Genomic DNA, 53,956 nt, shown 5'->3' with positions numbered 1-53,956 from the left:
TTCTCTGCCTTGGTTGGTCCTACATCATGGCTACGAGAAGATCTATTTATTCTAAACAATCAAGACCATTAAGAGAAAGAAATGACATTGATCTTGACTGCTGATTCTTCATTGAGTTGCTGTGAAGAAATTCTAGGAGAGTCACAATTCGTGGGAGACCTCAAAGGATTTCCTTCATAGGTTACACTTACAGCTTGGAGACTCAGCAAGACAAGGAGAGCTGGCAAACTCCAAGAACACAGAACTGCCAAGAATCTCCCACAATGGGAAATTACAGCTCCATTAGCTGGAGAGGCAGGTGGCATAATGGATGGTGCTCTTGTCTTGGATCGGGAATGCTTGTGTTCAAATTCCACCTTATGGGCTCAGTGGCTCTGTAACCCTCGCCAAGTTAGGGTTTAACCTCTCTGAGCCTCAACTCCCTTATCTACAGAATGAAGATAATAACAAGACCTATCTTACAGGGCAGTTTTAAAGAACAAATTGTAGGAAGTAGTGTGGTACTAGGGAAAGAGCAACAGATCATGAATCAGAGTTCAAATCCTAGCAAATTCCTGCATTGGTCAGGGGTTCAAATCATGTTCCTATGATGACTAAGATCTCTTCTGAATCTAAAATCCTACAAAAGGATCTCAGGTCAGCTCTGAATCTAAGATTCTATTATAGAGGAGATAATGAATGTTAAATCACTTGGCAAACTTCAAAATGCTTTGTAAATGTGAGCTATGATTATTAAGAGCAAATACAATTTGTGGGGCCTGTTGCTTGGTACTTACAGTCATACAAAGACAACAAGCATTCATTAAACACCTGCTATATGCCTGGCACTGTGTTAAATTCTGATGTCACAAAAACAAAACAATCCCTTACAGGTTGGCTTCCTGCAAAGGTAAGACTACAGGCTAATCGGCCCACCAGAAAACTTGGTCTGACCTGCTAGAGATGCCATATATGTCACAACTGGATTCTGGCCATTGTCAGGATAAAATTATACTTCTTTTAAAACTTTTTCTTAAGAGGAGAAATGAAGAAATGTCATGATACCTGTAGAGGAGGCCCCTTTGATCTTAGCACAGTTTCTTCTCTAACTTTCTTTCTGCCGGCTGCAATGTTAGCCCTGTAGGCCACTGTGTGACTTCTATAACCCAAGGCTCACTTGGTCTTCAAGAACTATTGTGGATGTGCCCAAGCTATAAATAACACATACAGTTTAATTATAATTCTAGGAATAGGTCATCAGCAATCATTCTTCAAGTGTCTCACCTTAACCTTTTGTTGGCTCCACCAATTCAGAATTCAATTTAAGGAGTTATTTTAAAGTTATCTGGAAGAGAATGTTGGGAAAGCTTAGATGTAGCACTTCCTCTACTATGCCATCTTGGCTTCATCCACCCCCAGAAGTCTCTCCTTAATCTTTAGTTTACTTATTTTAAAATGAGGATTATAATGCCTAAAACTTCCTTAGTAAGATGGTGGAATGATAGATCACAGAATAAGTTGTAGTGTTGTTACAATGAAATTACTTTGTGTGCTTGAAATGCCAGAGAATTGTGAGATATTATATTTTGAGCTGTTGTGGGTTCTTGAGTGATCCTGAGAACTCTTACTTTAGTCCTTATGAATCTTACCGTTCTACCAGAAAGCCAAAAAGAAAAGAAAAATACAATATTAAACAACAGGTATTTCTCACTGAATGTCCAGTTACAACCCCTTACAAAGAACATGCCACTACCAACTCTGCCATTGTATCCATGTGACCTTGGACAAGTCATTTTATTTCTGGGGGCCTCCATTTCATCATCTGTAAAATGACGGGGTTGGACTAGAATCGGGACTTCTTAAACTGTGGATCGAGACTCCATGAGTCACAGCCCACAGTTTAACAAGCACTGGACTTGATGATCTCCAAGTTCTCTTCTAACCTTAACCACATAGTTCCATTCCTCTCAAATACTTTATCAATTGTTAAGAGAAAGGAGGGATGTGACATTAGACTTTGGAAGCATGATATGAACACTGACCATTGTAATTGATGAGAGTTCTGTTGGGTTTCCATATTGGTTTTACTTGCAATATTAGGGTCAATGTATATACTCCTCTTTTGAGTCTATATTCTGCATTGTGAGCTATTATTATTGAAAAAAGGTCTCCTCTCTGGGCCTCCCTTCCCTCCACCAAAGGAATTGATGACCTCCAAGTTCTCTTACAGCTTCAAGTGTCATGCTCCTAAACAGGATTTCCCCAGGGACTTTTCCTATCATCAATATCTGCTGGTTAATAATAGACTCGAGCTTCATGAAGATCATTTTAATTCCTCACCTACACATGTAAAAACCTCTAAGGTTTGGGATTTATCAGAGATCTGGCTTCAGATCAAGGAAATCACATTCCATGTAGAAGGCAGTCTCTTTCATGATAGATCACTACAGAGTATGGGAGTACCTATTCTCTTTTCCGAGCAGTCAGAGGACTCCATGATCTCTTGGGACAGAACAGAATCTTTCCTTTGTATATGGTTAACAGAAGCTGTGACACTCAGCCCCATAGGAAGGTGGATTAACTTCCTTCACATCTTCTAAGTTGTGAATAGGTTCCTTTAAGTTCTATGATTCACTTTGAAATAGCCAATGAAGAATTCCCTCCAAGAAGTGGATTCCCCAGAGAAAATGCATTTAGCAAACTATCCTGGGGCTCATTAAAAATGATGTTAAGAATTGAACAAAAATAACATCCAGAGTTCTTAAAAGAGATCAGTTGTGACCAAATAGTCTGTGATTCCACAACATGAAATGATGGAATGGGATGATAAACCTAAGTCATATTTGTAGAGTGCTTTAAGTCTGGCAAAGCATTTGACATATGCCATCCCATCTGATGCTTCCAACAACCCAATGAGGTAAGTGAATAGGCTTTCTCACCCCCGTTGTAGCCAGGAAATCAAGGTTTGGGGAGCTGGAGAAACTTGCTTAGAGGCATCTAGCTGGCAATTATCTGTGAGATGATTTTAATCCTGATCATCCTAAGCCCATGTCCAGTATTCTATCTACTAGGGCAAGCTGCCTCCTATTAAATCATGTGTTTCAAATACATGGAGCTAGAAGGAGCTTTCATGCTCATCTCATACAAGGCTATTATTTTGTAACAGAATTAATGAAATTGCAGGATGAATGTAATATCCTGAAGATGTCATGACATCTGGACAGGTTGGTACAATGGAAAGGGCAATGGATCTGAAACCAGAGGTCTTAGATTCAAATCACACCTCTACTGCTTGCCACTTGTAGAAATTTGGGAAATCCCTTGGGGCTTCAGTTACCTCATCCGTGAAATGAGAGGTTTAGGCTAGATGGCTTCTGAAGTCCCTCCCTCTTCTTGATCTGTGCTCCTGTACAGACAAAAACACTGTCTCTAAGGGAGAGTGACAACAATGGACCCTGAGAATACCTTTGTGCTAGCCATCATATTTAAGTGGTATTTGGCTACATACCTGCTGAACATCCTCAGCATGTGTATGTACGTAAACTCATTTGTATGACCTCGTGCTGGGCTTGGAGTCAGGAAGATCTGGGTTCAATTCTGTCGCTGAATACATAGAGCATGGGATTTGGAGCTGAAGGACCTGGATTCCAATCCCAGTTCTACCATTTAGTATGAGTAAGTCAGTTCACTTCTTAGGGCTTCAGTGTGCTAAACTGTAAGGTGTGCGGGTTAGATTTAGGTCAGGTTAGATTAGATAACCTTGAAGGTTGTGGGTGATCCAGAGCAAGAGACTACACATACATGCGCACACACACGCACGCGCACACACACACACACACACACACATACACACACTATGTATAGATATAAAATTTTGCTGTTTCTCAGTTTTAAGTCAATATAAGATCCTAGTTTTAGGTTTTTTTCTCTTTACTTGAAATATCTGCTTTCAAGGGCTACATGGAAACATGAAGAAAATATATAACAGGTTCAGGTGAAGACTTCAGAAGGCTTGAGTCAGGAGCTGACTCCATTCAGTCAACATTAATCAAGCATTATTATGTGTGTATCGTGTCAAAAAAAAACCCCACAATGTGAGTTCCTGGGAACAAAAAGACAAAAAACCTTTTCTGCCTTCAAAGAATTTATATTTTACCCCTACTCGGGGGTAGGGGGAAAGGAAGATGAGAAAATATAAAGAGATAATAAGTATGAGGCAAAGGCACAGTAATTTCAAAGGAAAGAGAGCACTGACAAGTGGAGGGCATCAGGAAAGTTTTCTAGTATAAAGTAGCATTGGAGTTGTGCCTTGACAGAAGCTAGGAATCCTAGGGACAGGTAAGTGGTACTGTGGATAGAGTGCCACATAGGGAGCCAGGAAGGCATGTGGTTTAATACCTCTTCAGACACTTGTTAATAGAATGACCCCTGGCAAGCCACTTCATCTGCCTGCCTCAGTCTTCTTATCTGTGAAAGGGGATGATTGGGGCTACTTCGCAATGTTACAAGAATCAAATCTTTACATTTGTAAGGAGCTTTGAAACCTCGAAGCACTGTAGAAATGCTAGTAATTATCATTATTTTTAAGAGTCAGAGGAGAGGAGAGAGAGCCTTGTATATAGGATGACTCATTTATGCCAAGACCTGGAAGCAGGAGACGGTTTTATTAATAGAGACGTTTTTTCTCTTTCTCTTAGCAGATTACAACAGATAATGGAAGCTAGGAATCAAACTGTGGTGACTGAATTTCTTTTCTTGGGATTCACAAATCACCTCCCACAAGTTGTCCTCTTTCTCATGTTTCTGTGTTTCTATCTCATCACTCTCACTGGGAATTTGGGCATGATCATCCTGATATGGATAGACGCCCAGCTTCACACCCCCATGTACTTTTTTCTCGGTCACTTGTCCTTTGTGGATTTCTGCTCTTCTTCTACTATTGTCCCCAAAATGTTGGCTGACTTTTTTGTAGAGAAGAAGACCATCTCCTTCCTAGGCTGTTCAGCCCAGATGTGATTCTTTGTACTCTTTGTAACCACTGAGTCCTTTATTTTAGCTGCGATGGCATATGATAGGTGTATGGCAATCTACAACCCATTACTCTATACAGTTATCATGTCCCAGAGTGTTTGTGTACAGCTTGTGGTTGGGCCTTATGCCATGGGCCTTCTAACCTCTACTACTCATATGGCCTTCATTTTCTGGTTACCCTTCTGTGGCCAGAACATCATCAATCATTTCTTCTGTGATCTCTCACCTTCGCTCTCCATTGCATGTACTGACACTCACATCATTAAGTTAATCTTTTCCATCATAACTGGGGTTGTTGGAGTCTTAAGTGGCATGATCATTCTTGTGTCCTACACCTACATCCTCACGGCTATCCTGAGAATCCGCTCTGCTGATGGGAGGTCCAAGGCCTTCTCCACCTGCTCCTCCCATCTGACTGCTGTCAGTATCATGTACGGGACCCTTTTCTTCATCTACGTGAGGCCCAACGCCAGCTTCTCACTGGATCTCAACAAAGTGGTTTCTGTGTTCTATATAGCAGGGATCCCCATGTTGAACCCCCTCATTTATAGTTTGAGGAACAAGGAGGTGAAAAATGCATTCAGAAGGAATTTAGAAAGGAAGATATCTCTATTAGGCAAGTAAGAAAGAGGTTCACTCATGTTATTCTCTGAATGAAGGTCAGTTAACAAAGGAGTGAGAGATTTTGGGAGGTGGTGAATAGAATAGAGAAGTTCTAGCGGGCACACCTTGTGATCTCTCAGCTGTGATTGCCCTTGGCCTGCCAGGATGACTTATGAGTCTAGGAAATGGCCTCAGTGCTTTTCCAACATAAATTGATACCAAGGCTGATACTCATTCTTGTGTTGTAGAAACATTAAGCATCATCTAGCCCAAGGTCTCCTTTTTACAGGTGAGGCACCCAAGGCCTAGGGAGGCTGAAGTATTTGTTTAACACCACCCAGCTCTTAGCTGGCACATGGTATGTGTTTAATAAATGTTTGTTGATTGATGGACCCAGTCACGACGGAGCCAGAATTGAAATCCAAGAGCCAGTTGGAATCTTTCTTTGTGACCCCATGCTCTCTGTAGGGCTACTAGAATCAAGCCACCACTGTTGATTAGGTGCAGCTAGTTTAAGATGTACTCTTTTATTTTATTTCACTGATGTATTTGCCTTCTATATCCCATTTCATATTTGCTTTTATTTGATGCGGGTGGATATTGTGGTCTTATTTCACACATATGAGTAATCTAATAGTTTAGGTCTGATATTGTAATGAAACAGGACACTCATAAGTTATTTAAAAGAAAAAAAAAGATGTACTCAGTTAAAGAAAAGATTCTCAACAAGGACATGCAGTGAGAGCATGACGCATGCTCTTCTGCCTCAAAGTTGTCCTTGTTGTTCGCCAGCCAACCATCTGAGAGGTACTAGTGCTTCTCGACATTTTTACCTAGAGGACCAGAAAGTAATACCAATGGCTGGGTCTTTGTTCCATTGAGCCGCTTAAGTATTGAAGGTTGTTTGAAGGATTAACCTAGATCACATAGTAAGAGTCTCTGGCAAATATTCCTGAGCAGGGGAGATGGGGAGGAAATTCAATAAAGAAAAGGCAGCCACTTAAAAAACAGCAGCAGCAGCAACCACAACAACAATGACAAAGTACAACAATAACAGCTACGGTGACCACAACATGGTTCATATCCCAAGAGGAGAATTGCAGCAAATCCCTGAGGACCAACAAACCACCTTGCGGGTAAGGAGAGGCCTCCACTCCAGCCTCACCATTGATCTCCTTTCTCCTCCTCTCACTTCCCACCCCCCACTCCTCCATTGGCTCAAGAAGGACTTTGTAATCTTCCAAAAGTCTTCTAGATGTTATACTTCCCCATCTCGGGATAGGTCTCCCATAGGCATAGCCAAGACAACAGTGGCTGGTGGCAGTGTCTGTATCAGAAACCGAAAAGACACTAGATAAGATACTTATCAAGCTTAAGGGAAACTACTTGACCTCTCCACAAATGGAAAAAAGGACAGCCAGCAACCAGGAGCTTGTACCTCTTGTACCAAATGTGAGTTCTAAGCTTGAAATAGCTTTCTCCTTGGACTCAACATGTGCTAATGGAAGAGTGGGTCACAGTCTTTGGGGGGGGTTTTTTGTACTACTCTTATTGGATAACCCTGATAAATCCATTTTGTAAAAGTTACTTAAGGCTGGCTGAGTGGTTGATTCTCTATTGCTAATCCTGGGGAGAAGCACACTGCTGGGGACATAGGCTGATGAAATCAGAGAATCATCTATGACTCCCACTGCCCTGAGGGTAAAATGTAGACTTATTCTGAGACCCAAGACTGATCTGTGAGAATGAGAGTTGGGACAAGGATCTTCAGGACTTATTTGGAATAGAAGGGTAAAACTTAGGAAAGTTTCTTACTTGCTTATTTGTTTCAAATAGAAAGCATGACTGCTCAGTGTTTTCTTCCTTATGTGGCAAAGTGCTTGCTGCTTAATTAACTGAAATAACTCCTGGACCATCCTGCTCTCAAATAGTGGAAAATGTTTCAGTTCTCTGTGGCACTCCTTCTGTTCAAAACTGGTCAAAGATTGTCTATTCTGATTTCCTTTGCATAAAAAAAAAACTGTGAATCAAGGACAATCATCATCACCAAAATAATGAGGGCAGCTATGTGGCACAACGGATAGAGCATAGGGCATGGAGTCAGGAAGACTCATCCTCACTGAGTTCAAATCTGGCCTCAGAAACTTACTAGGTGTTTGACCCTGGGCAAGTCACTTCACCCTGTTTGCCTCAGTTTGCTCATCTGTAAAATGAGCTGAAAAAGGCAAACCACTCCAGTATCTTTGCCAAGAAAATCCCAAATGGAGTCACAAAGAGTCAGACATGACTGAAATGCCTGAACACCAAAAATAATTATGATGCTAATAATCTCATTGACATATTGATTATGGTTTACAAATACACACATTATCTCATTTGATACTCACAATCCCCTTGTGAAATAAATTCTATTGTTATCTCTACATTCCTGGAACACAGCAGGATCTTCATGAATGCTCTTTGAATGAGTGATTGATCCAGGTTTTATAGATGAGAAAAGTGACACAGGGAAAGTTTGAGGGATTTGCCCAGCATCACCCAGCTAAATATCATACAAGTGAGCTGTGAAGGGAGCCCATCTAAATCAAGCCCGCTTTCCTTTCACTTTGTTTTAAACTATTTTCTTGTGAGGAATTTTGTTTTATTTCTCTCCTTCTGAATGGGTCATGTATCTTGGAGAGATTACTATTCTTGGATTCAAGAAAATCTAAATTAGCATCCTAATTCTCAGAGAGAAATCTCAAATTGAAAACATCCAAAATCCCAAATCTTCACATCAAAGAGAAAAATGAGTTTTAGGATCAAGGAACCCCATTCAGTATCACACTAGAAACTGAAATAAATATGGTAAAGGGGTGGGAGTTGGAATACACAATACCAATGGGCAAAGATAAGGTCTTGAAACCAAAATTGATTTATTGTGCTAAAATGAGTAAAATTCAATAAGGGAAAAATTGAATTGAGGACTTTGAGACATGTTTGGTGAAAAGAACAGAGCTTGGAGAATCTCTAAAACCTAAATACTGGTAAAAAGATCAAAGCACATTTGAGCAATTGGAGGAGACCAAATGAGGACCAAGTGTCTTCATTCTAATGGGAGCAAAGAAACAACTGTGCCTTCAGAATGCCTTATCTTCAAGGGTCATAAAGAAAGTAAAGAAATGTACACATTCTGATTATGTGTGTTATCTATTTTCTTGGCTTTAGGAGAAAAAAGAAAACTAACAGTGGAAAGGAATGTGCTAAGGAAGAAAGAATTAACAAGTATATGAAACTTAGTATTTCTTGAATTTGTGATATATCAGAAGAAGTGAATGAAAACACAGAGGGGTGAGGGATATAGGTTAGCTTATAAACTAAGAGGTATACATATACACACATACATACATACATACATGTATACATATACATACACATATATATGTACACACATTGTGTGTATTTGCCTCACATATGTATATAAGATAAAATATATATTATCTTAAGATAAGCTTAAGATACACCCACATTATATATACATAAATGTATGTGTGTGTATATATATGTATATATATATATATTAGTTCATAAGTTATTCCTTACATTTACTACCTCCTTCTCTGTGTCTCTCTCTATTCCTGTCTCTGTGTCTCTCTTCTCTCTGTCTCTCTCTCTCTCTCTCTCTCTTTCTGATTCCAAGCCAAGTGTTCTATCCACTGCATCACCTAACTTCTTTGAAGAAATGGATTAGACCACTCCAATTATAAATCATAAGAATTGAGACTATTCTCTTTCTTTCCCCACTTCTGTCATTGTAAAGGGCTGGAAGAGGAAGGGAGGAAAAATATATAGCATATGATGTTTAAAAAATACAATTAATAATAACCACAATGAATACGAATGGGATAAACTTATTACCCAATTGGCAGAAGGTGCCTAAATGAATCAAAATCAACAACAAATTATTTACAAAAAGCACACTTGAAAGATAAAGATTCACACAGTTAAAATGAAGGGCTGAAGCACATTTCTTCAGTGAATCAAAAAAAAAAAACTAAACTAAAAACCCCAAAAAACAATGGCAACATTCAGTCTCAGACAACACAGCAGTAAAAATAGCCATGGTAAAGAGACAAACAGGAAAACTGCATTATACTTAAAGGCACCATAGATAATGAAATATTGTGAATACTTAATATATATGCACTTAATGGTATGCTAGGTGACAAAGTGGATAGGACACTGGGCCTGGAGTCAGAAAGACCTGAATGCAAATTTTACCTCAGATACTTACCAGCTCTGTGACCATAGGCAATTCACTTCATTTGTTTGCCTCAGTTTCCTCAATTGTAAAATGAGGATAATGATAACACCTATCTCCAAAGTTGTTGTGAAGATCAAATAAGATAATAATTGAAAAGCACTTAGCACAGTGCCTGGCACACCCTAAGTAAGTTATGTAAATATAGTTATACAAATGTTGGCTATTATTATTATTGGATAGTTGGTGGCATAGTGACTAGATCATCAAGCCTGGAGTCATGAAGATGTGAGTTCAAATCAGGCCTCAGATATTTGCTAGCTGTATGATCCTGGGCAAGTCTCTTATCCTTCTTTGCCTACGTTTCCTCAATTATAAAGTGAGTTAAAGAAGGAAATGGCAACCCTCTCTAGTATCTTTGCCTAGAAAACCACAAATGGGGTGACAAAGAATTAGACATAATTGAAAATGACTCAAAAACAACAAGAACTATTATTAGATAAAGTGAAAGTACTGCAATTACATGGGAAAATGGATAGCATTGTTACAATAGTTGAGAGCTTGGTGTACCTGTTTCAGACCTTGACCAATTTCCTCAAGAGATAAACAGTGTAATTAAGAACCTGAAATGAAATTTAAATATGACATATTTCTGATGTATACTAAATGGAAGTCAAAAGGAATATACATTTCACTGAGCTAAGTATGGCACATTTATTATAAAATGTCTATATGCTTGGTTATGAAAATTCATAAACAAATGTAGAAAAGCAGATATATTAAATATCCTTATAATAAAATAATGGCTAGTAAGAGTCATTAAAAAAAGTATTCAAACTCATTTGGAAACTAAATAATATAATCTTAATGGATATGTAGGTCAAAGAACAAATTATAGAAACAAGAAATAATTTTATTAAAGAAAATTACAAGATAACACCCCAGTAGAAATGACACTAAAGAAAAGAAAGTACCATCTGCTTTGTTGCTATACCTAAAGATTATGGGACCTTTTCATCTGACTTGCTGCTGAAACCTTCCATATATGGTGTCTCCTCCATTAGAGTGGGAGCTCCTGGAGAGCAACGGCTGTCTTACTTTTTTATTTGAATCACCAACATTTAGCCTAATACCTTACAGACAGTAAATGCTTAATAAATCCTTCATTAATTCATTCATTTATTAAACATTACATATTTTGCATGTTTTATCAAAATGGGTTAATGAAATAGTTCTGATGTTCATTTTTGTCACAGAATGGCACCATTGCTCCAAAGTAGTCAGCCCAACATAATTTTTTTAATACATACACAAATTTTTGTAACATTTATGATTATTAAAAGTGAAAAAAATGAATATTTTAAGGCTAGAAGATACCAATTAGTTTTAACTATTAAAAGTATGCAGAAAAAAAATGTGTTTTCTCACAGCCTGCTTTGTTGCTTTTCCCCCAGGGAAAAAAATGATAATTTGGGGAGTATGAACCTTTATTTTTTTTTCTTTTAAGAATTATGAGTTGCATGACAAAGATAAAGGGTTTATTCACTTTCTGACCATATTCTGACCATATCTTTAAAATCTTAATATGTTTTCTGAATATTCTAGAAATTTCCCAAGACTCTGAATAATTGTGGATTTGTGACCTTAGGTAAGCCCCTTCACCATCAAACCTTCCAAAAAACTGGGACAATGATAATACCCTCCCAAACTGATAAGATCATCGTGGTGATCTGGTGAGATGCTTTATATCAAAGTGTTCTGCAAAATATTCAGAACTGAAAAAATGGGGAACCTTATAATTATTAAGAAACATATGATTGAAAACCTTTTCTAATAATAATTTTAATAATTCCTTTTCTATAGCATTTGAAAGTTTTCAAGACGCTCACAACTCCATGAGGTAGATAGCACAACAATTATTATCCCCATTTTAGAAAGGGGTAAACTGAGGCTCAGTGAAATTAATTGACTTTTCAAAGAACACCCAATTAGGAAATGTCTGAGATTGTATTGAAACTCAGGGCTACCAATCCCAAATCTAGAACTTTATGAACTCAAACCACAACAAATTGTATTTCTACAATGTTTTAAGGTTTTCAAAGCACTTTACATCAATTACTTATTTTTGTCTCATATCAAACTTGTGAGATAAATTCTACAAGCATTATTTATATAAATGTTTACAAAAGAAGAAACTGAGGCTCAATCGAGAGTCATAGAGCTAATGAATATCAACATGTCAAATTTTGATTTGAACTCAGAATTCTATCCCTTAGCAAAGGTACGTATGAATCACGTTGTCCTATACAGGGAACTGGGAATCAGCAAAGAGTAGTGACTGCTTTATTATAGAGCAAAACAGTATAGTTTAGTGGAATGAATATTTTACTAGATACACTGCCAGTAGAGTTGGGCTAGTCCCTTAATCTGGTTAAGCACTGGTCCCCACCCCTTGAAAATGAGGATATTCCTTAGCACTCTCTATTTCCAATGGCTTTTACAAAGAAAACATGTTTTTAAACCTCAAGGGTCTATTGAAGTAGAAGTTATTATGGGGGACTGAATTGAGTATTAGGGATCCAGAGTGACTCCCAAGAGCTTTTGCTTTTGCACAGGGGTTTGAACATTCAAAGAATGGTTCAACAAGAAAATAAAACCAATTCCTTCAGTTAAAGAAAGAAAATATTGCAAATTCATATTAAAAGGAATCTCTATGGACCAATTTAGGTTATGAAGATGGTTAAGTCTCATCTAATTAGTTTATTGCTTAATAGCATAACTCCCAAGGAAGGGGACACTTGAGGGAGAATATCTCCACAAAACAAAGGAGATAAAACTATGCTTCTTGGAAAGAAAATGCTCCTTTTTTCCCAAAGAAGTCTTACAATCCTGTTATGGAATTGACTCCTCTGTGTGCTGAGGTGGTAGTGGGTGAGGGCTGAAGGTTGAGGAGGAGGGGTGAGAGAGAGACCTCTGAAAAACAGAAGACTAGGCAATCCATTTCAGACCCTCTTCTTGTTATCTTTAAAAGGAAAAAAAAAATCAAGAATCTGTAAGTTAAGACATTTTTTTTTATTTTCTCCCTCTATATGTTTTAAGAAAATCAAGGAGTCCTTTAGAAAACAGTTGGATCTAACAAGGAATCCCCACCAAACTAAGGCATTCAAGGATGAAATCATAGGGACCATGTGCAATGATAATATGGTTGGCTTCTAGCTAATAAGTTCCTACATGATGTTCTTTACTGACTAAAACTTTGCATGGCCATCAGGCAGCCCAAGGACTACATGTGGTTCAACTGCTGGTCTATCTCATTTCTTACTCTCAATGGGTTTGATTATTTAAAATGAAAAGGTCTTTTTGTAGCCACAATGAAGGGCCAACCAAAGCATAGAAAATGCTGGGTGTGACTCCAAGTTTGCAAAGATAACTGCCTCTGAAGTACTAGGTACTTGAGAAATAGATAATGGAAATTTTTAGTTGAACTATCTAAAATCTCTCTACCACATCAACACAAATCTACCAGCATCCTTCTTTTCTCCCTATCCAAGAAGCTACCCTTTCTGAAGACAATAGAAATGGCAAAGTGATGTCAGTATCATTGAAATGTATGATAACAAGAAGTCAAGTGAACAAGCACTTATTAAGTGCCTACTGTATACCAGGCAGTATGCTAAGCAAATGGGAGAAAAAGAAAGGAAGAAACAGTCCTTATTTTGAGTTTATTATCTAATGTAAACACGTCTATGCAAATAACCATATAATATATATAATATGTATTTGTATATTACATTTATTTATCTCACATACATATACACACATATATACATATACATATATAGTAAATTGGAGATAATTTCAGAGGGAAATTATTAGTATAAAGAAAGATCAGAAAAAGCCTCTTTTAGAAGATAGGGTTTTAGCTGAGATTCAAAGAAGGCAGGGAATTTAGGAGGTGGAGGTGAGGACAGAAGAACTACAAGGCATGAGGAATAGGCAGGGAAAGAAGTTGCTACTTTAAACCAACTGCTCTACTTTGTATACAGGGACTTCTTATTGTATTGCATTTTTACAAAAGAGGTAACAGACTTGACTGATTTCATGTCCCTAGGAAAGTATCAAGTTCAAATCTGAACCCAGATCTTGTCTTCAAGCCTAGTTCTGCAAATCTATGCATCAGCTAACCTGTCCTATAAAGGGTTGTATTCACATATGTTTCAGGGATCTTAATTTCCCAGTTTAAAATGCACATATGATCACTATTAAAAAATGAAATTCACAACATATTTCCTCCATATTGGGGCTTCCTGATAAGAAAAAAGAATCTATGCCTCTCCCATATTCACCACACTCCCATAGACAATCAACTGTGATAGGGCTTCCAGAGTGTTCAAAAGGAATGATCCCTCAATAGGAAAACATTTAGATATGATAATAAATAGGTAGAAATCTGGACCTCGATTTCAAGTTTCAGCCCTGGAAAATGCTGGTTGAACATAACACTTTGAAGTACAATGACCCAAGTAAGGGACCTGGCAGTGCCCCACTGCTCTTTTGTACTCAGATACTTTGTGAGGTATCATGATGAACTCTGGGATCCCCACTTTAGAGAGGATAAACAAGAGACCATGAAGGGTAAGGTGAGAACTTTGTGGGTGTGTCACGGACTCCTTTGGCAGTCTGGAGGAACCTATGGATTCCTCAGAATAATGTTTTGTTTTGTTTTGTTTTTACATACCTAAAACAAAATACACAAAATTACAAAGGAAACCATGTATGTGTATATCTGTGTGTATATGTCTATATGACACATATATACAATTTATATTAAAAAGTTCACCAGTTAAAAACCCCTGGATTAGATAATCACTGAGGTTCTTTCCAGCTCTGAAGTTTGGATTCCATGATCTGAACTGTATGTAGATTGGAGACCATGCTATGTAAATATTGGTTAAAGAAAATGGGGACGTTTAGCCTAGAATCAGAGAAGACATGCTCAGTGTTTTCAAGTCTTTGAAGGGCTCTCATATTAGAGAGATTACATTCATTTCATTTGATACTAGAAGATAGTTCTAATAACAATGAAGGAAAGTTGAAATGGAAAAAAGTCAGGCTTGCTATCAGAAAAATTCCAGGTGATAGAATTTTCCCAAACTGGAAGTGGCTACACTGGGAAGTAGAGAGAGAGGTTTCCCTTCCCTCAAAGTCTTCAAGCGGGGACCGGATTAACAACCACTCATGACAGGAGGGCAGCAAGGCTGTACTAGAAGGCTGCTAAGGTCCCCTCTAATGCTAAGGTTTTGTTAGTCTGAGAGAGAGAATATAGAATATAGAGAAAATAGATTTTTTTTACCATTTCATCAATTAGGATCATGAATAATTTTCAATGCTCCAAGGAATACCAATGTAGCTATATTGCCAAGCTGAAGATGCCACACCTTTGTAATGTAGCAGGTGGTTTTGAAAGTTCCTGTGGCCCCCAAATTTATCACCCTGTGACCAATTTGCTAATGAACTTATTCCTGATTAGCTAGCCTGGTCGTGGGAGGCCAGGTCCACAGTCCACTTCCTGGCTTGTACTCAAAATCTTTGAAGCTTGGAAGGACCTGTCAGAAATCAGCCTCTAACAGTGAAGTCTTGGAGGTGCAATGATTAAGCAGTGGAGGAAGGGTGGTAAGGAAGGTGAATGCCCCCGATGAAGAATAAATACCAATAACTAAAAATGACAATTGTGGAGTGTTTTAAAGCTTGCAAATCACTTCACATACATTATAAACCTCCAGGTAACTCTTGTGTGGCAAGCACTACAGCCGTTGTGAATGCCATTTTAGAGATGAGGAAACTGAGGCTCAGAGAAGCTAAATAACTTGCCCTTCATCACATAGTTAGCAAGTGTCAGAAGGAGGATCCTAAGCTAGGTCTTCCTGAATCCAAGTCTGAAATTCTCTCCACTATGCCACATTGCCTCTCTTAAAGAAACAGACCTGGGCACTTTCAAAAATGCTTTGTGTCTTCACAGCCTAGACAATATCTTGCACAGAGACAATGTTAAGGTGAAGCTTTTTGAATTGATTCAAATTTGTCTGAATTGAATTGAAATGAATTTAAAATTGATTGCCTTGGTCAATGTAAGTGCACAATATATCATAATTTCTTAACTAATATTTCTTTACTACTGGACTTCCTTCCTTCCTTCCTTTCTTCCTTCCTTCCTTCCTTTCTTCCTTCCCAATACTTTTTGATCTTTTGATTGTTATAGCACAGACAACAGGTGCCCTCTTTTGCTGTGAAATACACATCCTGTGTATTTTTTAATAAAGTTATGGTTCATCATAGTGTCATTATGTTTTCCCCAGGACCTTTGAGCCAGTAACACTTTTTCCCCTGGGCCCTGACTTTGCACCAGTTTCTCCCACCTGATGTTCATTAAATTAGTGCTTCCTTTAGAGATGAGTGCCAGCAGTTTAAAGTAGAATTTGATAGAGTTTGGGCAGCTGGGTCTCACAGTGAATAGGGTGCTGGACCTGAAAGCAGAAAGACTCATTTTCCTGAGTTCAAATCTGGCCTCAGACATTTCCTAGCTGTGTGATGCTGGGCAAGTCACTTAACCCTTTTTGCCTCAGTTTCCTCATCTGTAAAATGAATCAGAGAGGAAAATAGCAAACTACCCCGGTATCTTTTCCAAGAAAACTACAAAGAGGGTCAGGAAGAGTCAGACACAATTGAAACAACTGAACAAAAACAACAAAAACAACAAAAGGGAAACTCTGCAGTGTTTTCAAGATTGGATTCCTGAACCTCTGGTTGCTGTTCTATGTCACTTCCTGCTCAGGAAGATCTACTGCTTCCTGATTTGCATGTGTTGGGCACTAAAGAAATATTTATATGATTGTTGGACTTCCTGGGGGCAAGGAGAAGGTAAGTGACCTGTGCTTATACTGCTAGATTGTTTCAGAAGCAGGACTTGAACTCAGGCTGTCTTGACCTTGAATAATGCCTTCCATCCCCTCTAACAGGCTGCCCATCTTTCGGTTTTAGATTTTGGAATTTCAAGGGAAGTATAACACAATATCACATTCTTATAGCATTCTAAATATATATTAATAATAAGAACTAATGTTTACCTAGCAATTCACAGTTTGCAAAGTGGTTTTCACATGTTATTTTATTTAATCCATATAAGGTAGACTCTATTATATCCAAATTTTACAGAGGAGGAAACTGAAGATGAAAGAAGGTAAATGACTTGTGTAAAGTCACACAGCTAATACATATTTGAACTCAGGCCTTCCTAGTGCCAAGTCCAGCCCTCTATCCATCTGTTGCATGAAAAAAATAATTAGATAAAAAGCATTTTCTTCCCAACAGCACCATGGAGCAGGCAGTATAAGTCATGCTATCCTCATTTTACAGATGAGAAAACTAAGATTGAGAGAGCTTTGCTGATATTCTCTAGATAAGCAAACGAGCAAATGCTAGGGCCAAGACTTCAGTCTAGGTCTTCTGAATCTAAGACTAGTGATCTTAACTCTTTCCCACACCACAAACTATTGAAGGATGTTACTTCCTCTGTGTTATGAGTTTTGGGGAGCCTTTTGTTCTCACCAGAGAAATAACCAGGGTGGAGTAACTGGAGTTTTGCTCCAGTGAATTAGCATCTCAAGGATTCTGATAACATTTTAGAATCAATTGAGCTTTGCACTCACTTAGTGGGAATGATTATTTTAGATAGGAAACTATCAGATGACTTTTTTTTTCATCTCCCAACCAACACCCAACACTTTTAAAGAAAAATTGCATCAGTAGCATTACATAAAGTTTAACCTGGTAACCAAAAAAATGTTCCTATACCCTTAACCTTACTAGGAGAAAGAAATCATTAGGAGGACAATGTTTCCTAGGTAAGATTCCTTAGGTCTCACTCCCCAGTGGGGTTGGTTGTCATCCTATAGCCCTCTCACCCACCCAATGACACTGGTATTCCCAATCCATCCTTAATTATTTCTCCATCTCCAGGAAATGGAAGTAGATACATAACCTCCTTTAGTCCTATATTCTGAGCTAGGATAGGACAAGAAGGCAGAATGGCAGACAAGGAGCAGTCCTGCATTTGTAGACTAGAAATTGGAATTCAATGCCAGTTTCTCATTTAGTAGCTGGGTGATCTCATGCACGCCACTTCCCCTCTTTGGGTCTCAGTTTCCCTACATGTAAAATGAGGAGTTTGAACAAGAGGCTCTTAAAGATCTTTCCCAATTGTAGATCATATGACTCTATAGCTTTGAGTGAATTACTTGAGACCAAGTACCATAATTAAATTTGTTGGTATCCAATAAACCTTACAAATTTTTATGCCTGAAAATTTTTTATTATGCAATATGTCTTCCTTTTATTGCCATTACTTGTTTTGAGCTGATTTGACACTGAGTTCACAATATTTTATCACAATCTTTAATTCTTTGCCATAAAACCTCAATTTTTCCATGTTGAATATTAAGTTCATCTGTGAAGAATAGTACAGATTTCTAAGTATAGACTCAATTATAGTCCATAGGCTTTCAATCATGTTTAAATCAGGTGAATTCCCAAGCCATTGACACATAATTTCTATCCAAAAGTTGAATGGCCCAAAAACCACCACCACCACCACCACCAAAGACAACAAACCAACTCTCTCCCTCCTCCCAAATGATGGTGGATGTGTCTGTGTAGATACAACTTTATATGATTGAAGATGTCTATTCAAATGACAGGACAGTAGAGTAGGTCTTAAATTAGGGCTCTTGAATTTAAATCTTGACTCTTATAGAGTAACGATGTGATGGTCTTAAGCTTCAGTTTCCTCATTTGCAAAGTGAAAGGGTTGAACTAGATGACAAGGTGTTTTCCAGTTCTACAACTCAATCATAAGAGCCTTTTTAATTCAAAGTCCTGCAATCCTATGGCAGTATATATTTGTTTTTCTCTCAGCAGAAAGCACCAGGAATAAATGGCCAGTAGAAACTACACCAGAGTCACTGAGTTCATTTTCGTGGGCTTGAAGTATCATCCAAAGGTGCAGGTCATCCTCTTCCTTCTTGTTCTATTTTTTTATCTCATTAACATGACAGGCAATCTGGGAATGATCATTCTCATCCGCGTTGAAGCTCGCCTTCACACCCCCATGTATTTTTTCCTCAGCCACCTGTCTTTTGTAGACATGAACCTCTCATCCATAGTGGCTCCCAAAATGCTTAGAGACTTTTTTGAGGAGAGAAAGACCATCTCTTTCCTGGGTTGTGCCTTACAGCAATGGTTCTTTGGGTTTTTTGTGACCATTGAATGCTTCCTCTTGGCATCCATGGCCTATGACCGCTATGTTGCCATCTGTAACCCACTGCTTTACTCCATTGCAATGTCCCAGAAACATTGCAACCAGCTGGTGGCTATCTCCTATGCTGCTGGGTTCATAGATGCCATGATTCACACTCCTGCTGCTTTCCATCTCCCCTTCTGTGGCCCAAATGTCATCAATCACTTCTTCTGTGACATTTTCCCTCTCCTCTCCCTCGTATGTGCTGATACCAGAATCAGTAAGTTATTAGTTTTTGTTATTGCTGGAATTGTCGGTATCTTCAGCGGCCTGATCATCCTTGTCTCCTACACCTACATCCTCACAGCCATCCTCAGGATCCACTCTTCAGAAGGGAGACGGAAAGCCTTCTCCACCTGCTCTTCTCATCTCACCATTGTCACCATCTTATATGGAACCCTCCTCTTCGTCTATATGAGGCCTAACTCAAATTTCTCCATGGACAGCAATAAACTTGTCTCTGTGTTTTATGCTTCAGTGACCCCCATGGTGAACCCCCTCATCTATAGCCTAAGGAACAAGGAGGTCAAAGATGCTATCCATAGGATCGTTGCTAAAAGGAAGTTTTGTATCAGGACATGAATTCATGACAGGCATATCAGAGAAGTTCAAAACAAAAAGTTATTGGGTACAAGGGAGGGAACAGGTTATCATTGACAAAGAAAGACTTCTTGGAGATCACAACATCACAGATAGGGAGCTGGAAAAGACCTCAGAGGCCATCTCCTCTGCCCCTCACATTGACCAGTGAAGATCCTGAAGCCCAGGAAGAGGAAATGATTTGCTTAAGGTCACATAGGCAATTAAGTTACAGCATGGGAATTTAAATTTAGGTCCCAGGATTCCATGTTCAGCATGAGTGTCACTTGAGTTGATGTTTCAAAGATACATAGAAATTTCCCCAGGAGGGAAAGACATTCTAGGCATCGTGAGCTTTGTGAGCAAAAGGGGTGCATAGACTATGCCAGGGGTGAAGTGGGGCAAAGAATAGTCCTGAAATATAGAAGGCTTAGAGGAGAGTAATATGAGATGATTCTACCAGATGGCAAAGGGCCTTGAATGTGAAGCAGAGTGGTTTTTGTCCATTTAATTTAATGTATTTTAATCAATAAAATCAAGGGATAGCACAGAATGCAGACAACATTAAAACCGTTTCCATGCAACAAAGAGAACTCAGGTAGATAAATATAACGAATGAATGTACTCTACTCTATTGAACAAATGTTACAAACTCCACTTAGTGGTTATTAATAAAAAATTTACTTCTTAAAACAATTAGATACTGGCATTCAGATAAAGAGTTTGACCTTTGCTTCTAGGAAAGGCAAGGTGGAGTCACTGAACAAAGAATGAAATGATAAATAAATGCATACAAAAGATTACACTGGAAGGGGCATGGTAGATGGACTAGAGAAGAGGATGGGGAAAGGCAAGAGTGGAAGAAGGACTACCTGAAAGGAAGCTATAGTAAAAGCCCAGGTGCCAGTAATGATGGTAGGGGAATTGAGAGGAGTCAAACCAAGACACAACACAGAGGTGGAATTAATTAAACTTTATACGTGATTAGAGGGGAGTCAAAGGACACCTTACCCATGGTTCTGAATATGGGAGACAAGATGAATTTGGAACTGGCAAAGTTGGAATTAATATAGGGCAACTAGGACTTTGCCCCAGACACTGATTCCTGCCACCAGGGAGTGAACTTCTCACTGCCCCCACACACACACCTTATCCTAGTGCTAAACTTTACCAAACCCCAGGCAGCATGTCACCCCATTAGAGTTTTATGATTGGCACACCTATATTCTGGGGTGTCTTTCCACTGATTTTAAAATGTACTCCCCACACGAGTCATATAGCTTAGAGATCTGCTTAGATTGTATGGCTTAGGTCATGCTCAGGAGCAGGTATTAGATCAGCAGCAAAGGCAGGTGGTCCCTGGAACAGGCTACTACTGTTTCTCTTCCCCATCCATTAAATAGTGAGTGCAACCCTAACCTTACCCCAGGCACTATTGGCCTCTGACCTCCCTTTCTCCTTTGACCTTAGGGAATCTTCCTCTTTTGAACTGTAGAGAAATGAGCACTGGATTTATAGAAAGAGAATCTGAATTTACTTGCTGGTTCTGCAACTTTCTAAGCGTCACTAGGCATGTGGGATTCTAACCATTTCATTGTATTAACTTCTTTCCTGAGAACTCGCCCATCTGTCTCTCTACTCCTTTTATCCTGATTGGTAATGCCTTCCCTTGGCCCAATATTTCAGTAAAGCTTCAGTCATGTTTCACTTCATTGCCTTCTCCTGGGCCATGTTCCTAATAACCTTAACAACCAACCTTCTCACACCATCCACCTGCAATTCTGGAACCATGACCAAATCAATTTTGCTACTGCTCCTTGATAGGGCATGTTAATATGCACCTCTATATACCCCAACTCGAAGTGTCTCTCTCTGGTTACCATTCCTCTATGTCTGTGGTCTCCCCCCATTAGAATATAAGCTTCTTGGGGACAGGGATTATCTTTGCTTCCGCATTGTGTCCACAGTATAGCGTTGGCCACATATCTAGAATGTTTTGCATTCATTCATTCATTCATTCATTCATTCTTAACCTTTCTGGGCTTTGGTTTCTACATTTGTAAAAAGATAGGCTTGGACTAAGTGATGTCCAGAGTTTCTTTCATCTCTAAACTATTTTCCTATGCTCATAGATCTCTTTATCTCATATTATTTTTACCTTCTTGAAATTCCCAAAGACACCACAATCCTTGTCACCCTCTCCAAAGCTGACTTCTCTTCCTCTCACATGTCCTGACACAGAGCCACGAGAAGTTGACATTCTCTTTGCTCCCTATTGCCAGGCTCAGTCCTTTCCTTTACCACCATCATTCAGTAACTATGTCTGCTTTAAAACTTACCTCATTCTATAATGATTCTTGTTGCTGTCATCTATGAACCTCTATATCATTCTTCTTTCACAAGAAGTTTAGTACTGAGTTTTCAGTCTTTTCTACCCCAACCATGGCATCCTTTGAAGATTCTGACCTTCAAATTATTCAGTCTTTTCACATGTTATGACCTCTGTTTCTAATCTAACTTATCCATTAATAGGAATCTGCCCACTTTTGATCTTCCTGTCATGTCTACCTCCCCATTCCCATCCACAGCTCAAGTAAATTTGTCCCAAGTTCTGGAGCTCCTACTTAGTGACAGCTGCCAAGAATGGACAGCAAGATTGAAATTGTAGAGCAGTAGAGATAGACCACCAAAAGCATAGGAAAGGAGCAAATAGATCAACTCAACATGTGTGTATAACCCGGCAGAAGTCTCTGGGAACCAATTGGCCAAGATGAGATTAAAACATTTTACAACTATAAAGACAAGAATTTGGAGGCAGAGTTTTTATTTTCATTTGTTTGTTTTGTTTTGTTTTACTTAAAGGAAAGGGATAAAAGGGAACCACTAAGAACCATAATGTTGGAGACAGAGATAGTCAAGGAAATCAGAAATTCTGAGAAAATTAGTACTCTGAAAATTAAAGCACTTTGAAAATTGTCCTAAAGAAAGAGTACATTGTAAAAAAATAAAAAATGGAGAAATAGATGAAAAGACTTATGTGGAGGGAAAAATCTGAGTCTTCTATCTTAATGAGCCACTGGTATGCAAACTACATTGAAGAGTCTGTTGATTTATTTGATGCTTTGGCAATGTATTACATGAATGTAAATATATGAATGTATGTGCATATGTAATGTCTACAAAACATTTTTTTTAATTTTCAGGAATCAGATTAGTTATAATATTTTGAATGTGAAAGCACTAGAAAAATTTACAGAGCTACAACATGAGGGCAATAATAAGTATTAAATTATTAATCTTTCAAAAACATTTTAAATCTATCTTGCTATATTGAAACATATTTTTCACTTTATTTTTCTTGTTTATTTTATTTATTTTTTCTTCTGCAATATAGCTAATATGGAGATAGCTTCCTGCAACTTCACATGTATAATCAACATATTGCTGAATTTCTCAAGAAGTCGAGGAGAGGAGAGAATTTGGAACTCAATTTTTTAAATGAATGTTGAAAAAATTTAATGTAACTGGGAAATATTTAATGAAATAAAATATATTTACATTTTATCTTGCTAATGATAGCAAATATTTGTTCAATGAATCAAAAAAAAGATTTTTATTGTTATGAGATGTTCACTTTAGTATGGTAGGAAATGAAGGATTTGGAGCCAGAGAATCCAGATTCAAATGCTCCATCTACTCCTTATGACCTATGTGATCTTAGACAAGCCACTTGACCTTTGTAGGCCTCAGTTTCTTCATCATCAAATGGAAGGGATTGAATAAAATCTTTATGGTCCCTTTCAGCCATTTGTGACTCAGTGAACCTATTCTGGAAAAAAATAATAGAATTTCAGAGTTGGAAACAGCCCAAACATTTGGTAAACAAGATGCTACCTGTACAATAATCTTGACAATATTTCTGATATATGATTATCTAATCTTTGCTTGAAGGATTTCAGTGAAAGAGAACACACTGCCTCCCGAGGCAACCACTTTCCCTTTGGGGACTTTCTAAGCATTATATTTTCTTCTCTCATAGTAGTCCAACATTTGCTTCCTTGCAATTTCTCCCCATTGCTCTTCCTTTCTATGGGCTTTCCTGCTTAGTGGTTGCTATATCCTCTATTGGTCACAAGAGGACACCAATACTACACAGAAGTAGAGTATTCTTCCTTCACTTTCCTGATCTCTTTGATAGAACAGCTGTCTCATTGTCCTATGGAGGTGTGCGTGAGATACCTGTATTATGGCATACTGGCTATATGGTTCATGGCTCAGCGCCATTTGTTGTCCAACTATAGACAAATGGTTACCTTACTTACTCTTATTAGTATTTGGTGAAGATAATCAGACTCAGGATGTCTCCACATTACATCAAGCCATCAATGATTATAACTGAAGATTCTTAGGACAACTCAAATCTATTATGGAAAGAAACATGGATCTCCCCACTTTACTGACACATGCATTCAGAGTAATGTTTTCAGTTGAGGACGTCCTCCATCAGGATAATACTTTGTTTACTGGAAGCTTTTTTTTCTATCTGATATCACCTTTGAATTTTGTTCCTGAAGACTTGTAATTCTAGGATTTCTAGATGATTTTCATCTTTTTATTGCTTATATACATCCCTGTCATGTATCCAGAAGTGTTGATGCAAATGCTAAATAGATGAAATAAATGGATGTTGCTTGAGTTTATGTGGAAAACCATTCAAAGGAACTATAAGAGAACACTTGAATATCATTTTGCTAGTTCAAAAACATCTTAGGAAATTTTGCTAACTGGAACTATATCAGTGTGTTGGAGGTTTTAATACTGAAGCTAGATTTATAACCATCTACAGCAATGTTGTTTTGTTCGATAATTAACTATAAATTCTTGCAAAGTATGTAATGAGATTTTGAATTTAATATATTTAAACCTCCAACCAAGTTTAGTACCTCACTTTTCAATCAGTGTTTGAAATCAGCCTTTACTCTAATGATTCAGGGCAGAAATCAGACATCGAAGTGATGCCACAGAGTGCCTCCAGGAGTCCAGACAGTTGCCCAAACTTTGCCCATTGCCAGATATCACAGCCATGAAAATTTCCTGCTTTTGAATGGCGAATCTTCATTACTGCAATGAGAAAACGAAAGTAAGTTAAATCATTTGTCATTACATGGATATCTACCTCACAGTGTTGTTATGAAGAAATAATACTTGAGTTTAAACTTTAAATTTACATGTTCAAGTAATTTCATTTTTTTCAAATAAAAGCAGCAAATCTCAAAAACAAAATAAATAAGTAGATGACTAAATGAATGAATAAATAAATGAAGCTAGTACTCATAAAAATGCTGAATTTAAATGAAAGGATAGCTTGCATGTTCAGCTTGTATTCAAGCTGAACACAAGAGTTAACGGTATTGATTTCACTGGGCCTCCCTAGGCCAGGTCAACCATCATGTTATGGGAACATCAGTCATACTGCTTTATAGACCTCAAGATAAGCCTAGACAGGGAGAATGCCACAGTGATAATTACTACCTCTATACTAATGTCTTCTATAGAAAATGAAGGAGACCAAATCTTTGATGACTTTGATAAATCCTTTCTTACTACATCCATTAAAACCAGGATACTCAGTTGACTCAATACAAAGTTAAGCACAATGTTGTTGACTAATGAATTTGGAAATAAATGATAGAGATTTGACCTGTAATTTCATTGACATAGGAAGCCCAGATGAGGAAACCAACTACTAATGTAAGCTAGCACCTTCTCTGCAATTTAAAATCTTAGAGAATTGCCTACAACACTGAGAAACTAATTTATTTGCCCAGGATTGCGCAGCTAGGACTCCTCCAAGATGAGTTTTGAAACCAGTTCTCCCTAGTTCTGATGCTCTCTGTCTATCCACTGTATCACATCTGCCTCATTTGGACATATGATTCAGAAATAAGAAATGGAAGAGGCCAAAGATTCATAGCTAATTCAGAAAGATCACTCCTCTCTTTTCTGAATACTTTCTTGAAAGACAGGGTTAGAAAGCTCTGGACATGGCATGCACTTAACAACATACAAAAAAAGGAAATTTACCATAACTTAACAGGAAGGAAACGATTAGTTAATAACATGAACATTACTTCAAATCCAGCCATTTGTAGTGAGATCTTTAATTTACTAAAGGAAAGGTCAAATTTAACCCCAAATTAGAATCATAAGATTATAAATTTAGACTGGACAGGACCAGTTCAACCTGCTCAGTTTACAAATGAGAAAGCTGAAACAGAAAGAGGTTAAGTGACATACCCAGGGTCAGACACGTAGTAAGTGTCTGAGTCCATCTGTGACCTCAATTCTTCCTGACTCAAACTCCAGTGCTCTATCCGTTGTATCACTTATCACCATCATACAGACAAGAAACTAAAGGAAAATTAAATTAATTACTTATGGAATTTGGCTAAGGTCTTACTTTTGCTAAGTACATCACCCTCTCCATCACACCTGAAATGGCTATGAAATATAGAATACTATACTCTTCACAGTAAAGGCCAGTAAGTTCAGTTAGACTGATCAGAGCATGGTACTTATAATGACACAGTCCATAGGTTGAATGCTACTCTGGAGCCAGTTATTTTTTTTTTATGAGCTATTTAACAAGCTCATCCATGACTTAAAAGAAAAACAGAGGTAGAATGTGTATCAAATTTCCAATGGCACAAAGCTGGAGAGGTAGCTAAGACATTGACTAGCAAAGGCACAATTCCAAAAGATCTGGATAAGTCAGAGAGCACTGGGCTCTGTGTAAGGAGATGGGATTTAATTGGAATATATGTAATGTTTTATAAATAGGTCTAAAATAACAAACTTTGCAAATTAATGATGGAAAAGAAGAGGTTAAATGTAATGTTAATATGAAATATGTATGCTATGTCCACACAGAGACAAATAAAAATAAAAATGAGTGTATGTATGTTTTAGTGGGATTGCAAATCTATGATTCATCAAGGCAATATTTTTTAGCTAAAAAAAGCTAATGGGATATTTGGCTTCATTGAGAAGTGAATTCTTCTTTTTGTTCCATAAATTAACCCATTTATTGTTGGACTATGGGCTACAGATATTTGATAAGAAGATTTTACTGGTCTTTCAATTCCTCCAGTCTTCTGATGGCAGATTTGACTGTGACTGCAGAGGTGGTATTGTAGGTCCATGCACCACCAGCTACTGTCTTCATACAGGATCCACAATGCCAGATACCCACAGCCCGTCTCTTCATTTTGGTCTTGCCACAGAAGGAGCAGTTATACTTGGCATGCTGGCTAATTTCAGTTTTCTTCACCATTTTTCTGAGGGATGCACCATAACGTGTTCCATATTTACCAACAATTCTGACCTTCTTGGTACATTTAGCCATGTTGCCAGTTGCGGGGCAGGAGCTCAGAGAGGATAGAAATGAATTCTTAATGGACTAAAGGAATAGGGAAGTGATAGTCCTACTTTCCTCTCTCCTGACCATAACATATTTGGAGTGTTAGGTTCAGTTCCAGACATCACAATTTCTGAAGTCCATAGTAAGGTGGAGAGAATCCCTAGGATAATGGTGAATGGCCTTGAGATAATGTCAAGTGAGAATATGTGGAAGGAAATGAGGATATACAACCTAAGAAGAAAACTTGGTGAGAATATGGTGCCTGCCTTCATGTATTTAAAGGGATATCTTTCAGAATATTGGTTACTCCTGCTTTGATTGTCCCCAGAGGTCAGAAATAGGAGCAATGAATGGAATTTGGAGAACAGATTTAGGAAAACTTCCTCACAATTAGTGATATCCCAAAATGAAAAGGGCTGCCTCAGGAAAGAATGGGTTTCTCCTCACTAGAGATCTTTAAGTAAAGGCTTGAGGACCAATTCACAGATTTGTAATAGGGGGGATCCTTGCTCAGGTGCAAATTGGACTCGGTGTTTGCTGTGCTATTATTTGCTAGGGTCATTTACAGATCCTTAGAATTATCAGGGATTTATGAGATCATCTAATCCCATAATTCCAGAGGCATAGAATTTTAAAGTGTCATATGATCTCAGAGGCCATTAATAAGTGATCTGCTACCTTTTACTTCGAGATATACGAGGAGGGAAAATCCATTACCATCAAGGGGCAGTCTAGCCCACTTCAGGGAAATTCTCACTGTCTGTAAACTTCTTTCCTAAAATGAAGTCTAATCCATTCCATTCAGTACCAAATGGCATCTGGATTCTTCACTTCCTACTCTGTAGGACTCATTATACTCCCTTTGCAATTCTGGGGTGAGAGACCAATTCTGTCACTCATGTAAAGTCAGCAAAAACTTCTCTCTCTGGGTTAATAACAAACCAACCTACAAATCATGATTGTGAGAATTGTGCTGAGTATAAATAGTTGAAATTACTAAATATTTAATACGTTATATCAGAAGGGGATAACAAAATCATTGCAATGCCATTTTGTCACAGGATGGCATCTGTTTCAGTGGAACTTACCCAACTGGAAAGACTATAAGAATAGCCTCGGTCATAAATGCTACAGTGAAGTGTATGATGTTATTTGGAGTCAGAGGAATTGGGTTCAAATCATAGCTCTGCTTCTAACTACCTGAGTAATCTTGGGCAAGTCACCTAATCTCCCTAGGTCTCAGTTTCCATTTATGGTAAGGGAATGGGTTGGTCTAGATGACTTCTTAGGTCCCTTCCAAATCCAAATCTATGACCACCCAGACTATATTCAGAGAGACTCATGGGCAAAGGACTGACTACTAGGCAATATTTTTGGTCTCAGCAGCTTATTAAGGTATCTGCAGGTAAAGGATGAGGGCATGTTGTCTGGTTTGATGGAGGAAGCACCCACACGGATGATGTTGTGTATTCTTTATCAGCAGCATGCTGTTGTGGAAAGATTGCAGGACTTGGGATCAGACCTGGGTTCAAATCACTCCTCTGATAAAAACCCCTAGATTCTCTCAAGACACATAAGTCAGGTATTATTGCCTACTTGGCCTTCCCAGATCACCTTAGTCTTTAGTGTTGTCCCCAATCTTACACTATCTCATATTTACTTGTCTGATAACATGCTATTTCTCCAGTTAATTTCACCCACTTTGTGCACAAATGATCACAGCTCATAGCTAGAAGGGGCCTTGGAGATTGTCTAGTCCAGTCAGATTTGAATTTAGGAAGATGAGTCTTCCTGACTCCAGGCCTGGCACACTATCTACTGTGCCAACTAGCGGCCCACTTTTGGGAATGGTAGTAGCAAAATAGAGGTTTTTACCATCTGAGATGGACCTTGATGGTTGGGAGAAAATCAGAAGGGCAGAGGAGAATTGTCCCAGTAAAGGAAAAAAGAAATGAGAGGCCTGAAACTGATCATCAAGGGAGACCAAGAGCCACTTAAAATCTGACTAGAAACAAAATAAAAATGATTAGAATGCTAACTAATCACATTTCTATATACTTCTAAGATTTATTAGGCTTTATAACAACATTGTGAGGCTAATAGTGTAAAAATTATCTCCATTCTTTTATATACAAGGCAACTAGGACTCAGACTAATTGGCCCAAGGTTACTGTTAGAAAGTGTCAAAGCCAAGACTGTGGAATTAGTGCTGCTGCCTCTACCAAGAATACAGCAATGGGCCATTGGAGAAAAATGCCCTCTCTGGTCTCTGTACCTTTGCAATGACTATCTCACATCCCTGGAATGCACTCCTTCTTTACCTCTACCTCCTAGGTCCCCTGTCTTCCTTAAGACACATCTTAAAACCCCCTTCTATACAAAGCCTTTCCTGATCCCCTGACTGCTAGTATCCTCCTTCCCAAACTATCTTGTATTTAACTACTTTGCATATCATTGAACTTATTCACTTTGTATTTACGCTATGTATCTTATTATTTTATTTTTAACACTCTTTTTTAAATTTTCAGTTCCAAATTCTCTCCCTTCCTTCAGCTGTCCCTGTGCTCATAGAGAAAGCAAGCAATAGGATACCCATTATACATGTGAAGTCATTATGCTATGTACTTTTAATATTCTTATCATCACCCTCATCAGAATGTGAGCTCTTCGGGAGCAGGATTTTTTTTTTAATTCTTTGTATTTGTATCCTCAGTGCACAATGCCTGTCACATAACAGGTGTTTTACAAATATTTTTAATTGATTACTTTTAGTTACGGGTAGTATGGTGGATTAAACTGGGGCCAAGGGGAAGAAGGGGACCCTCTGTAAACTGCAGTATTTCAAGAATCAACTCACCTGAACAGTAAAATCCTATCATGAGTATGACGATCAATGAAAATTATGACTGTTATATAGGTCCAGAAGGTTATATTTGTATCTAATCCTGAAAAGCTGGGGGATGTGTGTGTGTGGGGAGGAGGGGTAGTAGTCAGTAGCTCTGGAACTGTCCAAAGTGCTGAATAGTGTTAAGGTGTCCTTGCTTACAATATCTATATCAGTGAGGGGAAAGAAAACATAGGTTGAAAGAAGGGCATAATACTGAGAGTAATATTCATATGAATCCAACATTCATCCATTTCACAAACATAAATGCATACCCCTCATGAAGTAAGGATGAGGTAGCATTGTGTAGTGAATGGTATAGTAGAAAGAGCACATATTTGATGTGGAGTCAGAAGATTTTGGGTCTAGCCCCAGCTCCAACATTTATTAGCTGTGTGTTCATGGGAAAATCGTTTCACCCCTCTAAACTCGTGTCTACATCTATTAAATAGGAGAAGGGGCAATAATACTAACACCACCTATGTCACAGAGCTTTTGTGAGGAAAACACTTTCTAGTCTAAGGCTCAGCTCCATGCCACATTCTACACAATGTCCCCAAATGCTAGTACCTTCCCCATAAGAAATTACTTTATATTATATCTATATCTCATATTATATCTATGTTATATTATATCTGTATTTCATATTATGTTACATTATGTTATGTTATATATTTAAATATGTACATGCTGTACCCCCTGGTAGAATGTGATGTCCTTGAGGGGAGAGAATGTTTCATTTCTATCTTTCTGTTCCCAGCGTTCAGAACATTGTTTGACACTCAGTTGTGTTTAATAAACACATGTTGATTGATAAATAATGTAACCTAGAAATATGAAATACTATCATCACATACTTATATCTAGAGAATTGACCCATACTGAGAATATTGCTTATTTCTTTTGGACCAGAACTCTGCTTTTCATTAGCGTAGAGAATTCTCAATGAGGAAATCCCTCTACCAATGCAGATTAGAACCTACTCTACAGCTTAGAGTGTTACAGTTGCCTAGGGAGCTGAGAGGTTAATTGCCCAGAATCATGCAGTCAGTTTTAATCGCAGACAAGCCTTGAACTTAATTCTCAGGCCAGCCCTCTATCCATTACTTCATGTTGTCTCTCACTGAATCATTATAGAAATGTCAGAAAAGAAAGAAATTCCAAATTATCTGATCTCAGTTTAGAAGTAATAGAACTATTTAATGTAAAGGCCTACCTAAAAATATGAATACTCAAGTGACTACTATTTACTCAAATATGAGCATAGGGAAAGAATGGAAGTTTGTCTAGAACTACAGCAGAGAAGAGAGGGTAATTGGTCATTCCCAAGGAATTAACTCCAATGTAGGCTTTATAGTTGTTAAAAGTAGAAATAAGCATTCCTGGGAGACTTTAAAGATAAGGAAAAGTGAGAGGGAAATTAACCTAAAGATAACCACCAATCACCAGATTTGAGGGAAAAGACTATCAAGTAGTCAAGATTAGTAGAGAAACCGGTCTAGAAAGCAAATAGAAAGTATAATCTTTCAGAGGTTCATTTAGGGACTTAATTAAACTTATGAGAATGTAAATTGACATCACTGGAAACAAGTGTTCCCATCAGCAATTGGGTAGGATTGGGTGAAATCATCGACTCATGTAATATTAGGGCTGGAAAAGACCACTAAACTTGGGGTGCCAGAATTGGAATGGACCTTGGAAGTTATCTTCTCCAGCTCCCTTATATCCCACTTTTGATGCTTGACTTGTTGTGTAACCATGGGAAAGCCATAGCTTTTTGAGTCTGTTTCCTTATCTGTAAAATGGGGATAAATTAAAATTCAACTCAAAAATATGTATAAAAATAATACTGTCTACATAACAGTGTAGTTGTGAGGTTCAAACAAGATAGTGTATGTAAAATATTTGCAAATACTTAACATAATTTAGCTAAAATTATTATTTAATATGGATATTGAGGGTCTTATCACAGCTAAGAGATGAAACAGAGTTAGCATTTATATCGAACTTTACCTTTTACAAAACAGTTCCCATCCATGTTCCCATTTGTTCTTTGAGATAGCCCTGTGAGGTTAGTAGTGCAAGTATTATGGTCCTCATTTTGCAGATGACAAAAGAGACTCAGATGTGGAAAGGGCTTGCTGACAATCACACCCCTAGTAAGCAGTAAAATTAGATCTGGGACTTCAAGTCTAGTATGCTTTCCATTAGACCCCAACTGTTCTGATGTAGAATGAATGAATAAAGTGATTATCAGGTGCTTACTATGTGCAAAGCACTATGTTAAGAGGTCTGGATACAAATGGAAAATCAAGGCATTCCCTGCTGTCAAGGACCTCACATTCTGATGTGAGAGATAACACGTGCTCTCTAGAGACTTTTAATTCCCTTGACTCTTCTCTTTCTAATTGATTTATTTGGCAATCTCTTTCACTGGTTTGTTGTCCTCTGAAGTGTGAGTATCTTCCAGGGCTCTGTCCCAGCTCACATTCTCTTCTTTCCCCATACTCTCATTTGGTGATCTTACCAATTGCCATGCTTTAAATTATTACCTCTTTGCACCTGACTTCCAAATTCCATATCTAACCCCAATATATCCCTTTATTCCTAACTCCACATTTCCAGGTGCTGTTGGATTTCCTGTTGGCACCCCAAACTCAGCATCTTGAAATCTGACTTCATCATTTCTTCCATCCCCTAGCTCCACCTGCAAACCTCTATTTCTTCCAAGTTACCCTTACAGGAAATCTCAATCTTTTTTGACCTTTACTTCTTCCTCACTCCCCACATGCAATCATTTGTTGAATCTACCATTATAGCATCTCTTATATTGGTCTCCTATACCCTTATGTTGACATCTCTACCATCAAGTTCAGGCTGTTAACAACTCGTATGGACTATTAGAATGGTCCCCAGTGAACGTCTCTGCCTCCAGCCTCTCCATTCCCCAATCTATATTCCACACAGATGTGAAAATAATCTTTATCAACACACAATCAAGTTGACACTGATCAAGTGTCACTGATCATGTCAATCAAATGACACTGACCATGCCCCTTGCCATGTGTAAGAGCATTGAGTGGCTTTTTATTGTCTATAAAATGAAACACAAACTTCTTAGAAAAAGAGCATTTAAAGCTTTTAAAATGTGCTTACATTCTAACTTTCCCATTTTGTTTCAGAGGCAGCCAGATAGCATAACAGACAGAGAACAGCACCTGGAGTCAGAGTTTTTTTGGCCACCACAAAAAGCTGCTATGGCCCTCTCCTTTTAAACTTCTTTATTCCTATTTTAAATACCACCATTATTCTAGTCTCTAGGGTTCATAACCTTGGCATTATCTTTGATTTCTTACTCTCCTCTACTTCAAATATCAAATCAGCTGCCAATTTCCATTTCTACCACCACAATATTTTCTGTACCTGACCCCTTCTCCCTCCTCACGTAACTACCACTTCCTCCAGGCCATTATTGCCTTTCCATTATATTACTGGAATAACCTTATGATTGCTATCTCTTCTTCGATTTTCTCAACACTGTTGCCAAAGTGATTTTCTTTAAGGACAGATTTGACCTTGACATTCTTCTCAATAAATTCCAGTGTCTTCCAGTCACCTTTAGAATGAAATATAAACTCCTCTGTTAACTTTTAAAGTCTTTAACAACCTGTCCATGATCTATCTTTCTGACCTCAATGTCATTGTGCATTATTCTCCCTCCTAAATTGTATGATACAGTCAAACTATCCTTCTCTATGTTCCTTATAATTAATACTCTATCTCTGGTCTTTGTGCCTTTGAACTGTCAGTCTCACATACTTAGGATGCATTCTTTCTCCCTAAAAGAAACCCCCCTCTTCCTTCAAACCTCACTTACTACATAAAGCTTTTCAAAATTCCCCTGACTTTTGCCCCACTTCTTAAATTGCCTTGTATTTAATCACTTTGTATGTATTCTCTCTATATTATGTGTGTGTATATGTATTTAGATATATACACATATAAACATACATCATGCCCCAAAAGTCTTACTGCAGTTTTAAGTTTGAGTAACTTAAAGAATTTTGAGGTACCTTGTAAATATATAGTCTTGTTTCTGCCAGTAGAACAGAAGTTCCTTGTTAATAGGAATTGTTTCATTCATTATGTTTGTGTCCCGATGCTTAAAAAACAATTATTGATTAATTTATTGAATAGACCTAGGTTCACATTCCAGCCCTGACATTCACTGCCTTTGTGACCTTGGGCAATTCAATTGATTTCCCTGGGCCTAAGTTTCCTTATTCATAAAATGAAAAATTTATTCTAAAGTTCCATTCCAACTTTGAATCCCATAATCTTCTGGGCCTCTTTGTATTGGCTGGTTTCTTAGACTATACTGACATCCTACCTCATAGTCCCTGATAGTTCTATTTAAAGGTTGTCAATGTTAACAGTGTCCTGCATCTCTGGACCCATCTGATGTGCTACTTATAGGGGCAGAGGAGAGAGAGTAATGAGCTGGCTCATGTCCTGCTGCCCCCTAGAGTGTCAAAGTCTCTGGCTCCATGCCTATCCCAGTGTCTGTTTTAAAATGGATCAGAATGCAGGCTTGTTGAGAGACATATCTTCCTACACAGTCTAAAAATCCAAATTCAAGAAGATAATCTCTATCCTGGGGCATAAGATTGATTAAAAGTACAACTGTCTGTCTTTTGGGGACATGCTTCTTTTTCCATTGCTGAATGCTTTAGCTCCTGTCACCTGGATGTCTGCCTTTCATCCCCTTAGATTAAAACATTGTCAACTGAATGCGATTTTTAAAAACTTTCATATCACTCTCTATTAGCACCCATTCAGCAGGATTAATCAATCAGATTACCCTATGTAATAAAATAATGCTTTCTATAATTTCCCTTTTTGGATCCTCTCAACATTCCAATAAGGCAGGTCACAGAAAAATGATTGCCACCATTCTAAGGATCTAGGAACCGAAGCTCAGGGAAGAGATGGGACAAGTCACAAAGCTATTTAGTAACAGAGCTGGAGTCAAAACTCAAGATTACAGATATTCCAAGGTTTCTGAAATAGGGTCATGCATAGCAGAGCATGACAGAGAAGCCCATTCCAAGTGAGGCTACAGGAAGAGGGACTTGGTAGATTAGGGGTGAGAACATGAGTTTATATTTCCATATGCAGTTATGTTTCACTTCCAAGTTAAATGTCCCAGAATTCTGATTGTTGATGGAGTCATAGGATCAAAGAACTTGAGAACTAGAAAAAAATGGAACATCATCTCTATCTCTAATCCTCCCTAGACTCCATCCTGCATGCTCTTGACCCATGTTCCCTACCACATACTTTTATCTAATTTTATTTTATTTTCAATTCCTAATTCTTTCCTTCTCCCTTCCTCCCTTCTCCACTGATTTAAAAGACAGGAAAAACAAAACCCATTACAATATGTTTAGTCATGCAAACCAAATTCCTGAATTAGCCTTGAGAAAGAAAGAAGGAAAGAAAGAAAGGAAGGAAAGATGGATGGAAAGAAGGAAGGAAGGAAGGAAGGAAGGAAGGAAGGAAGGAAAAGAAAAAAAATCGGTCTAATCTGTACTCTAAGTCCATCAGTTCTCTATCTTGAGGTAGTATGTTTAATCATAAATCCTCTGGAATTGTGGTTGGTCAGTGTACAAAGTTACTAAGTCTTTCAAAGTAGATTATCTTTACGATGTTACTGTTGTTGCATAAATAGTTCTCCTGATTCTGCTCATTTCTTTTTTGCATCAGCTCATATAAGTCTTCCCAGGATTTTCTGAAACATCCACCTCATCATTTCTTAAAGCACACTAGTATTCCACCATAATCATATGCCACAACTTGTTCAGAGGTTCCCCAATTGATGGACATCACCCTAGTATCCAATTCTTTGCCACCACAAAAAGAGCTGCTACAAATATTTTTATGTAAATAGGGAATTTTCCTCTTTCTTTGACCTCTTTGGGGCATAGACCTAGTAGCAGTATATATTGCAAGTTTTTTTAATCTTTACACTCCCCCTTTCCCAAGCCTCCAAGTTTTGGAGGAAACAGAAAGCAGGAGTTCTTAACCTTTCTGTACCATTGACTCCTTTGGCGATCTAGTGAAGCCTAATTACCCCTTCTCAGAATAATGTTTTTAAATGTATAAAATAAAATGTGAAAGATTACAAAGAAAACAAAATATATTGTAATACAGTTTTTAAAATTAAAAAAAAAGTTCACAGATCCCAGGTTAAAAACCCCTGGCCTAAAGGCATCACATCTCACACCACTCATTCTCATACTGGCCACTCTATTTTTTATAATAACTTATACTTATATAACACTTTAATGTGCAGAGAGTGATTTTTCCCCTCATTATCTTCTTCTCCCTCTCACAATAACCAATGTGAAGTAGTGACAATTATCACCATTTTGTAAATGAAGTATCTGATGTTCATAGGAGATAAATCACTTACCCATATTCATAGCTAGTAAGTGTCAGAAGCCAGATTGGAAGGCAGGGTTCTTCTAATTAAAAGTGGTGTTCTTTCTACTATATCATGTGACTAGACCTGGATGAGGAAGAGGTATATTTCTTTCAGTATCATTCATCATGCCATCTGCCTCAGTTTCTTCATTTTTTAATGTGATAAGATGGAACTAGACAACCTTATGAGTCACTTGCACTTCTAAATCAATGATCCCATGACCACTTAAAGCCTCAGTTTCATCATCTATAAAATGGAGATAATAATACTTAAAGTACATCTATATCACAGTTGTTGTGAGGCTCAAGTAGGATAATGAATGGAAAAAATGAATGAGAAAGCATGTATTAAGTGATTACTATTCACCAGGCACTTTACTAAGTTCCAGGGATAAAAAAATAATACAAGGAAACAAGATGGTCCCTGCCTTATGGGATAGGGGAAGAACATAGGAAGGGAAGCTGTAAGACATGGGAGAGCCACTAATACGGTGGCAGGGTTTAGAAATGGCCAAGAATCTACATGAAGTCCTCGTTATAGGGACGGTAAGGCAAAAACTCACCTATTAGAGCTCAGGGTCTCAGGAGCCAAGAACAGAATCTATTGAGAGGGAGATGAGAAGGATGGGAGGGTGAAGGCTCCATGGTTTGGAAATCTTGAGGAATGGGCCGGGAAGACAACATATGCCAAGTGCTTTATCAATTTTAAAGAACCACATAAGGACTAGTTACTGGTATCATTGCATTACGTCATGTTTCTTTTGTTCTCCCTAGTAGACCATAAACCCCTTGAGGGCAATGACCATGTTATTTTTCATTTTTGCATTATCAGTGCCTAGCACAGTGCCTGGAACTCAGCCTGCATTTAATAAAGGCCTATTGAATGGAATTTAACACAGAATGTTCCAGCTGAGAGTGGCCTTTGAATGAAGAGCATAGGTCATCAGAACCACAAGAGACCATCTAGTGCAGGTTTGGAATTTGGAAGCTTTCCTGTTAGGATCAGAATTTTGAATCAATGTCACATGAGAAGCTTAACAAATATCCCATAATTATTAGGTGCCTGGCATGGCAGGGCTTTGATGGCTTATTTTAGTTGCCAGTGGGAGGATCCTTGTCACACAAGGCACCATTACCCTCCAGTGCATAAAGAAAAGAGTGAGATAGTTGTGAGCCTGGAGGGAAGGGCAGTGCAAGAGAGTAAAACCAGCAAATACCTTTGGAGAAGGTATTTGGAACTCGGAACTTGGCTTCCCACAGTCACAACTTTACAAATGGGGGCTTGGCTCCCAAGCTAGCCAGAGACATTTATTTAGGCCCTAATGAAGAGAAATGATGAATTGGCCACAGCATTGAAGAGTAGGAGGAAAGCAGCCTAGATCACCTTTGAGAAGTGATAGATTTCTTTTAATGACCCTCAAATTTCTTCTTGAAACAAATGTTTTACATGTTTTACATGCAAGCGTTCTTTGGATATGGTCATATGTCCCTGAGTCTTGAAACCCTTAATTCTCCAAAGAACTGAAATTAAGAAACACTCAAAAAAGGGAAAGAAAGGAAGGAAATTTGGAATTTGGAACTCTACAATTTGAAAAAAGAATATTAAAATTGTTTTTACATGCAATTGGGGGAAAAATAAAATAAAAATATTAAATTAAAAAACTCCATTCAGATGTTATGGACCAAGAAGAAGTAACCTGGCACATGGCAATGGATCAATGGACTCAGAATTCAGAGGACCCAAGTTCAAATCCTGGCTCTGTCACTTACTAGATGTGTATCCTTGGGCAATCAAAAAAGTATTTATTGACACCTGCTCTGGCCTAAGTGCTGTGCTTGGTACTGAGGTCACAAAAATGCAAACCAGCCCTTTTTGGATGAGTCCTTGCCCTGAGGGAATTTTCTTTGTGACAGGGAAGACAGTGTATGCAGAAATAAGTACTGTACATGTAAAATATAGAATTATGTATTTAGGCCCCTCTTCAGGCCTCATTTATTTTTTCATCTGTAAAATGAGCTGCTTGGAATCAGTGATCTCTTAGGTGCTTACCAGCTCTGGATACATGATCCCATGGTTCAAAATCTGTGCTAATCCTGCTGGTGTAAGTCTATGTTTACCTCTATAAAGAGTTTTGCTAAGCCAACATTGAGCCTCAGTTTTCTTATCTGTGAAATAGGTAGGATAACCCTTGCATCCCTTATGTCAGAAGGATTTTATAGGAAAAAAATTGGTCAACTGTATAAATACTATAAAAATGAAAATTACTGACATTTTCTGGGACCCGAGCCTTAAAATTTCAGGGTCGACATTTCTAAGTCCTGCTCTTCCAAAACACCTTTTTTCTTTTGGTCCAGTCCTATGTTTTTAAGGGTACTCCCACAAGGACATTCACTCCACTGATGCAGATCAGCAACTTAACCATAGCTCACAGGCTTAATTATTTAGCAGGACTGAGATGTTAAGTGACTTGCCCAGGGTCACACAACTAGTGTGTGTCAGAGCAAGACCCAACTCCAGGTCTTCACTGAAATGAGGGGCACTCCAAAGTAGCATGGTGGCCTTGAGAGGCAGAGGGTTCTCTTCACTCAAGGTCTGCAAGAAGAGGCTCTTTGGACGACCACTTGTTGGATACATTGTGGAGGGGATTCTGGTTCTGAGTAGGGTTCGGTTAGATGGCTGCTTATGGCTCTCCAAGTTCTGAGACTCTGTGAGTCTCCCTGACTCCAAGGCTGCCCTCAAGCCCCCATCCCCTGCTCCTGCTCTTCCAAGTCTTGAGTGCCAAAGAAATGTCATGCTCACCTCTGCCAGATCTTTATCCCACACTGGGGACAGAGACTAATGATGGGAGTTCTTGACCAAGGGAACCCGGGGGTTTAGCATTTCATAGAACAGGAGCAGCTGTGAAATGGCCTAAATGCCCAATGACCTAGAATAAGCTAGAGCAGAGGATGTCAGATGCAGAGAGAAACACACAGAGTTTTGATGAAATATTAAACAAGTCACAGACAGTGACAACAGCACCTTTACTTTTCCTGGTATCTGTGACCTTAACCTGTTTAGTCACTGTGGGCCCCCTTCCTTTCTGGCAGGAACCCCTGCTTTGCAGGAAATGAAGACTTCTTTACAGTGGCTAAAACACTGAATGTTTTATGAGAGTGGACTTTTCTTTCCTTCTTTCTTTCTCCCTTCCTTCTTTCTGCTCTCTCTCTTTCTCTCTCCTACCTTCATTAATCAAGTCATACAGATTTTCCTGGGGACACTGGGAGATTCAATGACCTATCCCTCATTACACAGCCAGCATGTGTTGGAGATTGGACTTGAGCCTGGGTCTTCCTAATGCTGAGGCTGCCCATTTTGCTCACCATGCTGCCTCTCTTTCCTTTGTAGGGAAAGTAATATTAAAACTATATCAGCTGCCATAGATTCTCAGGTGTCTCTTGGTTTCATAATGAGTTTTCACTTCCTAGTTGTATAAAGACATGGTGGTTAATCTTTTCCTCCTGCCCCTCATTCCTAGTTCTATTTTATTAACATGGAGAACAGATTTCTTTCTTGACTTCTGCATGAGATGAATAGAATCATGTGGGATCTGTGTCCTTTTCAATCACTGATTATGGGGGCTGCATTTCAACTGGGAAAAAAAGTTCATTTAAGAGGTCAGGGTACTTGTTCAGACATTTGGCAAGAGTGAGCTTCAGACCCCTATCCTTTTTTTTCTTTTTTTTTTTTAATTCCAGTACATTGAGCATAATTCTAACAGTAAGGCCTTATACTTTATTGAAGTTTTCTTTTTCCCCAGTCTCCCAAGTATTATGCACCTAAACAATATTTAAATTGCATGAATTAGTAAATACTTATGGAATGAATGAATTAGAAGCAATCACAGGATTTTGAGCCAGAGGGATCTGATGGGGGAAATAACAAAACCTCAGAATCTCTGAGTCAGAAGGGACCATAGATAGGAACTTAGACCTCACCAAGAATCTCCCCTATGACATCACTGACAAGCTTTTATCCAATCTCTGCTTAAAGACTTTCAGGGAGGGGGGACCAATTTCTTAACATGATAGTTCATTCAGCTTTAGGAAAACCCTAATGTGGAGACAGTATTTCTATTTATTGAACCTAAACTTGCTTCTTTGCACCTTCTATTTGAAGAATTTAAACTGATTCTGTATTATTTCGTAATTGATTTTATTCTGTAACTGATCCTATTTTGTATGATTTCTCAAGACACATTTCTTGGTTTCTTTGTCTATGAACTAATTTAAGAAGTTCAGTTGTCCTGCTAATGACTGTTCTATTCTTGCCTCAAGGTAATCTGTTATCCTTGAGGGGTGCAGGTAGACACCAAGGAGTCTTGTCCACTATCTCTAACCTTGTGGCTGGATTCAACAATGGATATTTCTTAGTCACAGGATTTTTGCTTCCCTTCTGAGATGGTTAAAACTTGTTATCTCTCATACCTTAAGCTCTTTGATGGCCTACATGTTAACCCGGTACATTTTCACAAAATATGCTATCCATCCTTGCCTGTCCTTGTACAATTAAAGAGTGTCTTATCTTCTTCCTAAGAGCTAGGGAGTCTACTATTCTTGGTCTACTATTAACAACTTCAGGATGCAGATGGGTCCCATAAATCAATCAAGCATTCCTATGAGACAGAGAGTTAGCCGCATATGAGTTTTAGCCGATTCTTCCTAATATAACCAATCATGTTGTCCTCACCTCCATGATACTGTCAACCCTATAGCCAATTGTATTATTTTGTTATTTGTCCCATGCTTATAAAAAGGAACTGTACCCGTCCTCTGGGTCATTGACCTAACTGAAGTAGCTATTTGACCCATTTTGTTAACAGGTTCAAGCCCTGCTAATAAACTGATAAATTTGGAATTCTGCACCTCAATTTACCTTTACTAAATTCTATCGAGACATATTTATTGCTCCTGTTCTAGGCCTTCAGGTACTTCAAGATAGTGATTGTGTGTCCACCATACATCTTCCCTTTCTTGGGCTAAATATCCCCAGATCCTTCAAATGATGCTTGTATGTCATGATCTTATGACCATTCACTCTCCTTGTTGCCTTCCAGTGGGCATACTCCATCATGTCATATCCTACCTAAAATGTGGTGTAAAGAACTGAGCATAATCCTGCTAATGTGATCTAAGCAGAGTAAATCCCCTTGTTTTATAGAGGAGATGGTCATAATACTTGCACAACATTCCTCAAAGGGCATTTATGAGGGAAACACTTCAAAACCCTTTAAATGCTAGAGAAATGTGACATTTTTATTACAGAGGAGAAAATTGAAGCTCATGGAAGTGAGGTGACTTGTCCAAGGTCACACAGGTAGCAAGTGGTAAAGTCAGGATTCAAACCCAGGCCATCTGACTCTAGATCTAATGTTCTTCCCATTGTTTCTCGTTGCCCCAAGGAGTAGATGAAAGTGCAATTTTCCCATTGAGTGGAAAGAGTAGGCTGACACCCAGATATTATATAAGGTATCTCAAATATTTTCCTGATAAAAATGGATGTAATCTATTTGAGAACAAGGACTGTGGTGCTTGTCCTTAGTGCCTAGCACAGTCCCCAGTGCTTAGCCCAGTTCCTGGCATTTAGTAGGAGTTTGATAAATGTTTGTTGTTTTTTTGTTTTTGTTTTTTGTTTCTTTTATTGATGGGGTTATTAAGAACCAGGAGCAACATCACAGTGTCTCCAATTTTGTATATTATTGGAAAGGAACCATTATTTGAAAAAACATAAAGCTGGGTGGTAGAAGACCTGAGTTCATGTCATAGTTCTATTAGAAACTAATTGTGTGACCTTAGACAAGTTGCTTCTCTTTGACAGGCCTCAGTTTCCCCAAATGCATATTTGGACTGGATCCTCTAAGGCCTCTTTGAGCTTCCCCATTCTATTGTCTAAGGTCCCACCCATCTCTGACATTCTGTGGACAATCCATCAATTATGGAGCACTTACTAAGCACCTAGAATGTGCCCGGCACTGGGTGGCTAGGTGCTAAAAATACAAAGACAAAAGGGAAACAGTCCATGCCCTCAAGGACCTTATAATCTACCCAGAGACACAACAGACAGCAAATATAAATAGATCAGATATATTCAAAATAAATATAATTTAAAAAAAACTTTTAGAAAAAGCTTTATTCACTGAAGTATCAAGAGAAGTTTTATTTATTTTAAGAGAAGGATTCAAGAGAAGTTGATGTTTTAGTCCAGCTTTGAAGAAATTCCGATCCAAAATTCCTCTCAGGTCTGACATTCTATGTTCTAAGGTCCCTCCTACTTCTTATATTCTATGTTTTGTGCTCTCAGCTTCTTTCCATCTGTACCATTCTGTTTTGTTAAGGTCTCCTCTAGTCCCTGATGTTTGTGTTCTGAGATCCCTCCCATCTCTGATTTCTACATTCTATGTTCTAAGGTCTTTTATGTCTACAACATTCAATATATCTAGAATTGCTGAAGGCTAACTGTTGATTGGGCAGCTTATCTTCATAGCCCCAAGCCCATTGTGCAGATCACAGTACCAATACTTAATTTCTTTAGAGAAAGAACAGAAGTTGCAGGGGGGGAGGGAACATTAATTTATATAGGATAGGAATAGAAATCAGCATGATGAATGATGGAAGGAGGAGGTCTGAACTTGAGGGATTACTTAGGTTTTGGAGGCAATCCCAGGTTAGCACAAACTAACTTATAGCACTCTATCACTGGTTTTCATGGGACATTGTTGTTAACATATCTGCTCATCCATCAGTCCTCTCCTTCTGGCTCTGACAAAGAGTTAAAAAGGATTTAAAAATTCTAATAAATTAGTCATAATAACATCAGACATTTGCTCTGGTTGTTCCATTTAGGGGACTCCAGCTATGCCAGTAAAGGAGCTCCATCTGCTCAAAGGTGGATTGCTTTGAACCCTCTGCCTCATCTCTCTGTGTGTTCCCTTAGATCCTTCCTGCCCACCTCACAGAGGACCACAGGCATCTTCCTCCTCTGGTGTTCCTTGAGTTTCCTTCTCCATTGGTGTTCTTGTGGTCAGCTAAGAGCCTGACTGCCTTCTTGGGGGGCCTTTGCTATTTGGGATCTCCACCTGAGTTCTGAAAACTGAATAAGAGATGTTAATACTTCCTGCAGCACTTAAAAGGACCAGGATTTCTTCCATATGGTTTCTCCCTCCACCCACACAGATCCCCCAACCTTTTGATATATTTTACATGAATTTTCATGGATTGCTATGACCAAGACAACCCATCATCTAGTAGTCAATGCATTGGTGATGAGTCTTTATGAAATGTAGCTAAGCTAGTCTTCACACCACAGGCACATCGGCTGTACCAGGATTGTACACACCTTTCCAACTTTCCACAGAACTTGCCAGAACTTATGCCCTGCAGATGTAGCCTGGGAGAGCCAAGAGTCACTTCACGGTGATGACGATTCATCAGATGTCAAGAAAGAGTAATATTGGTCCGAAAAAGAAACATAGAACCACAGAAAGAAAGGTAGAGGGGACATCAGAGGTCACATGGCCAGGAGGTCTTGGATCTTCTACACAACTGTTTTGAGATGCTTTTAGCCCAGGAGACATTGATCCTCTTCAAAAAGATCAGTTAATCTGATTGATCGGAACAAATAGGACAAATATTTAGATGATGGGTTTAGATGCAATTATACGAGGAGTGTAAAATAAAACTAAGAAAGCAATTTTATGTAGAATCTACTTTTCTAGTTCCATCAGTTACCCAGTGTAAAAGAGTAGGGTACATGGGTGGTGACATTGATGAGACCTGGATGGGAGCTGTGTGTGGTACAGTGGCAAAGGTGCTACTTAGGGTCAGAAGATGTGGGTTTCAGTCTTAGATCCGAAGTTAATTGTGTGACCCTAGGTTAGCCTTTTTGTGCCTCAGTTTCCTTATATGTAAAAAGGGTATATTTATATTATTTACTGACTTCATAGGATTGTTAGTAGAAAAATGCTTTATAGACTTTAAAGCACTTACAGAAATGGTGGCTGTTCTTGGCTCAACAAGTAGCTGGGGGAGGGCAAGTAGCTGCCAAGACTCAAATTTCTGATATATATGATTCATAGAAGGGCCCCCAAGCAGTAGACCCCAAATGGAAGATTCTGGAGTCAGGGTACCTGAAACAAAATCCTTCCTTTTCCTCTTGCTAGTCTGAATGTTTGGAATTTCTTCCTTTTGGGCCACAGTAAAAAGACCAATGACTCTGGAGTTAGACGACTTGAGGTCAAACCTCCTTTCTGACTCTTACTGTCTCTGTGACTTTGGGCAAATTCCTTCGCATTCCCGAGTCTGTGCAAGAAGGGGTTTGAACTAGGTGGTTTCTGAGGTCCTTTCCAGCCCTCTATCTGTAACGAATAAACAAGGGAGGTCAGCACGTACAACTTACTCATTGTGGGCTCCCCACCTGTAGAATTTAGGGGTGCGCCTTCTCCTTTAAGGAGCAGAAGCCCCTGAGAGTTAGTGTGCAGAGGTCCTACAGGCAGCGTGGATCACACTCTCCTGAGCTTGGTTAACTTTTACCACAAGGGATATGTATGCATTCATATATATGTATATGTATTTTATGTTTGACATATTATACACATAAGGACATACATAATATATAAAATATAACTATCTAAATATATACACAATATACATTTATACATTTTATTTATAGATAGAAAAAGAGAAATAGAGACAGACTCTAGAATATAGAAGCAGAGATCATTACACCACCATTGCATTTGGGCCTTACATACTGGAAAGGAGAGAAAAAGTATTTATATAGGGCCTATTACATGGAAAGCACTGTGATAAGAGCTTTTACAAATATTATCTCATTTGTTCATTATAACAACCACGAAAGATAAGCACTATTCTCATCTTCATTTTACAGTTAAGAAAACTGAGGCAGACAGAAGTTAAGTGACTTGTCCAATGTCACACAACTAGCACATCTGAGGTTGAATTTGAACTCAGGCTTTATCTGCATTCTCTCCCCTCTATCACCCTGCTGCCTGTAATATTGAATCAGTCTGCCTCCTCTTCCCTTTTGGGCTTATGGTTTGCTTCTTCTCCATCAGCCATGCTAAAGCTGGGGTATCTCCCCTCTACAGAGGTACAAACATCTCTCCAAATATCTAATCCTATCAACATTAATCGTACCAGACAAAGATTTGGTGGTCCTCGAATTTCTTTTTACATAAAGGAGAATATAATGGTATCAATGAAAACCAATGAGAAATGGGGGTTGGAAAACAGTTCATTGGAAAGGAGGCAGCTGGTAACTTCTGCTGACTGTCAAGGTCTAATCAGCTTCTCTGGAGCTCATGTGTCTCCCACATCACCCACTAGCTCTTCAGAAACACCAGCTTTGAGCTAATCCCTCTTTGACATGCAAGTCAAGAGAAAGGCAAAGTTCCACACCGTTTTGCATTCTCACCAACATGCCCGTCAGTTCTTAGTCACTGGGAAGTGTCACTTTTCATTCCCATCATCTACATTTCAAGCTCTTAGAGTCAAGGAGTCAGTGCATAAGGATTGCCTTGCATAACCCTGCCTGAGTTATCTCCTCTGCAGTGCGAACAAGAATGTCTGTACCCAAACTTCCAGCTTCTCTCTCCCAGAATCTTCCAAAAAGACAGCCCAGAAATCTGTGTCCAAAAATATCACCAACTGATGAAAGCTATGAGAGTGTCTTCTAGGGTCTCTTGCTTTCATAGCAGTGCCCACAACACAGTTGTGTAATATTTATGATTCTAATCTGGTTCTGCCAACATGAAGAAGCCCCCTTTGCTGAGCACATGTGGAGTGTGTGTGTGTGTGTGTGTGTTTGTGTGTGCGCGCGCATGCTCACTGACTTTACTGTTGGAACTCCTGTGACTGTCTACCTCCTCCTTTAACATTTTAAAGCTTCAGAAAATGAAAGTAGGCACCCCCCCTTCCAAGAAGTTTAAGCATATGCTAAGGTCTGATGCTAATCTGTGGTGCTGGAATCTTATAGAAAGTTATAAATTTTTTAAAAAGCACCCAATGCCAGGTGTTTTTTGCATTCTACTTGTCCTAATCAGTAGTCAGGACTATAGACAGGGATCCCATCCTCTTTCCCATTGGGTCACTTGGAGCCAATGCGTAAACTCAAGAACATCTAGGTCCTCTGGTCTGGTGTTCCCAATTTCACCCTGGTGTGGTGGTTTTACACCTGGATTATCTTTTTTTTTTCTCTTGATGAGGCAGCTGGGGTTAAGTGACATGCCCAGAGTTACACAGCTAGGTAATATTATATGTCTGAGTCCAGATTTGAACTCAGGTCCTCCTGACTCCAGGGTAGGTGCTCTATCCACTAGCTATTCCTACACCTGGACTGTCTTAACAGAAGCAGGTGAGCCCTCTTTGTGGCAGAGCGGTACAGCTCTGATGAGTCTGCCTACCCTGGTGGCTTTCGCTTTGGGCCTATTCCACTGGCCTGTGTAGCTCTCATGCATCCAGATGCTTTGCAAGCTTCCTAAGGCCTTGGGAGCAGAGATCCTCAAGGGGCTGGGCAGTGATGGCTCTGTGTTACGAGGTCAGGGAACGGTGCCCTCTTAACTGGATATTCTGAACCCTTCTCTATTCCCTCTGGTAGGCCTCTGGTAACAAATCATAGGACTCCGCAAGGGTCATGGCTCTATTGTTCTTTTTCCCAAAAAGAGAAATATATATGTACATGCACACATCATGCAATGCTACCCTTAGTCACCTGTAGCAGCCGTAACAAGCTAGCATCCTCATGGAGTAATCAGTCAGAACATAGTTTACTCATGGGCTACCCCTACTTGGAGTCGTAGCATCTTGGAATTGAAAGGGACTTCCGCGTCTGTCTAGTTCACATATTCCCATACCCAGCCCAGTACAATTTAAGCTGGGGCTTGATTGGAGCAAAGCCCTTCTTTCTGAAGTCTGTGTTTGTTGCTCAAGATGTTTACAGCACAGTTCACCATTTATGGATCTCTCCATTATGAACAATGGAAAAAGTGAATGGAAAGTGGAGCTGAACTGAGCCGGACCCTCAGGCATCTCTCTCCTCGCCTCCTCTCTCCCTCTCACTCCTGTAGCCAGTCAGTTGCCAAGTCTCATCAATTCCACCTCCACAACATCTGTCACACGCACCCTCGTCTCTCACTCACATGCTTCTACTCTATTTCAGGCCCTCGTCATTCCTTGCCTCGACTGCTTCCGTATCATCCTAATTCCTTGCCTGGCTTCCAGCCTCTCTGCTCTCCTCATGCAGCTGCCAAAATGTTATTGCTAAAATAGATAGGAAAGAATCAAAAACCTTCAGTGGCTCCCTATTACTTCAAGGATGTAACACAGAATCCTCAGCTGGACATTAAAAACCTTGCAGTATTTGACTCTTAACCTTTTGAAAAAAAGCTCATTTCCTTTTACTACCCTTTGATTGTTCTCCATGTCAGCCACACTGGCCTGTGAGCTATTCTACACACATGGTAAACAGTCGTCTGCCTTTGGTCCCCTGGGTCTGGAATATACTCCCTCATCTTCTCTACCTCATAAAATCCTGGGCTTTCTTCAAAGCAGACAAATGTCATCTCTACCTGCTGCCTTTCTGAATCCCCCCTGTTCTCAGTGAAAGCCTCCTCCTGAAATTACTCTGTATATACTTTGTATTTATTTGTGTCTGTGTATGTAGGGTGGATTTTGTCATTCTTTTTTAGATAATAGTTCTCAGGATCCATGGCCAGAAAACAATCTACTACTTTCCAGGATTTCACATCATAAACAATTTCTACTGCAACTGCGCAGTGAAATATGATGATGAGATAATGTCAATGTTTGTGCTTAAGTTGTAAACACCTACTATGCCTGTGCTATGCTAAGTCATCATGACATTGCAAAAGATGGTGTAAATTTGTGAGGCTATTGCTGGCAAATTGCCTTCTTTGTGTGCTCCTCTATAAATCAAGCGAGCACTGGTCAGTAAGTGGGGAATGTGCCAGCTGAAAGCTGTGCATCCCTTGACCTGCCCCCATTAAGACTTGGGGGGAATGGACATGCTGAAATACTATGCCTGTCTTGATCGGCCCCAAAGACTTAAGGGAATGTTGCAGGAGCTGGATCTCCTACTCTCTGTATATTCTCACCTGCCCCTGGGAGAAGAGTAATTAGGGGATTCTATAGGGGTTGGTACTCCCATTATCAGCAACCCCATTGAGAAGAATAAAGTAATTAAATAACCCCTCGTTATGTCTCGTTCCTGTCCTTCTGGCTTCCTAGATCAAGAGTGAACCTACTAGAGGCTGAAGCCCAAAAGCTTCAATGGCTCTTATGTTATACTCTACAACCCCTTTGCCCTTCTGGAGAATGTAAACTCCTTCAAAGCAGGGACTATTTCATTTTGGCCACTCAGTTTAGCACAGTGGTTTGCACATAGTAAGTGTTTAATAGATGTTTGTTATGCTTGTTATGGTGGCACAGATTTGATCCCTGCTACTGGGGAGGCTGAAACTGGTGGATTGCTTCAAACTGCAGCAGACTGAGCCAACTGGCTCAGGTAGAACTAAGCGTAGTACCAATATGGAGAGCCCCCAGGCTCTGAGGGCAACTAGGCTGCCTTCTGAGGGACAAACCAGCTCCCAAGCTGGTCAGTAGTGAGATTGGGCCTGTGAGTGGTCAATATACTCCCAGACTAAGCAAGACAAGGAGATCCAATCTCAAAAAACAATAAATCATTTTTGCCACAAAAACACACAGGAAATTCCTCTATGATATTACTGTCATCATAATCATCATCATAGAATAAATGCGCCAAGCTTTCAAAGTATAAAGACTAGTCCAAGGAGATAAAAATCATAAGGGGACATACTATCCCTTTGGTTGTGTCTGTAACTGGAGTTGCCAAGAATACTTTCAGTGAGCCTACAGAGGATAAATGCCTTTATTCAATTACAAAAAGCAGCTATTTTATCCAGCTGTGCAATAGGGAACAGAACATTAAAGAAAGAAAACTAAGTAGGAGAACTACTTGACCCATGGCCATTTTTATTGAGACTCACTGAAAAAGATGAGAAGGATAAGTTAATAATAATTAGCATAAACCAAAATAATAGTCAAAATTTTCCCAATTTGATTCAATTCACTAAACATTTATGAAGTGCCTATTGTGTGTCAGGCACTGTGCTTAGCACAGGGGAAACAAAAAGAGACAAAAACAGTCCCTGCCCTCAAAGAGCTTCCAATCTAGCAAGGAAGACAACACACAAACAAATATATACAAAGCAAGCTGTATGCAAGATAAATAGGAAATAATTCACAGAGTGAAGTTACTGGAATTAAGAGGGGTTGGAGAAGGCTTCTTGTAGTAGGTAGTATTTTAGTTAGGTCTTAAAGGAAGCCAAGGAAGTCAGTAGTTGGAGTGGATGAGGGAGAGAATTCCAGGCATGGGAGACAGCCAAGGAAAAATGTGTGGAGCTGAGAGATAGTGAGGCTTGTTCATGGAACAGCCAGGAGACTAGTGTCACTGGCTTGAAGAGCAGATATCAGGGAGTGAGGTGGAAGACGACTGGAAAGGTAGGAGAATGCTAGGTGAGGCAGGGCTTTGAATGCCAAACAGAACATTTTGTATTTGCTCCTGGAGGCAATAGGGAGCGACTGAAGTGCATTGAGTAGAAGGGTGAGATGATAATATTTGCATTTTGGAAAATCACTTTAGTGGTTAAATAGAGAATGGATTGGAGGGAAAAAGACGAGAGGCAGGGAGAGCCAGGAGCAGGCTATTACAGTAATCGAGGTGTGAGGTAATGATGGATTGTAGTGAAGTGGTGGCAGAGTCAGAGGAGAGAATGGGGGCATGGTAGGGAAATGTAAAGATGAAACTGGCAGATCTTGGCAACAGCTTGGATATGGGGCGGGGAGGACAGAAAGTGAGGAATCCAGAAAGCGACTGAGTCAGAATTTGAATTCCAGTCTTCCCGACTCTAAGGCAACATTCTATCTACTGTAACTTTTAGCTGCTTCCTAACACAACTGTTCTTGCCTTGAGAGGAGTGGAAGTGGGGTGGGCTGAGCTTGGTGCCATCAACTCTTTTAGTGGGATGCCAGTCAGTGGCTTTTATTGGCGGGGATTGCCTCTGGAGATAGTTTGCCCCATCTCTGGTTAGTTTACAATCCAGCCAAGACACGTCTTTGCTCGACACGGTAGCAAGCAAGCGGCCCCAGAATTGTTGGCCAGAGCCCACTGCTGCCCTCCAGGGGGAGAATCAAACATCCTTAGGCAACTGATTTTAATGAACAAAGCAGAAAGTATTTCAATCAGTGTATGTCTCATTTTTAAGCCAGTGAGTGGGTTTAACATGACTGGAGGAGGGTCAAAACACATCCTCCAACAGCTTATTAATATTGTCAATGTATACCCAGAGGAAAGCTATTCTTCACCCACAGGGAAATCTAAATGAAAAGAAGCCTTGGTATCTGCTTACTTAGCCTTGCTGCAGATTGGGGTGGAAAGTCCCAAATGTTAGCATTATGAGGTTTACTGGAGGCCCTGCAGATTAGAAGGCAGAACTCTAGCCTCTGCTTACCTGTTCAGTTTAAGTCAATTAAACAAGTTTCTATTAAATGCCTAGTGCTATAGGGGCCTGTGCTCCCCTTCATCCTACTGTAGGAGAAACATTGGCCAAATATAATGGTTTATTCTACTTCATTGTGACTTTCTGGATGTCTCACTATGGTCAGACAATAATCCAGGGGTATTGGATTGTCTCGAACAGAGGTTTTTAACTTGGGTTCATAAAACCAGCTTATGGATAGATTTCAGAGGGTCTATAATTGTGCATGTAAAAAAAACTACATCTTTATTTTCAAGAATCTCTGCCTGAAATATAGCATTTCCTTCCACTATGAATTTAAAAAAATATATTATTCTTAGAGGTGATCAATAGGTTTCTCCAGCCTGCTAAAGGGGTCCATAACACAAAATAGGTTAAGAACCCTTGACATAGAGTATTATATTTTTTAAGTGATTAGAAAGGCTTTCTACTCACCACTCAGTTGGTATCATGGAAATGTGCCCACCATTTTCCTCAGATTTTGTCTATCAATCTCTCTTGTTAACTAGCTGTTGACTTTGGGCAAGTCACTGACTGTCTTATTCCTAAGTTTTCATTTTTGTATAATGGAGGGAAATTTGAACTAAATGATCACTAAGATCTTCAATAGATTTAACATTCTATGAAGCAATAACTCTCTGAGACTCAGTTTCTTTATAAAGTAGGGATAATATTACTACCTAACTAATGTGGTTCTTCTGAAGACCTAGTTAGATTGTGTATGTGAATGTACTTTGTAAAACACGATCAAGTATTCATTCTCATCCTCATGAGCATCTTCAGCATTAAATATTATATGGGGTGCCCCCCCACTGTTATTTGACATAGTTTCTAGAAGTGCTATCTTTAGCAATACTAAAAAGAACAAAATTACATGTATAAACATTGGTAAGGGAGAGATAAAATATCCCAAGTTGAGGATGAAAAGGTGCTAATCTTAAGAAACTTGAGAAAAACAGTGAAAAACCAATCAAGATAATTAGTTGCTTTAACAAGGTTGTCAAAAACAAAATAAATTCACCATTTTTATTATCTCTCAAAAACCAGGAAGAAACAATAATAAGAGAAATTCCACTTAAAGTATCTGCAAAGTGTGAAGGGAAGAGGAGAAATGGGATATTCAGTGTCATAAAAACCCCACATATCTAGGCATTAAGCCACCAATACACAGAGAAGATTTCTAGAAACAACTATGAAACACTCTCGACAAAGAAAAATAAATCATTGGAGAGATATTCACCTATGGGGTGTGGGACACACCTTTCCAATACATGTTACAAAACTACCTGTCAATTTCACCTCCTGTTAGTCTGTTCTCTTAGTGCGGGCATCCATAGCTCCAGTGATCTCCGTTCTACTGACCCCCACCCCTAAAATGACCTTTGCAATGACCCCCAACTTTTTATTAACCCAGGTGAAAGATTCAGTAGTTCTTCCTCTACCCAAAGAGATTAGGGACTTGTCCAATGTCCTTTCAGTCTTGGTTTTGCCACCTATCAAACCTGTTGCTCATGATAAATTTTCCATTTTCTCCCAGTGTCATACAATACTCCTTATCAGCCCAGTTCAAAATCATGGAAACCTCACTGATTCTTCCTTCTCATTCATATGCAATAATTCCTGTCAGTTGTAACAAGTCAATTACATCTATTTGCTTCTCTATACTTACACAGCCACCTAGTGGCCTGTTTCAGGCCCTCATGTTCTCTAGCCTGGACTATAGTGTTAAATTATTTTTTTAAAAAAGTTTATTCTAAATTGTATTTTATTTTCCAATTACATGTAAAGATAGCTTTTAATATTCATTTTTTTATAAGATTTTGAGTTCCAAATTTTTCTCCCTTCCCTCTCCTTTCCCCAAGATGGCAAACAATCTGATATAGGTTATACAAGTACAATCATGCTAAACATAGTTCCACATTAGTCATGTTGTGAAAGAAGAAACAGAATAAAAGGGTAAAAAAAAAGTCAAAAAAAGTGAAAATAGTCTGCTTTGATCTGCATTCAGACTCCATAGTTCTTTCTCTGAATGTAGATAGTATTTTCCATCACAAGGAATTATCTTGGATCATTGTATTGCTGAAAAGAGCTAAGTCAATCATAGTTGTTGTTACTGTTGTTACTATGTACAATGTTGTCCTGGTTCTGCTCACTTTACTCAGCTCATGTAAGTCTTTCCAGGTTTTTCTGAAATCCACCTGCTCATCATTTCTTACAGCACAATAGTATTTATTTACATTCATATATCACAACTTGTCCAGCCATTCCCCAGTTAATTTCCAATTCTTTGCCATCACAAAAAGAGCTGCTATAAATATTTTTGTACATGTGGGTCTTTTTCCCTTTTTTATGATCTCTTTGGGATATAGTAATGGTATTGCTGGATCAAAGTGTATTCACAGTTTGGTTGCCCTTTGAACATAGTTCCAAATGCTCTCCAGAATGATTGGATCACAACTCCACCAACAATGCATTAGTGTGCCAAATTTCCCATGTTTTCTCCAATATTTATCATTTTCCTTTTCTGTCATATTAGCCAATCTGATAGTTATTGTTTTAATTTGCCTTTCTCTAATCAGTAGTGATTTAAGCATTTTTATATGACTATAGATAGCTTTAGTTTCTTTAGCTGAAAACTGCCAGTTCATATCCTTTGACCATTTATACAGTGATAAATTCTTAATTAGTTTTTGCCACATTCAGTAGTAGTTAGGTGATACAGTAGATAGAGCACAGGGCTGGAAGTCAG

General features: G+C 38.8%; 2 protein-coding genes and 1 pseudogene across 2 annotated transcripts; 2 read left to right on the top strand and 1 right to left on the bottom strand.

Annotated features, from left to right (window-relative positions):
* The first annotated feature begins 4,692 nt into the window (after positions 1-4,692).
* LOC114041455 lies at positions 4,693-5,634 on the top strand (annotated as a pseudogene).
* Positions 5,635-18,842: 13,208 nt separating this feature from the next.
* LOC114041461 (olfactory receptor 1009-like) lies at positions 18,843-19,787 on the top strand. Its single transcript, XM_027859920.1, has one exon. It carries the CDS (start codon positions 18,843-18,845, stop codon positions 19,785-19,787), a length of 945 nt encoding a protein of 314 aa, XP_027715721.1.
* A 7,092-nt stretch (positions 19,788-26,879) lies between these two features.
* Positions 26,880-27,194, bottom strand: LOC114041468 (putative 60S ribosomal protein L37a). The gene has a single exon (XM_027859929.1). It carries the CDS (start codon positions 27,187-27,189, stop codon positions 26,911-26,913), a length of 279 nt encoding a protein of 92 aa, XP_027715730.1. The 5' UTR covers positions 27,190-27,194; the 3' UTR covers positions 26,880-26,910.
* Positions 27,195-53,956: the final 26,762 nt, after the last annotated feature.

The sequence above is a fragment of the Vombatus ursinus genome, unplaced genomic scaffold (assembly GCF_900497805.2).
Source record: "Vombatus ursinus unplaced genomic scaffold, bare-nosed wombat genome assembly UNPS02014174.1, whole genome shotgun sequence".
Lineage (NCBI taxonomy): Eukaryota > Metazoa > Chordata > Mammalia > Diprotodontia > Vombatidae > Vombatus > Vombatus ursinus.
The sequence above is the reverse complement of the archived record's forward strand: the minus strand, read 5'-3'. Positions and strand labels throughout refer to the sequence as shown.

What these genes read in the sequence shown, in the direction of transcription:
- LOC114041461 (XM_027859920.1), top strand. Translation starts at nt 18,843, where the DNA reads ATGGCCAGTAGAAACTACACCAGAGTCACTGAGTTCATTTTCGTGGGC.
- LOC114041468 (XM_027859929.1), bottom strand. Translation starts at nt 27,189, where the DNA reads ATGGCTAAATGTACCAAGAAGGTCAGAATTGTTGGTAAATATGGAACA.